General features: G+C 41.7%; 2 protein-coding genes across 2 annotated transcripts; one reads left to right on the forward strand and one right to left on the reverse strand.

The window, feature by feature from the left end:
- Positions 1-278: 278 nt before the first annotated feature.
- Positions 279-13,503, reverse strand: srd5a1 (steroid-5-alpha-reductase, alpha polypeptide 1 (3-oxo-5 alpha-steroid delta 4-dehydrogenase alpha 1)). The gene is made up of 5 exons (XM_080862588.1): positions 13,084-13,503; positions 12,688-12,854; positions 10,432-10,533; positions 2,756-2,906; positions 279-2,627 (listed from the first exon to the last, which is right to left on the reverse strand). The coding sequence occupies exons 1-5, from the start codon at positions 13,392-13,394 to the stop codon at positions 2,561-2,563; spliced, it is 798 nt and encodes a 265-aa protein (XP_080718714.1). The 5' UTR covers positions 13,395-13,503; the 3' UTR covers positions 279-2,560.
- A 2,625-nt stretch (positions 13,504-16,128) lies between these two features.
- On the forward strand, positions 16,129-33,839 carry nsun2 (NOP2/Sun RNA methyltransferase 2). Its single transcript, XM_080862795.1, has 19 exons — positions 16,129-16,348; positions 16,782-16,939; positions 17,149-17,253; positions 17,333-17,438; positions 17,567-17,638; positions 23,527-23,611; positions 23,725-23,917; positions 24,446-24,520; positions 24,683-24,813; positions 26,378-26,451; positions 26,554-26,684; positions 27,208-27,304; positions 27,449-27,666; positions 27,817-27,909; positions 27,995-28,130; positions 31,633-31,713; positions 32,184-32,322; positions 32,964-33,003; positions 33,112-33,839. Exons 1-19 carry the CDS (start codon positions 16,283-16,285, stop codon positions 33,431-33,433), a joined length of 2,322 nt encoding a protein of 773 aa, XP_080718921.1. The 5' UTR covers positions 16,129-16,282; the 3' UTR covers positions 33,434-33,839.
- The last annotated feature ends 23,981 nt before the right edge of the window (positions 33,840-57,820 follow it).

A 57,820-nucleotide genomic window follows, 5' to 3' on the forward strand; every position in this document is an offset into this window, starting at 1 on the left:
CATGCGTATATTAAATATTACTTGTATCCAGAGCCTGTGTGTCTAAGTTTGGGACCAACAAGCCATTACACAGTGCATGAAGATGAATGGTATTACAGGCAAATGGCACACTCAGTTGTAAATAGTGTCTGTGTAATATAGTGATGCAATTACAAGGAGCCCAGACAGAGGATGCACAACTAGAAAAAAAAAAAAACACCCTGGAAAAAAGAGAGAGAAGGTGGGGGCACGAAGGACGTCTCTCTGCAAAGCAGCCATCATTTATCATCACACTCAGACGCAGCAGTCAAAGTATTTATTGGTGACAAAGTGTAAAAATCCCTTTATCAAATTCCTAAAGACATGACCTCAGTTGTGACAGGAAAAGGACTTCATCAGAAAATGAGTGAGCAAACTTTAAAGATAACTGCACTTCTTTTGAATAAAAAGTCATTTTTAAAACCCACCCAAAAAAAGGGCACCTGAGTACCAACAAACCATGACATGATTTAAGAAAAGTCTTAACTTACACTGACAAGATTATGACTCACAGTAACAAAAATGAAACCGTAATGGAGCGAAAGAGACAAGTCCAATATTTCCTGTTCCTGTCTTTACTTCCAGTTTTTCTCCGTCCCTTCAAAAACACATCTCGCACAGCTTTATTCATTCAGCACGCGTTGTCCTCCTGCTTTCACCAGGCCAATATTTTTCTCTAATTTCTTCTCCACTTCTTCACCATCTCTCTGAGAAACTCCCAGCATGGGGCATGTTTTGGGGCAACTCTTATTTTCTAATTTCAGGCATGGGTGACTTATTGACGCCTGTGCTTGATCTTCATTCTCTGTCCCCGCAGTCCATGAGTGGGGGACAGGCCTGATGCAAGTCTCAGTCTTTTTTTTTTTTTTTTTTTTACTTTGTACATTTTTCCAACTTTGTAGTACATGCAGACAAAAAATACGAAAAAAAGAACACAAAAGAAACAAACTAAAAGGAATAAAGCGCACCTAATCTGTGGGGTGAAGAAAACAAAGAATAATTATACACATATGTATAGAGAAGTACTGTCTTATCAATCCCGTCCCAAAAACACCATCCACCCAGACTCTTACATCCATATGAAGGCTGCCAGACAGGGCCCGAAGTCTGGTCCTCTCCCCGACAGGTCCAGTTCCATTCACAATCATAACATATTTGAACCCGGAGCGGGTATTAGCAGGACCCCATTCTCTCAGGGTCTGGCCGTCCGCCTATGCCTCAAAGGACCAAGAACCAAAAGCTGTTTGAATTAAGAAGAGGAAAAAAAAAAAAAAAAAAAAAAAAAAACCCTCAGAGGAGAGGTCCCTGCCTTATGGGGTTGAGTGAGTCTTATAGGCTATCCATTTTGTCCACAGTTTATCAGATTTCAGTCTCAAAGTGTAGGTCATCTCTATCTCTAGAGATCTATCTATATCTATCCTCAATTACATCAGTCCATTCTTCCAATTTTAAAGGGTCACTTTTCAGCCAGTTTTTTGTTATTATCTTTTTGCTTGACAACAACATAATTTTAAACAAGTAATGGTCCTCCTTTCTTACATTTTCCCATATTCCAAAATACAATACTCGTGCCTCACATGACATGCTTTCCCAGTAAGGTTTGCTATTTTTACACTTCCAAAACACATGAGAATGATTGGCGTCCCAGTCTCCACATAATCTCCAGCATTGTTGGGGTGTTTTCAGCTGCTTGCTTTTGATATAAGGTGTAATAAAGAACCTAATCACATTTTTCCAGCCATATTCTCTCCATCGTCTAGAGCTGGTGGAATTATGCTATGAGAGACAAACGGATCGCCAGTCATCCTCTGACATAATTCAGATTCCCACTTTTGTTTAATATATAATGTTTCATTCCTATTCTAATTTTGCAGACCAGTCTTTTTTTGAGTCCAGATATGCAGTTACATTCACAAAGTTGCTTCTCTTTCAGGACTTTGAGATGACGAGGTCAGTAGATGACACCCAGAGCAAAATCCAGTAGAAAACACGTTCTACGTGATTCAGAACTCGTCTATTTGATGTGAATCGACATTAAAAAGATTTGCAACAGCTGAATCTTGAGGATAAAATGACCATTTTAAATGTCTGCTTTGCATTTCCAACTTTATGTTCCAACTGGGAGAATATGCAGAGCAGGAGGAGAGTCTTAAAGCTGTTTACTGCTGATGTAGACTGTCATAAATCCCGTATATTACCATGGAGCTACTCCATTCACAACCTTTATTTCCTCTGGAGGAGAGCTGAATGCCGCCTCTCCTGCAAACGCAACACCTCCAGCACATTCAGTCCATGCTTGTTGAGGTTCCTTGGTGCTTTGTGATGTTATTACCAACGTAACAAATGATAAAAACCTTTCTGAGATGGTGACTTTTAACAATTGCTTCTTCACACCAAGAGTGCGCTTGTTTTCAGTGGAAAAAAAATAAGCTGTGTTCAAGGTTTGTTGCTACATTAGAGAATTTCTAAATTAGGCAAATGATCACAGGAATGTTCTTCGCCATTGCAGGAGAACACATTACCTTTCGAGGTGTCCAGCTTTCTAGAACAGAAAGGGAATCAACACCTTCCTGCTTTTAGGGTAGTCCTCAAACTTGGCAAGGTACCATCTGCAGAGCAAGAACAAAGGAACAAGAAATTTTCCTGTGTTAATTCTGAATTTTGTTTAAAATGTACAGTGTGCACACTCCAGGAAAATTGCTCCGAGTGTGAGAACGCTGCCTGTTTTTGTTCTTACTTGTGGTGGGCCACAGCTCTGCTAGCGAGGACCACTGCGGTAAAGATGGCGAAGGCTGCACTGTGAACAGAGTGACCAGCCAGAGTGAAGCCAGCCCACTCTGTTATCTCGCCCAAGAAGTTGGCCCCAGACACGTACTCGAACATGCCGCCTGTGGGTGGAAGACAGCGACATTAGAGCAGGTGGGTTTCTCCTTTGATGTGCTCACTGATGCAAAAATAACCCAAACATTTTAATGTTGAGGGAAATAAAATCCAGTGACTTTTTGCAGAATACAATTTGATACTAAGCTGAAGAAGTGGTGACATTTCCACTGCCTGTGAATCTTATTTGGAGGCAACATGCAGTTACAAAATGCAAAGGGCATTCACAGAGCTGGCTTCATACCACACATACATGGCTGAGCACTCAGTATGCGACTGCAGGCTATGTGCTCAGCAGTGCTGCTACCCTTTATGTGAAAATAGCAGATTCTTGGCTGAGGGGATTCCAGACGTGCCTGTAGGCTGATCTGGAGCAACAAAGCTCACAGCTTCCTCACACCTCGCCTTCTCTGCTCTATTTTCTTTAAGGTTCAGGGAAGGATTGTTTCAACAGGTTCAGTGCAAGTTCAGGCTCAAGGTGCTTTTGTTGTGACTACGCTCCCAGTCAGGGGAGCCGCTCACTTTGTGAACCCGTTATGATTACAGATTTATTTAACAGAGGTAGAAGCCAACTTATGGTTTGGATTTTTCAGAGAAAACAGTTTGATTCCATGTACCCACCGTACAGCCTGTTTTGCAAAAGGAATTTGGACGTGAACCAATGCCTTGTTTACCCAACCCCCTCCTTACATGTCACATCTTATACAGTGCTCAGCCAGTTAAATGCAGTACAAGGTCACACACACACTTAAAAAAACCAAAACCAAACCATAAATCCACTCATGTTTCAGTTGTTAGGTCTGTTTTAGCCAAGCTGGGGCGGGCTGCACAGCAAACTCTTCCTAAAATGGGTTTACTCATCAGAGAACGTTGATGTGTTGCATTCCCCTCCCAAAAACACCGAAACAAACAAAACATTTATCGACCATTTGTACGGAGAACCACCAACCATCATTTTGACACTCAGTGTTAAATGCTGCAGTCCTGACTGCCTAACAACATGAAGGCTGTATAGCATGACCCAGATCTAGCTAGATAGCTCAATATATAAGGCACTGTCGTTAGATAAAAGATTAGTAATTATCACAGGGATTGAATGGATCTGGGATGGAATTCTGATCCAGGGTGTTGGATAACAGATGTGTGGAGAATTAGACGAGTTGCTGCCTGTGTAGAGCAGCAAGTGAACCATAGCTGAACTAAACAGAGTCGAGTCTGTAGAACAGGGGTCGGCAACCCTAGGCAGGGTTAACTGATGGCACCATAGCTGGACGGGCATACCAGACATTTGCTCGGTGGGCCGATGATTTTTTTTTTTTTGGAACGGTATAAACAATGAAAGGTGGTGGATTGGCTAGATACTGGTCGGTGTGTAAAAATAACTCAGTTGTTTGGTGGTGGCTATGGCGGAGCTTCCGCAGATTCAGTAAAATTAACAAGTGGTGGAGGCCAGCAGGTGGATGAGGGAGAGGGGAGACAGGAGGAGGAGAGACCCGAGGCGGCCGCCAGTCCGAGTGTCAGGTGAACTGAACTTCAGGTAAGAAGTTACGACCTGCAGTCTATCTGGGTCAGATATAAACCAAGTTTAGGTGGAGTTTATTTTCGTTATGCTGACTTTTTACAGTCAGTTACAATAACTCGTACTGCGTGCTAACTAGCATGACGGAGTTTCTATACAGCTGGGTGGTGCTATGATGTTACTGATAGTGAACTTTATTTTATCCATAAGGTCAGCTAGTAGAGTTGCCACCCGCCCCGTACAAACGGAATCATCCCGTATTCAGAGACATTATTACGTGTTTCGTGTTGAGCTGAGATGTCTAGGATGGAAAAAGACACAAAGCTGGATTTATTCTGTCTTTGCTGCACAGCTGCCTCTTCTTCTCTCATTCTCCCCCCTCTCTCTCCTGTTTCTACTTCAATCATGAAACTGATCAATGATCAGCTGATCGTCTCTCTTGTTTGTTTATCGCCCACTTTGCGCCAGAAAGAGGAAACCAGTGGATGTCGCGCTAAACAACAGCAGCACGTTTAAGCTTGATCAGCTGTTGTTAGAATTTATTTAATATTAACTTCTAGTATCAGCTGATGTTTGCTGGAGCCACAGCTGTAAAGCTGCTGGTCATGATATGGTTTGGTTATCTGGTGAGAGGGAAACATGAAGATGAAACCAGGAGATGTCCTTACTGAATCATCAGAGCTGAACAGGTGATGGAGAAACAGGTTTACCTTTTAGGTGACATGGATGAGTTGAAGGGAAGTTATGAACTGTTTCTGAGAGACAAATAACACCAGGATCCTTTTCTATGTAGCTGACAGCTGGTAACTGTACAGGGGCAGGTCTAGCAAAGTTTTGCCAGGAGGGCAGGTAGGGCATTAACAGGGAAAGGGGGGCACAAAGAAATACTTTCTTATTCTCATTTAAAATGTCTGGCTGTTATTAAATTATCTGAAGCTTACAATGAAAGTTTTTATCTGATGTAAAATGTATAGAAATCATACATATACCAACAAGACTGTACATCACTGTCACAACAGCGTTTGTTTTCATTCAAAGGCTTTATGGCTTTAATACCTGGGGGGCCGGTCTCTAGTCAAAATGCCCGGGTCAATTTTTTGTCCCAGTCCAGCCCTGGGCACGACACGCAGTGAGTTAATCTGAGAAGGTGCATCAAAAAAAATAAATGGTCGTGCCACCAGTGCACATCGCAAATTAGCTCGCATAGACACATTAGTTGTGCCTCTTCTTAATGACGGTATCTTAGCTAAAAACCCAACTACCAGATTCAACTTGTAATTGGCTAAAAATAACTTAGCCTACTGGTGAGAGGGACGCTGTTGGCTTTCCACATTCCGACACTTCAAAGGTTTCTGGAGCTTTCCGCTCAGCACAGCATCAGCACCACGGAAATACTCTGATACATACATAGACTCGAGACACAATGCATTTTGGGACTTTCAGGTGTTTGGACCAATGTTTTATTTTCTGATCAAACCAGAAATCTTTAATGAGCAGCTGGATTTGTCTCGCATTAACTGAGTTAATGCCAGTTAATGCAACATCGAAGCAGCTGGAATCCACAGCTGTGTGTGTTCATGGAGCTGGATTTTCACCTGCTGGACGTCACTATCTGACAAGTTTAACTGTCCTCAGAACATTGCAGAGGCCTTATTGACAGTATTTGGCTCTACATATCTGTGTGAGCAGATTTTCTCTCACATGAAGAGAGTCCTCAGGTCTGAATGCTGGACCCTCGGAGACCCGAGTCTCTGAGTGGGAGACCAGAGATCACATTAACATGTGTGACTCTGTATTAACAAACATGCCATATTGGCCCAGTTTATTTTTCTTATCATTGTTGTGAGGAGACCATAAATAGCATTTGTATTTTCTGTTGTTCAGTTCATTTGCTGTTATGGATAAAAAGTCTTTTTTTGTTTCAAAATAGCTGAGAACTATTCGCTGACAGCTGCCAACATCTACGAACAAATATAATCCTATAAAGTGGCTCTATATAGTGTGTAACTGTTCATATAGAGCGTTATTCAATTTATTGCTAATGCAATCATATGGATGGCACACTGACCTCTGAGGAAATTTTAAATGGCACTTGCCATCAGAAAGGTTGCCGACCCCTGCTGTAGAAAGTAAAGAGTGAAGTCCAGATCAGAGTAGGGCTGCTCAATTAATCAAATTTTAATCACGATTACGATCTGGGCTTTCAACGATCATTAAAAATGACTGAGCCAATTATTAGCCCCTCCCTCATTTATCCGCGACACCTTAAAGGCCGGTCCGTGAAAATATTGTCGGGCATAAACCGTCCGTGGCGCAAAAAAGGTTGGAGACCGCTGATTAAGAGGACCCGAGGGAAGCTCGGAAAGCTAAGCAGAAGTTATTTGGAGAGGAGAGTGACTGCCGTTGGTTGAAAAGAGAGGTAAAAAAAAAAAAACTTCAGTGGTGTTGCACACTATTTTATATTATTTTTTTAAAGTCATTATTCAATACATTGTCATTGTTAACCCTTTAAAGCCGGTCAGAGCAGCACGCTCCGTTTTGTGTAACTATTTTTAAATCCCTGTAGAACCTGGACCGTGTAAGCTAGCGCAATAATTTATTTTGCATATGAAACCGGAGGAGTTGTACTTACATCTTATGCCATCAGCTTGTCCTCGGTCACGGTTTCCTTCCACATAAAGCTTTACAAAAATTGCATAAAAAGCGCTTGCAGGAACAAAAACATAATATTCCAGAAACACGCTTTGCCGATCCGATCAGCTGTTCGTAACACTTCCCACATTGAAACAGATGTCAGCGCGAACTATCACATGTCCGCCATTTCCTGGCTGAAACCGGAACTGACATCATTTTCGCGGAAATGTAGTTTTTTACTTGTAGGCCTTAAAAGCCTATACTGGTCATGTTTGACTTTTCTGAATAGTTGCTGGGATGCTTAGAACTCGAGTTGCACTGCTGGAAATAGTTTATTTTGATGCACCTGCTGTTTTCTTTGCAAATTTGCATCATAGGATTGTTTTTTCGTTTTTCCTGCAATAAAAATTGGTGTATCTCCAAAATAAAACTATGAAGACACTCAAAATAAATTTCCTGTTGTTGTAAACTATTTTTTGCAACTTTTTTGTATTTAAAGTTTTGAGGGATAAACCTCTTAAATTTCTCCAAGTAGAAATATATGTAAAAAAAACAAAAACGATTTTCAATTTTTTTGTAGTTTATTGCACTTTTTTGCAATTAATGTAGTTACTATGGACTTAATGCATACATATTATTAAAATATGGTAAATGGTAAATGGCCTGTATTTATATAGCGCTTTTCTAGTCCCTAAGGACCCCAAAGCGCTTTACATATCCAGTCATCCACCCATTCACACACACATTCACACACTGGTGATGGCAAGCTACATTGTAGCCACAGCCACCCTGGGGCGCACTGACAGAGGCGAGGCTGCCGGACACTGGCGCCACCGGGCCCTCTGACCACCACCAGTAGGCAACGGGTGAAGTGTCTTGCCCAAGGACACAACGACCGAGACTGTCCAAGCCGGGGCTCGAACCGGCAACCTTCCGATTACAAGGCGAACTCCCAACTCTTAAGCCACGATCGCCCGTTTATGGGCTATAACAGTTGTATAGCAACTTGAAATGCTCCCACAAATGGCACTACAACATGTAAAAAAATAATATAAGCTCTGGCGGACTTGGTTCTATAGTAGGTCTTAAAGGGTTAAATAAATATCGTCAAATAATCGAGATCTCAATTTCAGTAAAAATAATCGTGATTATCATTTTTGCCATAATCGAGCAGCCCTAGATCAGAGTAGCTGAATCGGGCCTGAGGAGCTGAGGGAGGTGACGGGCTGCAGAGTGAATGGCAAAAAGCTGCAGAATGACAAGTGAACAGTTTTCTCCTTTGCAGCCTCTTTATCGTGGTTAGTGAAGAGCCGTGCAGAATAATTTGGCTGTTGGCAACTTGGTCTGTCACAGATCAAGAGGCAACTCTGACTGAGAAACCAAAGGTCATCATATGTTCTTACATTACGGACTTTTCAGTCACATGGTTGACCCAGCCTGAGGCATGCTCTGCATTTAAGCCTCCCTTCTAACCAACTGGGGCAGTGGTTTACAAAATGAACATGTTATATTCAATGAGACTTGAAAGTAATAAGTGAAAACACCAACAGCTTGTTTCAGAAATCCCATGTGAAATGTGATTTTTTGTTTTGCTTTTGTAGTGTTGTCAACTGACCCTTCTGTGCTTAAAACACTCCAATGTTAAAAATGTAAACAAATACTATAAATACATCAATCTGAAAGCACATTAGTCTCAAATAACATGAACACTTCATAAAGATGAATTATGTACACAGCCTGAATACTGAATAAGTGAGGGTTTCACATTTACACACATCTTCCACTGTACGCCTGGCTAACTGTCTAACAATTACTGTCAACTCTGTGTGGTTTAAAAGATTTCCATGTTTGTGTCAGTGAAAGCAAACACACTAAAAGTCCTACAAGTTGGACCGTATTAGAGGATGTGCAGCAAGAGCTGTTTATACAGTAATGTAAGGGCTCACAGAGGCCCAGGCAAAGACAGCTAGTGACAACCTGTGATTCTGCTTAGTGTGATCTGTATAATCATGAGACCACACTGGAAAATTAGCATCTAGCACACAGAGACCGCAGCGTCGAGGGCCATTATGTGATTGCAGGTTTTGTGACTTCCTTCTCACTCATCACGTGTGCTGCAACAAAAACATTCAGAGTCTAAACCTAAGAATAAGTAGCGCCACAATGTAAAAACGGCACCGTTTACAAGGAAGGACTGTATCCTAAAATTGAAGAAGGCCCTGTCTCAGAATTTCATGAAAGTATTTTATGCTTATTTCAAGCTGTATACTTTTATTTTTGGAATTTGCTAGAATAGCTTTATTGGAAACCATGCTTATTTATTTTATACTAATCTTAGCATGGCCCCTCAGTTACTCCTCTGCCTGAAACTATGTTTCACAAATACGTAATCGATTTGATCAGTTTCCCCCTCTACATTCTGTATGCATATGCCAGTTTTTACATGCATACACAACGTATAAAAGGTAAACTTGGTGTGACAGTGTTCTGAGTTAAGCTCTTAAATAAATAAATAAATAAATAAATAAATAAATAAATAAATAAATAAAGTTTACCAGCACAATCGATGTACAGTTCGCCCAGGACTGAGAGAAATTACATTGCCCCATTCTTTATAGCTTACTTTACAGAGTACAATGAAAACCTAATGAAATGATTTCATTATATATTGTTTTCTTTCGTCGTTTAATGATCAAATTACTAACAAAAATGTTGCATTGCTTACTTTAGGCTGAGTATGCAAAAACTTAAGACTACACTTACAGAAATGATTTATCCTTAATTACTGGACACCTGCTGTTGAATTTATTTCTGAACAGAAAATTAAATAGTCTAAATCAAAGGTGTCAAACATTAGGCCTGGGGCCCAGAATCAGCCCGGCACAGACTCCAATTAGGCCCAATGGACAGTTTTGGACAATATGAAGGAGTGCACACATTTTGAACTGTATTTTCATTTTTTTTCTCCCCCTCAACACAGACGCTACACTTTTTTGGTTGTTTTTTAACAACAAGTCCACAATTTTTAAAAGGCTATTTTATTGCGAATTAACAAAACTTTCTGCTGTACAATTACAGGACAGTCTGGGTGACAAACTTTATGTAATTTTAAACATTTATGTCTTACAGCTTAAACTGAGCTTGAGTAGTGCTGACAGATTATTTCTTCAACACAGCAGCATTTCTAGAACAGATAGAAGAACTGAGACAACCTTGAAACGACACCACTTTTTCCTATGAAGTTATCTCAGGGACAAAATGTGTACCTAAACTCCTTTACGCTGACAGAAAGAGTTTCACTGGTTTGACCCACTGGAGATTAAAATGAGTTTAAAATCCCAAGTCTAAATAAAATGTCAGAGTCTGACTGAAGCTCTTACCTTTGGGAACCTTGTAACCAGTCTCTCCGGGCTTTCTCAGGTTCCTAAGGATGTGGTCAGATTGTACATTTATAAACCAGCCGACGAACCACAGTACTGAGCCTGGAGACAAAAGCAAAAGCTGTTTCAGCAAGTGACTGTACTGACAAAAAGCCAGAGAGCAAACCTTTGCGTTTCTTTTTCTTTTAGCATTTCCACATTTTGATGAATACTCCTGGTTTCCTTCCGAAAGCAACCTTAAAATATCATATTTTAAGTTTTCCTGCTAATCCAACTTAGGGTCACATACAGACTCGATATTTTCCCAGTTGTAACAGGACAAAAGGGAAGGTTTTAAAAGAAAAACTGCGTTGAGAAACTGTTGTTATAAATAAAATACATACATACATGATGCTTTAGACAATGTGCACAAATTGGCGAACGTATTAAACTGTGTAATCACTGTCATCTGTGAGGTACAGCTCTCCAAATATCCACCCACATCTATCATTTCCTGACTTTTCAAAAATAGCTCACACTCCGGCTGTGGTTCTCAGACAGAAAGAGGGCAAAGTGCCCACAACAGGTCACTTTGTTGTGGGCAAAGTGCACCTTTGTAACCTTGTATCTCTGAGTCTCGTTGATGAGTTGATGACTGAACCTGGGGTTATTTGGCATGCAGCCACCCCACTGACAAATCTGATAATTCTACCTTTCAAAAACCTTTATGTGTGTACAAACACCAACAACTATACATAACATCTTTCTCACTCACTTAGAAAAACTCAAATACATGTGGACGAATCACCTGATACCCACAGATCACATAGAATGCCCACATGGGCATTCAACATGTAAAACAAGAACATCTGGGCTTCCAGTGTATACCGAAACAGAACAGCTCGTAACCATTCTACTAGATAACACAGATATTTTTTTTTGGCTCAGTAATGCCTCCAGTCTTCCCAGATGAGCTGGAGGAAGGGGTGAGTCAGGTCTTAGCTCGTCTGCTTAGGCTGCTGCCTCCATGACCCGGATAAGCAGCAGAAAATGGGTGGATAGATACATGGCTGGACTTATCCCAGATATACTGCCACATGTGTATATGTTGCTTTATATGGGTTTTTGAAAACTGTCCAGCAGATGCTCTGCTGGACAGTTTTCAGCACAGCACAGTGCATGTAGAGGACTATGCAATCAGCAGAGCCTCACCTTCCCCTACTTAAAACTGATACTATGTAATCCAACTGATGCAGTCTACAGCGTGGTTATTTTTTAATTGCACAAGAGGATGAGAGTGCAATTGTAAAGTGGAAACTACATCCAGGACGCTTGGCTAGCCAAGAACCACAGTGAAAGCTGAGTGAATGCCGACGCCAGCCCATCAACCAGACCTTGAACTTCAACCGGTAACAAATTGATGAGCAGTCAGGCTGCAGTCGCTGTTTCTACAGTAAAATCACAGTGGAGATCGCTTTGAAGTCGCTGTGTTGGTTTTTATCTTTGTTTTGTGCAATACCAAGGACAAAAACCCCTGTCATTAGGACAGGGGTTTTTGTCGGTATGTGAAACTATAGCTTACAGGTTTATATTGTTAAATGGTAATTATGAAACAATGTGTTACGGGTCATTTTACAGAGTAACATGAAAGTAATGTAACAAGTAGGATAACAAATCATCTTGAGTGCGCATGCGTCAACCATGCATGCAGCCTGTTATAGTTGCTCCTGTCTTTTCTCTTTAGTTTAACTTTTTTTCTTATTTATTTCTATGTCCTTTACTTTTAACTTAAATACAGAATTTTCCTTGGGGATTAATAAAGTATTCTGATTCTGCTTCAGACAAATTACTGAATCCTGGGAGTAATTAATCAACGTACTGCATTACTTTTAATAAATGTTTTATTTGTAATATGTGTGATAATTATTTTTTTAGAGTAACGACCCCAACACTGATCACAACAAAGAGGGGGAAATACCTCCAACATGGACAAACATTTGACCAGACAACATGCAATTAATTTGCATGACTTTAATGTCTTTGATATGCTGCTTAGCGATGGGGGTGATTCTCAAGGAAGATCCAGTGAGAATCGGTAAGAGAATGAATAAGGGATGGAATTGATAAGTGATATGGATATTAGCTCAATTCTTATCAATTCCCATCCCTATGTACACTTATAAAATACTAATTACACTCAGTACAACATTTTAACTTCTGCACACAACAAAATAATTCACATTCCTGTTGCAAACAGTCAGGGAACAGGACACCTACCAATGAGGAAGCATGGATGTGTAACCCAGTATGCTGGGTACTCAGCATAATGGCTCAGGTACCTGATCTGCATGAAGCCATTATAGCAGCAGAACACAAAGGCCAGAGCGAATGAAGCGAACGGTGTCGGTTTCCCTCCTCTGATTAAAAATGGATAAATGCAGGCTCTGCAGAAGAAGAAGAAAAAACACAACAAGAACACATTATTTTGAGTAATGGCATGTTTATACTGAAATGTATTCATCTGTGCACATTTTGACATCTCCTGTATCTGAGTTGCATAATCAATCAGGCGTTTCTTTGCCCAGTTGAAGGGGTACTTAAGCACTGCTCCTTGCGCAAGCCTGCTTATAACACTGTATAAATAAATAAACGTGACTGCCCACGGTTGCTTACCTCTGGACATAGTGAAGGAAATACATGGCAATGAGGAGCTGATTAGGTAGTAAAGACGTCTTGGAAGAAGATGTCCAGAGTAGCAGACACATAGGGAGCAGTAAGGCTGGCAGCTCCTGGACGAACCAGGCGAACCTGGCGTTAACTGGAAATCCATACTTGCTTGTAGCATACCGCCCGTAAGGAACATTTTCAAACAGCAAAGTAATAAAAGTGCAGGCTGCCATTAAAAACATGAAGTAAGCCATGCGGTCCAACATGTACAGCTCCTCTTCCTCTGAGGAGAAGAGCAGGGAGAGGAGAGCATCCATTTCGACCTGAGGGCTAATATTTAAAACTAAAACGTTCGCAATTAGCTAACTATACATACCGGTTATTCCCTAGCTTGCAGACAAGAGCCTGGACAGCGCATACGCTCGCGACCGATTCGGACCAATTAGGAGTTCTTGAACGATTACGCAACCGATCCTTTCAGCCAATGAAAGCGCTCGGTCTTTGCATCAGCATGTTAGATTGGATCCGATAGGTTTCTGAGTTCATAAAGTCGTCAGACTAAACTCTCGCGAGATCATAACCCAGCCGGAGAGCCGGCTGTTCGTGTATGAAAATGCTTATAAAAAGTCCAATCGGGGAAAAGTCATTTAACCTTCTCCTCATCCCCTACTTGCCAAATTTATACATTAACATTTATATCGACTGCTTTGTGCAAAACTCAGCTTGGTTAAACATCTCTCGGTTTAACATACGCAAATTGTTGCTGCAGTTTATTGTTGTAATCACAGCAATTCCCAGATGAGGTTGCCTATTTAACCCATCTCTTGGGTAATAACTTTCTGCTGGGTTAATGTGACGTTGTGTTATTTACTTCAAGCCAGGGTTATGCTACAGTTTTATATTTTCCTTCTTTCCAGGCTGCCACTACTGTTCAGTTTTAATGACAAATGGTTAGTCGATCTTTCTTAATGACTCTTTCTCAAAATTGAACTATAATGTGGAGTAATGTGGAAAATAGCAACTTGTACGGTCACTTTAATACTGTTATATAAAACATTGTTTTTACTTTTCATTGCTGTTAACATATAAACACACACAAAAAGAGACAAAGAATGTTTCATATAGAATACAAGCATTTTCAGTTCATCAATATTTTTCACAAAGAGTGGCTGTGTTTTCACTCATGTTTACACATTTACTACATTTTAAAATTAACATGAAGTGTTAAACTTGGGGACATGGCCATCATCTTCACCAACCAGCAGGCGAAGATTATGGAAAGTGTGAGAGAAGAAAGGCCAAAGGACCAAACGATATCATAACAATAATAGTAACAGATTTGTGTCTGTTATGTGTCTGCATATCTAAGATGATAAGATGTCAGCGATAAAAGTATATTATGCAGCCCCCTATAGGCCAAAAAGAATTCCTAACATATGTTTGGCAAACTGCTTGTATAGTGCTTCATGCTGTCGGCCATGAAGTTATAATGAAACAATGCTTTCATAAGATGTAGGTGGCTTATTGCAAAAAATGGGTCATTGCTAGGTGGTTGCTAGGCAATGATATTATGTTTAATACAGCGTTTGTCCATATAAATTACATGTTATTGTTATGGAAATAAAAGAATAGGATGCTTTCATAGGGGGTTGTTGGTGGATAAAAAAAGAAAGAAAAGAAAAACAGATCATTTTACCTCTTTGCTTGCTGGTTGCCATGCAACGTGAAGATAATATATTTAACTAGTGTTTTGTGTGTATAAAATTGCTGTGATGAAATAAAAAAGATGCAACATTTTAAGGTGCAAAAAGTGCATAATTGCTAAAATAGGTCAATTTAACGGGTTGTTGGGTGGTTACTAGGCAGTATGATGATTCATAATATAGGACCTTTAAGGGACCCGTTTGGTTGATCAACTCCTGATCGTGTAGGATCACTGGTTATTATTTATTTATTTATTTATTTATTTATTTATTTATTTATTTTTAAAACAGAAATTTGATGAAGTAGGATTAATATAACATTCAGGGCCAAATAACGAACACATGTATGTTAAGGGAGTCTTTGTTATTTTCATAGACAATGATTTGCATAAAATCCCACAATGGCACATATTACGATTATATTAAAAAAAAACGAGTTGGGACACTTTTTAAATAATGTGTAAAAAAGTGAAGTTTGTGATTTCGACAATAAATATTAGTTATTTAATTTGCACAACTTTAATGGCATTAATTTAGGAAAACATACATTTATACAAATTCGGTCATCGTCATTCAAGCTGGAATGTATATAGTAAACAAGAAATTAGAACAATGTATTTTATATAATTCAATTTTTATGGTTGCAAAGTTTCACGTAAACAATTTAAACTTTATTTTTGTAATAATATTTCAGAAAAGTGCAGACAGGTGTTGTGCCAAAAAGTGATTGTCTGCCAAAAACTGATTTCCGGTATTTGCCAAAAACTGATTGCTCGTATTTAAACTGCTATAAGTAACTTGTTGGGCTATAATATGTGAAACATATGTCAAATGCATCCCTCATGGATGACATAAAGTCATCTTGAGCCACAAACAACATTCGTGTAACAAGATAGAAGCCGCAATCAGTTTTTGGCAGTGACTTTTATATAACCTTTATTTATCCAGTTAAAAAAAAATCTCATTAACATTAAAAATGTCTTTTGTAAGAGTAAGTTGGCCAAGAGGACAGCAGAAATGGCAGCAAATATTACAATATTTCCGTAAAAATATTTTAAGTGGGGATAAAGGACCGGATTGGTTATAATGTAAGTACAATAGCAGAGAGTTGTAAAGATACTTGAAAAACAGATATTGTTTTAATTCTCTATATAACCCCTTTGTAAACCCTGTTCACCGAAGTCTATTTACGAACATACGTAAAGATATTACACATAAAAAATACACAGAAACATTGGAAATCAGTTTTTGGCAGACAATCACTTTTTGGCACAACACCGGCTCGTTGAAGCGTTTCTGCTTTCTTTCAGGCAGATTTTGCGGCCACCTCAAGGGGTCCTCATTCACGTGCGTCAGAGCAGCACGTTCCGTGGATACACAGCCTGTCCATCATCAGGCGCCTTGCACGTTTACACTTTAGCTGAGCAACAGCTCTGTTTTGCTCGCGTCCAGTCACCACGTTGTTCCGCAGACTTTTCTCCAGAGTTGTCTGCTATTCCAACATGGGGAAAAGAAGCAGACAGCGGCAGAAAAACCAGAATGCTGGCAGGGACAACAGAGACACCGCTGTAAGTAAAACTCCTGCTCCAGACAAACTAGCTAGTGTTTGTGTTTAGCCACGCCGCACATGAATGTTTAAATAAAGTAACTGCAGAAAGGAAGCGACTGCAGGGATAATTTATATCTGTTACCTTTACTGAAAGTAGCAGATATAAACTGCTGCTGGTTACCGTGCTGTTTTCAAAGCCATGTGTGACCACCATTCCCCCCCCCCCCCTTTTTTTTGAACAAAGATCTGTATATCTTTATATATGTGAACAGCTTGTTGTACTATAGGCCAAATTCAGCACGACACCAGAGTTAAATGTAACAGATCGTATGGTATGTTGTTCAGGCTGTTACTCATAAGCAAGTAAAGTTTAAATTTGATTTTATCAAACGACATTCAGTGTAGCAATTTTGTCTCCTGTTAGTTTGCATGAACATATTTGTTTGTCCCAGGGTTGGGGAGCTGGGTATGCTGACATTATCAAGGAGAACAAGCTGTTTGAGAACTACTATAAGGAGCTAGGTCTGGTACCTGAGGGGGAGTTTGAACAGTTCATGGAAGCAATGAGGGAACCTCTGCCAGCAACCATCCGCATCACTGGATACAAGAGGTGAGCTGGACAGATCTACAACTTGGGCTCATGCTTAACGCCATGTAGGAGGTTGTCATTGGAACGTATGTGCCCCTTTGTAGGTTGTTCTGAACTTTTTCATGGAAATTCCACTTTTAATTACAAGGTGAAAATGCTTAATCATTAATTACATTCATAAGGAGAAATATTAGATCCCTAATGTAAATGCTACTAATTTCCTTTTCCAGCCATGCCAAGGAGATCCTTCATTGTCTGAAGGAAAAATATTTCAAGGATATTCAGGAGCTGGAAATCGATGGTCAGAAGATCGAAGCTCCGCAGCCTCTCAGCTGGTAATATATCATGTTTTCCCCAAGACTAAAAAGATGCACTGATTCAAATTAAAACCAGATTGTGGACTGTCCTCTTCAGGTACCCTGATGAGCAGGCCTGGCACACCAACATGAGCAGGAAGATCATAAGGAAGTCTCCCCTGCTGGAGAAGTTCCACCAGTTTTTGGTCAGCGAGACAGAGTCGGTGAGTCAGTCACAATCCCAAAGATCACATTTGTGTTACCAGTGGAAGGGGGTTAAAAACCCCCAAAACATGTCAGGAAGTTGGTAAAGAAGCGGAGAGACTGACATTCCTTTTGTTTGTCCTCGCAGGGCAACATCAGCCGACAAGAAGCTGTCAGCATGATCCCTCCTCTACTTCTGAAGATTGAGCCCCATCACAAGGTAAAAGCACAGTTTTATTATACTTAATGCAATTGAACTTTTTCTCTGTTTTAAACTCGTGTGCAAATTTACCCTCTGTGCTGGTGAGGGGTGTGTGCATAAATCAGATGAACATGGTTTCATAAATAAAATCTTAGGTCCTTACGAGTTTAGAATAATCCTTTAATTAATTGTCCCACAAGGAGAAATTTGGTTGTAACAGCAGCCAAAAAGACACATATACAAACAAACAGTACACAGGACATGGAACAGAAACATACACAATTTTTCTTACATATTTACATCAAGGACAGTGGTTACTATATACAATTATATATAAATTAAATAAAAATAACTACAGATAAGAGGCAAAGCAGCTTGTAGTGCGAATCAGTTAATTAACTTATTGCAGTTATAGCGGAGATGTAAACATCTATGTTTGTTGGGAGCAGTTCTGATTGTGCAGTCTGACAGCTGCAGGGAGGAAGGACCTGCAGAAACGCTCCTTCATGCATCGAGGATGCAGCAGTCTGTCACTGAAGGAGCTCTGCAGTTCAGCAACATTTATATGCATGGGGTTGGAGACTCTGTCCATCAGATGTTATTTTGGCCAGAGTCCTTCTGTCTCCCACCACCTGCACTGGGTCTAGGGTGCATCCCAGAACAGAGCTGGCCTTCCTGATGAGTTTATCCAACCTCTTCCTCTCAGCTGCCGATAAACTGCTGCTCCAACGTACAACACTGTAAAAAAATGACAGATGCCATCACAGAGTCATAGAAGGTCTTTAAAAGCGCTCCCTGGACTCCAAATGACCTCAGCCGCCTCAGCAGGTAGAGTCTGCTCTGACCCTTCCTGTAAAGAGCATCAGTGTTGTGGCTCCAGTCCAGTTTATTATTCAGGTGAACACCCAGGTACCTATAAGAGTCCACTATCTCAATGTCCACTCCCTGGATGTTCACCGCTGTCAGTGTGGTGGGTCTGCGTCTCCGGAAGTCCACCACCAACTCCTTGGTTTTCCCGGCGTTGATCAGCAGGTGGTTCTGCTGACCCCAGTCAACAAAGTCCAGAGTCCACTGTCTGTGCTCTGAGTCGTCCTCACCTGTGATGAGGCGACTATGGCAGAGTCGTCAGAGAACTTCTGTAGGTGGCAGCGTGGGGAGTGGATGGAGAAGTCTGCAGTGTAGAGGGTGAAGAGGAACGGTGCCAGCACAGTTCCCTGTGGGGCCCCCGTACTGCAGACCAGCGTGTCAGAGATACAGCCCTGTGTCCTCACATACTGTGGACGTTCTGTGAGGTAGTCCAGTATCCACTGGGACATGGGGTGGTCCACTCCCGATATCTCCAGCTTGTCCCTCAGAAGTCGTGGCTGGATGGTGTTGAAAGCACTGGAGAAATCAAAGAACATGATCCTCACAGTGCTTCCAGGCTTCTCCAGGTGAGTCAGAGCTCGGTGCAGGAGGTAGATGATGGCGTCCTCCACCCCGATGCCAGGCTGGTAAGCAAACTGCAGCGGATCCAATGAAGACCTCACCAGGGGGCGCAGATGGTTCAGAACCAACCTCTCGTGGGTCTTCATCAGATGCGATGTCAGGGATACCGGCCTGTAGCTGCTGAGGTCCTTGGGATGGGAGGTCTTTGGTACCGGTACCACACGGGAGGTCTTCCACAGCTGTGGTACTTTCCCCAGTGACAGGCTCAGGTTGAACTGATATCCTAGGATGCCACACAGTTCATCTGCGCAGCATCTCAGGAGCCTGGAGCTGACGCCATCTGGACCTGCAGCCTTCTGCACCTTGATCTGCACCCTTTTTTTAAGATGGCGCCGGTGAGGTCGGCTGCCGTCACGACTGCTCCGACCACTTTTTCTTTGTCTTTGTTTTTTAAGTTAGTTTTCAGCGTTTCTAAATCGGCAAAATCATCACCATTGGGTACATTAGGTATGACAGTGACACTCTTGTTTCTATTGGTATACAATGTACTCACAATTCGAAGTTTTTAACTCCGGATCCGAGCTGGCCGAGTGAGATCTCGAGGGAGAACAAAGGGAAGCGGCGGCGGCCTAGAGGGAAGCGAGCCGGCGTCAGGAACAGGCTGAGAGCTCGTGCACACCGCACACCTCTGCCTAGCATCCTGCTCGCCAACGTCCAGTCACTGGAGAACAAGCTTGACGACCTCAGGGCCAGGATAAAGTTCCAGAGAGACATTCGGGACTGCAATCTCCTCTGCTTCACCGAGACATGGCTGAACCCAGCGGTGCCGGACCACGCCATCCAGCCGGCCGAGTTCTTCTCGGTTCACCGCATGGACAGGACACGGGACTCGGGGAAGTCAAGGGGAGGCGGCGTGTGTTTAATGGTGAACAACAACTGGTGCAACAGTGCGAACGTTGTTCCTCTCACACGCTCCTGCACACCAAATCTGGAACTACTGTCCATCATGTGTTGTCCTTTTTATCTACCTCGGGAATTTACATCGGTCATTGTAAGTGCCGTTTATATTCCACCACAAGCGGACACGGTCACCGCCTTATGCGAGCTGCATGAGGCACTCACACAGCACCAGACACAACACCGGGACGCTGCGCTTATTGTGACGGGGGACTTTAATAGCGCCAACCTCAAACGCGCAGCGCCGAACTTTTATCAACACATCACCTGCCCCACCAGGGGTGAAAGGACACTGGACCACTGCTACACTACGGTCAAGGACGGCTACAAGGCACAATCCCGCCCCCCATTTGGCAAATCTGATCACGCCGCCATCTTCCTCATGCCAAAATACAAACAAAGGCTGAAACAGGAAGTTCCGGTTCAGAGGAAGGTCGCGCGCTGGACGGATCAATCGGTGGCCGCGTTACAGGACGCACTCGATGACGCAGACTGGGGCATGTTCAGAAACAGCTCCGACGATGACGTCAACGTGTTTACGGAAGCGGTTGTGGGATTCATCGGGAAACTAGCGGATGATACCGTGGAGACAAAGACTATCACAACGTTTCCCAACCAGAAGCCGTGGGTGGATAAAACCATCCGCGACGCTCTGAGATCCCGCACCGCTGCCTACAACACGGGACTCATGACGGGGGACATGGACCCGTACAAAGCCGCGTCATATAACGTGCGGAGGGCGGTGAAAGAGGCGAAGCAGCGCTACGGGAGGAAACTAGAGTCACAACTCCAACAGAGTGACTCTAGGAGCCTGTGGCGGGGACTAAGGACAATAACGGACTATAAAACACCAACAACCGGTATGACGAACGCGGCCGTGACTTTGGCAGACGAGCTGAACACTTTCTATGCTCGCTTTGAGGCTGCAGCTAAGGTCTCCAACAATGCTAGTGTTAGCGGCGCTAACGGCTGCAGACAGGAAGATACTGCCAGCACCGGAAACGTGCTCGTCATCTCCGAGCATGAAGTAAGGAGAGCCTTCAAGAGAGTAAACACCAGGAAAGCAGCAGGACCAGACGGCATCCCAGGTCGTATCCTAAGAGACTGCGCATACCAGCTAGCTCCTGTGTTCACTGAGATATTCAACATCTCTTTATCTCAGTCGGTGATCCCCACATGCTTCAAAGAGTCCATCATTGTTCCTGTCCCGAAGAAACCCCACCCTGCTTCTCTCAATGACTATCGCCCTGTAGCCCTCACCTCAGTAGTGATGAAGTGCTTTGAACGCCTGGTCAGAGACTTCATCATTTCTTCACTACCAGACACACTGGACCCACTACAGTTCGCTTACCGTCCAAATCGTTCCACAGACGATGCCATCTCTCATCTCCTCCACACATCACTCACTCACTTGGACACTAGAAGGGGGAATTATGTTAAAATGCTCTTCATAGACTACAGCTCTGCATTTAATACCATAATTCCCTCCACACTCACCACCAAGCTGGAGCATCTGGGACTCAGCTCATCTATGTGTCAGTGGATCTCCAACTTCCTAACTGGCAGACCACAGGCAGTAAGGATGGGCGGACATGTCTCAGCCTCCACCACTCTCAGCACTGGAGCCCCCCAGGGGTGTGTTCTGAGCCCCCTGCTGTACTCTTTGTACACATATGACTGTGTGGCCACTACCAGCTCCACCACCATCATCAAGTTTGCTGACGACACCGTCGTGGTGGGCCTGATCTCTGATAACAACGAGACGGCCTACCTGAAGGAGATTAGGAATCTGGAGAACTGGTGCCAGAGGAACAACCTCCTTCTAAACGTCAGTAAGACAAAGGAGCTGATAGTGGACTTCAGCACTAAGCAGGAGAGGAACTACCAGACCCCCGTCATCAACGAGTGCCCAGTGGAGAGAGTGGACAGCTTCAAATACCTCGGAGTTCACATCACGCAGGACCTGTCATGGTCCTGTCACATCAACACCGTGGTGAAAAAGGCCCGACAGCGTCTCGACCACCTCAGACGCTTGAGAGACTTCCAACTGCCCTCCAAGGTGCTCAGGAACTTTTACTCGTGCACCATAGAGAGCATCCTGGCGGGAAACATCTTAACCTGGTTCGGGAACAGCACCATGCAGGACAGACGAGCTCTACAGAGGGTTGTGCGGTCAGCTGAGCGCACCATCCGCTCCGAGCTCCCTGACCTGCACTCAATCTACAGCAGGCGGTGCTGGACCAAGGCCAGGAAGATGGTGAAGGACCTCAGCCATCCCAACAACAGACTGTTCTCTCTGTTGAGGTCAGGAAAGCGATTCCGCTCCCTGAAGACCAACACAGAGAGACTGAGGAGGAGCTTCTTCCCGCAGGCGATACGGTCTCTCAATCACACCACCACACAGTACTGACCCACACATATAGTTCTTACACACACACTGGACTTTCTGGACTTTGGTTTTGCACAACACTGGTCACTATATTCTTCATTTCCAGTTAATACTTGTACAGCTGCTGTTATTGTGTATATATTTATTTATATTTAGATTTCTTCATACATTCTTATATAGTTCTATATTGTGTATTGTGTATTTTGTTGTACAGTTATTTTATTTTCAACTTTAATTTATATATTTTATCTTATTCTTCCCAGTTAAATTTACCCTTCATTTTAATTTGTGTTGTACAGTTATTTCATTTTTAACCTTAATTTATATTTTATTCCTTCCTAGTTAAATTTACCCTTTTTAATTTTTCATATTTATTTCCTATCTTATTCATAGCCTTTCCTTTTTTGTTTTCTTTAGGTCACGAGCAGTTGTCCAAGCATTTCACTACATATCGTACTGTGTATGACTGTGTACGTGACAAATAAAATTTGAATTTGATCTTGCGAAGCTCGTTCCTCACTTGAAGTGCTGAGATAGAAAGAGTGGATTTTGGGGGAGGGGTGTGTATGTTGGAGTCCACAGAAGCCGGGGGTGTGTGTGATGGCTGGGAGGTGAGAGGTGTGAAGTCCTGAGATGAAGGACAGAGTTTATTCCTGACAAATATTTTATATCCCAGTTAATTTGTGTTACGATAACTGCAACATAGTTAGCTATTTCTCATCCTCAGTCAGATCGAGCTGTTCTGTCCTTGTTCCACAGTCTCGATTAGCTCAGTGTGTCGGCACACGAACCAGTTCTCCACCCACTCCGGGTTCTGGTTACATTGGTCCTCTTGCTCACAGGGGATCTCCAGAGTAGAAGGCTGACTGTTACCAGCAGAAAAGCAAGACAACTGAGTTGGAGTCGGTTCCTCTGTGGGACGAGGCAGCTGAAGTCTGTGTTGAGTTCTGCCACAAAAGCAGTTTTGCTAGGGAGCCAGTCAGATGGGAAAACACAGGACAGGAACAACTGATTAGCAGAGACTACACTCTGCCAAATGTCCTTCAGCGACCGTGAACTTATTGTCCTCCCACAGGAGTCTGTGTTGGTAACAATAAAGTGGCATCAAAGTTTAAAAAGAGTTTCTATGCAGATCCTGGACATGTGTGCAGCTCCAGGGTCGAAGACAGCCCAGCTGATCGAGATGCTTCATGCTGACATGGATGTGCCGTTTCCAGGTAGGAAAACTGGAAGAAATCCATGTTTTGTCTTTAAATTGAAAAAAAAAAAAAACCAAGATTCTCTTGCATTAATAGTGTATATAAGTTCAAACCTGATCTCCACCTTTCAGAGGGCTTTGTCATTGCAAATGACGTGGACAATAAGCGGTGCTACTTGCTCGTGCACCAAGCCAAGCGGCTCAACAGCCCCTGTATCATGGTGGTGAACCACGACGCCTCCTGCATCCCCACCCTGGAGATCAACTCCAATGGCAAGAAGGACGTCCTCTTCTATGACCGCATCCTGTGTGATGTGCCCTGCAGGTCAGCAGACGTATCCGCTACATGTCTGCATCGCTCATGCAGAGAGTTGGGGTTATGAAGCTGCTAAAACAGTGAATGATCAGTAAGCTCTGATTTATGTGTGGGTGTTTGACAGGAAAGCAGATTTTATGAGGCAGATGTAGATGACGTACCACACTCTCCATCAAATGCACCGTCCTCATACGTTGCTGTTAGTGTCTTTGCGACCTTCAGGTTTCAGTAGGGTGGTAAAACATTTGTCCACATCTTTCATCTCTCGAAATTTAGCATCATTTTTTGGCCAAAGCAGAACTGCCCCGGTTTGCAAATGCTGCCTGAGTTTGGGCAGCTGTAGTGCTGAAGCCAGGAGTCTCCTGCCAAAGACAACATAGGGAGGGGAGAGGCGTGGAGGGGAGGAAAAGCAGTAATGAAGCTTCGCAGACATTTTATTTGCCCCATGACAAGTTGAAAAAAGGCTCCGTGGAGGTTTCACCGCCTCGGGCCAAGACGAGGTGGGTGTTCTGACTGTTGCTGCTCTGTGCTCTGCAGTGGGGATGGCACCATGAGGAAGAACATAGACGTGTGGAAGAAATGGACGACCAGCAACAGCCTGCATCTCCACGGGTGAGTGGAGGAGAGTGCGCGCTCACACCTAAGCTACAACACAGGAATGCAGTCGTGTGGTACACCAAATTGACTAAACAGCAAGGGAATGGAGTGTGTCGCTTTTGGTCTTAATTTAAAACGTTGGCAGGATTACAGAGCGCACACGTGTGTTTTCACCAGGCTCCAGCTGCGTATCGCTGTGCGTGGTGTGGAACAGCTGGCTGTGGGAGGGAGGATGGTCTACTCCACCTGTTCACTCAACCCCATAGAGGACGAGGCTGTCATAGCAGCACTGCTGGAGAAAAGTGAAGGTAACAAACACACATTCTGGGTCACACAGTAAGAGGTCAGCATTCGTATAAATGTTTTAGCTGTTTCATGCTTCTTACTTTGAACTCCTGTTGCTGTGGAGCAGGGTTTGATAATAAAACAATGGCCTCATTTACTAATATTTGTGTGGAATCGTTCTTACTGTGGACAAAAAATGAGTTCGTGCACAAAATTTGAGTCGATATGAAACAACAACCTTGTGGATCTTCATACAATTTGCGTACTAAGGAAACACGTTTACATCCAGGTGAAGAAGAGAAATTGGTGATGATATAAATTGGGTGGATACAGACATTTGTTTACACACTTTTATAGTAAATGAGGCTCAATGACTTGTACTTAGGTTTGTGACAGAAAAATTGACAAATATTCATCGTAAATTGTGTTTAGACACTGAAACCCAAGTCAGCCGCTCACACACACAGTCAGATTTAGACTACAGTCCCTCTTGCAAAGTTATCTCTAAGATTTCCTTGAATATTAGAAAGCATTGACAATTTTGACCAAGTTTAAGGTGGCACATTTTTCATTTTTGTAAATCCAGTGTGCCCCCCCCTTTTTTCTTTTAATTTCTTTTTCTAAACTGAATCTTGTAAATTAAAGTCAAATGGTACTTCCGGCGGTGCCATGAGCAGGCAGCGGCTGATAGCGCTCCAGCAAAATACAGTGTTTTTTCTTTTTTTTTTTTCTTTCTTTTTTCTACGGCGTAGATGTTTTATTTGGTTTCCCGACCGAGGAATTCTTTTATTTATTCATACTGTAAACTGTAAAGCTGCTATGTTGGTCATTTTAAACCACTTCAAGGTCACTTTAAATTTCAGTTGTAAATTTTAGACTGTTATTAAGCCTTTTTACCTCAAAGTGTATATTTACTCTCCTTATCTTAGTCCTAAAGTGTATATTTATTCTTACTCTTCCTATATTTCTTGTTCTTTTCCACTGAATGCAGCTGAAGCCTTGTCGTCTCGGCTCTCTATATACTGTACTGTATATAGCAGAGATGAAAAAGTTTACTTGACAAATTTAGATTAAGAGCAGGAGATCATTTAGACTATATTTACCTTGTTATTGACAAGTGGCTGTTCGAGATATCAGTTCTGGTGGCATCTGTGGTTGCTACTGTAAGAGCAATTCATAGTCAGATCATCTCCATCCAAACACCAAGATGGGATGGTTTAGTGGCAAACTCGCAGTTCCACAAACCAAATTTTTCACCGTGGCTTGTCCATCATTTAATAAAGTCTGTAATCAAACTACCGTTTTTCTCTTGCATTCAGTCTGACATGACAGGATACCTTGCATTCAGTTGTGTGTTGGACATGGTAATGTGTAATTATGCTGTCATAACCTGAGATGATACATGAGCGTGGACATTCCCTAAAGTTCATCCATGTCAGAGCCACAGGAAATGATCCGTCAGTGTCAGCAGCTACACCTCAGCTCTTCAATTTTCAACAGGCTAAATATTTCACTTTGTTTTATGAAAGTTATGTGTAAATGTCATGTCTTATAAAGACTGGCTGCTCTCTTGCTTCATGTTACCAGGAGCGTTGGAGCTGGCTGACTGCTCAGCTGACCTACCGGGGCTGAAGTGGATGCCTGGGGTCACTTCCTGGAAGGTACTGGATTTTATTTAATTTATTTATTTATTTATTTATTTAATGCCAGTCGTTACTTTTGAATTGTAGATCTGTATCCAGACTATTTCTGTTTCTTTGTAGCTGATGACTAAAGAAGGCCAGTGGTACACGGACTGGTCCGAGGTCCCGAGTAGTCGTCATACGCAGATCCGACCAACCATGTTCCCGCAAAAAGACTCAGAGAAACTGGCAAGCTTTCATCTGGAGAGATGGTAAGTGAGCAGTCCCAGACAAACAGATGCAGGTCCATGCTAATGCGTTTTAGAATTGAAGGTGTTCTCTTAAAAATAGTGTGAAATAGCTTATTAAAGTGTTCAATCTTGGCATGACAAGTGTCCTTAAAACGTTTCTGTTAGCCTGCTTTGTTTTGGCTGATTTCTTTCAAGAATCGTTAAAATACAGAATTTCATTTTACAGAATTGGAGTACAGTAGAGAGCATCCTACACCGTCACCTCTCACCACCGTAAACTGTGCTTTTTGAACTTACATCCAGTGTGCAGTAGATGCAGGCGCACCTGCCAACCTCACATTACGGAGGATGATGTCATGTTTAAGCGTCAGTGCTCACAATGACTTGATATTGGCAGCAGAGGGAGCTGTTGTCACATGTTGATTAAGGCGCTTTTTCTTTTCCCACATGCTGTCTTCACAGCAGGGGCTCTATCAAACCCCAAGCTGTGATTTATTTATTTATTTTAAATTAATTTTTTTTCTGTGTGTGTGTTTTATGGCAGTATGAGGATTCTGCCACATCACCAGAACACTGGAGGTTTCTTTGTGGCTGTGCTGGTGAAGAAAGCCCCGATGCCTTGGAACAAAAGATATCCTAAGGTACTTCATCTTAAACACTCACACACGATGCCCCCCACCCCACGTGCCTCACCTCACCTAACCTCGCCCACCTGGTCAGGTTATTAACCACACCTGGAGCTGTTTTTTCTTTGTCCGTTCACTCTCCTCCTCTTCCATCTCCAGCTGAGGAAAGACTCCAAGCTGTCGAGCTCAGCTGCCCAAACCAGCAGCTCCAAGGAGGCTCCGTCACCAGGAGACACTCCACATCTCCCCCCTGAAGGTTCCACTGAGAAGGTGGAGAGGAACAGCCAAGAGGAAAAAGTGGACAAGGAGGCAGATGAGACGCCCGAAGGAGCTTCTGTGGGTCAGGATGCCGGTGCTAAACCAGAGGGGATGTGTGGGTGAGTCGCACTGAGCTCATGAACTAATAAATGGAAACTTATGACTCTTAACTGGTTATAAATACAGATTAAAAAAAACAAAAGCAGTTTTGGACCCACAAACAAGCTCTTTAAAATGTAAGTAAACATTTTGTATCTGTCCTTTTTCAGGCCTCCACCCTCAAAGAAGATGAGGCTGTTTGGATATAAAGAAGACCCCTTTGTGTTCTTAAGTGATGATGACCCCGTCTTCACCACCATACAGTAAGTGCACCCTTGTCTTCAATGTAAAATAGGTGTTTTCAACATTTTTCTGCAGCATAAATGCGTGTTTCCTGTTTTCCTCTAGGTCTTTCTATGATCTGTCTCCCGACTTCCCCAAACTCAATGTCCTGACTCGGACCCATGAGGGCAAGAAGAGGAACTTGTACATGGTGTCCAAAGAGCTCCGTAATGTCCTGCTCAATAACAGCGAACGCATGAAGGTAGGCACACGTGTTTGATAATGAAGATGAAACATTTGTGTTTTTGAAAATTGATACAGCCAATCCATAATCAGTTATGTCCTGGAGACATTGTATCGATCCTCTGGAGGAAGAAGCATTATGTTTACCTAAGTGCTGATTTATGGGCTTTACATTGATTCGTTTGTTTGGTTGGTTGTGTTGTTGTTATTTTTCCGTTCTTTTTGTGCGTTTGTCTCTGTGTGAGGGAAGCAGCTTAAACAGATGGGAGCCTCTCCTTTCCCAAATCCCTCTGGTCCTCCACCCTGCAGGACCTGCACAGGTGGCATTGTGGGGACTCGGGCTCTTTGTTCTCCCCGGTGTTTGTTGTTTCTCAATTTTTAGTCACTTTGTCTTAAAGGAACCGGAAACTTCAAGATCTTAATTTTCATATTTTTCCTCTGGTTTGTTGTCCTGTTTATCCATTTAAATGTGTTACGAGTTGCTCAGTTCTGGAGCGATCGTGTGCAGAAACGTCTACATTAACATAGTGGGAGTAAATGACAGTCCGTGTGTGGTGTGGAGTGCCTTCACCTAACCTGTCATGTAGTGCAGTATATGACCAGTGAAAATGCGGAGGGTGTCTGTTGATTGCTGTGTCAATGTGTCTCGTGAAGGCCGGGTTAGATGTTGTCGGACAAGATGCTGAAACCCAGATTGTTGTCATTCAGATATCCAGGTGTGTTGGTGTGTATGTGATGGATAAACGCACTGTATAAATACTAGAGATGGACCGATCCGATATTACGTATCGGTATCGGTCCGATACTGACCTAAATTACTGGATCGGATATCGGAGAAAAATAAAAAATGTAATCCGATCCATTAAATATCACGAAAGCACCTCACAAAACTTGCAACACGCCGTAACTCACCTCAGAACGTTAGCACGTCGGAGCAGTATGCATCACGTGATAGAGCGGCTGTGGCATGCGGGACCTGTCGGTGGTCTGGATAGCATTTGGAGCTTCGCTAGCAACCCGACATTTCATCTCCGACAAAGTTATCCCCGAGAGAAGTAAAGCAAGTGTGTAAGTCCATCTCTGAATGTTTGTAAAGCATTCCTGCCTTAAGCTTAACGAGCGACTGCCTCTCGCTCTCCGGCTGCTACTTCAATCATGAAACTGCTTAATGATCAGCTGATCGGCTTTTCTGTCGCGAGTCCGTGTCTCTTGTTTGCTTTTGGCCCACTTTGCACCAGAAAGAGGAAACCAGCGGCTGAACAACAGCAGCACGTTTAAGCTTGATCAGCTGTTGTTAGAATGTATTTATTATTACTTTCTACTCGTGGATCTTTTTCTACGTAGCTGACGGCTGGTAACTGTCCAGGGGCGGATCTAGCAAAGTTTAGCCAGGGGGGCCGATAGGGCATTAACAGGGAAAAGGGGGCACAAAGACATACTTTTCTTTCTTATTCTCATTTAAAATGTCGAGCTTTTAATAAATAATTATCTGACACCCAAAGTTTTAATTTGATGTAAAATGAATAGAAGTCCATTACTGTATATAGTGACTATTAAGTCTAATATATATATACCCTAGTAAGCTATAGTACTTTTTACTTTGGGAAGGTACCATCTGTGCAGTCTGCAATTTTGTTGAAGAAAGATGTTGAATCTATTTAATATTTCTTGAAAGATAATTGATCTCTGTGCATTTTTTTTCACACTGCATCAAATTAAAAAAAAAAAAGTGATTTGAAATTAAGGTTGATTACGTCGATTAAGCATCATGAGGTGGAACATGAGGGGTGGTTCCCTATTTTTTTTATTTATTTATTTTTGTTGCTGGGAGTTGGAACCCTATTAGTTAGGTTGCTTAATATTTACGCTAAGTACTCTTTAAAATACCAGAATAGGGAGGATGGTGCAGGTTTAAGTTTATTAGATTGATCAGTACTGCTGAACTATGAAATATTTTTTTTTGCATACAGGTATAACAGAATAGCTTTAGTGTAGTTGTTGTTTTAAACTTGAGTATGAACTTATACAAAATGCAGCAAGATATTTAAAAAACAGTTTTGTTGATTAAAAAACACTATATCGGATTCATATCGGTATCGGCAGATATCCAAATTTATGATATCGGTATCGGACATAAAAAAAGTGGTATCGTGCCATCTCTAATAAATACCAGGCCATTTGTGTATGTGTGGTAGGAAAAAAACATGCATAATCTGTAGGCCTATTTCATTTTAAAAGCATGTATTAGTGTTTGTATACTTAAGGCTTTGAGTGGTCAGTAAAACTAGAAAAGCATGATTATAAAGTATCTGTTTAAAACCAGGAATTAAATCTGGCAACAAGAGAAAAAGTGTATGTAAAGATTTCAGAGCACCATCATTAAGACACAAAGTATCCGACTAAAATTACAGCTGTGTGTTTCACTGAGTTAATGAGATGCTCAGTGCATTGTAATGGTGTGTAAGACCAGCTGAAAGAAATTCAGCCTCATTCTTTCAGCGGGCACTAAATGGTCTGAGAAATTAAAAAATAAACATCAGAACATGTTTCTAATTGGTAAGTAGGACCTGTGTTGGCATCGGGTCTTTAGGCTTTTAGGCTCACTGTACTCAGAAGTCTGAGGAGTCTTCCAGGAATGAGGGGACTATTTTCTAGAGGACCGATTAGGGAGTAGATGGTTATTTTGTACTTGCAGCCCTCTTATCTGGAACATAAAGTTACGGTCGTGATATATCCTGCTGAGAGGTGAATCACCTTCACAGCCTCGCTTTACTATACAGGCCTCTGGCTCCATTATGTTCAAGAGAAGGCAAACATTTCTACAGCAGGCATCTCCAATAATGTTCAGCTCACACCAAAATAATCCTGACATGTAAACAGCACCACAGGAAAACCTGAGCGCTGATTGCACCTTGGTGAAACAAGCCTAGACACTGGCAACATTTTCTGTTTCCAGTTTTGTTCAAGTTTCACGTCACCTCTGAGAGTAAAACATGAGTGTTTGCATACAAGTTGGCGTCTTCCATGCAAACTACAGGTGACAGCAGCAGTCTGCTAGTGATCAAAGCAATGATGAGGTTTTTGGTGCGCCAGCATCTTTGCAACCTCCAGCAACCACTCGTCAATCAGTTGCCAAGGGGTTGCCGACCAGTCTCTAGGCCTGATGATTGAAGCCTTGCGGATCACCTTGACCTTAGTAGTCTCATTAAATTGACTTTAGTTCCCTTATAAAAAGAACAGCATGTGTGTGGTAGAGTTTTTACTATGCAAATCACTGACACAGTTGCTCCCACACCTGCTGGGACCCCAGAGACTGGCTGGGCTGTGTGCCGATGTCTTGTACAGTCGTTGCCTGGAGGAAGAGAGTTCAGTGTAATTACAATTGCATCACCAGGAAAGCTACAAGAAACATAATTAGTCACTGATTGGAATTTAAATAACCTGTCTCTTTTTTTCTGTTTATTTCAGTGTGGTGTTTTTATATGGACGTGGTTCATTACACTCTGTTTTTTGTCTCTCAGGTCATAAACACAGGGGTGAAGGTGTGGTCTCGCAATAGTGAAGGAGAGGAGTTTGGCTGTGCCTTTAGACTGGCTCAGGAGGTAACACACACACACACACACACACACACACACACACACACACACACACACACACACACACACACACACACACACACAGAGTTTTCAGGCAGTCACAGTTCAGTCCTGTATATAAATCTGTGTTTCCATTTGTTCTTTGGCTATCATCTTGACTAAAAGCTGCATGATTTGGAGACTGTTCAGTCATTCATCAGTGACGTGATGCACAAAAACTTTATAGTTCTATTATTTTATCAACTTAAATATACTTTGAGGTTATAATACATTTAATTTAATGTTCAAATATGCAAGAAATCCTTCCTGCTGTCTTTACTGTTGCCAACGCAGAGCTGTAGCCGAATAACAAGTGAGCCAGACGGCCGATTTCACACTCAAACGAGTTGATAATGAATTCATTTTATATGCTGCGTGTAACTGGAAAGAGTTTCTTTGTGCCGATTGTCAGCCACATGTACTTTCTGTCCTACCAGGGTATTTACACTCTGCAGCCATATATACGCTCCAGGATCATTAGGGTGAGTGTGGAGGACATCAAAGTGCTGCTGACCCAGGAGAACCCCTACCTCAGCAAGCTGGAGGATGAAGCACATGCACAGGCCCAGAAAATTGGTACAGTCAAATATAGATATGCTCTCCAACTGTGTGTGTTCGGGGAAAATATATCCAGGGTGCACACTGGTCTTTAAATTGTCTTAGATATACATTTATGGCGTCAGCGTATTAAATCACGGGACATTCAGTTTGGGTGGGTCGGATCACTCTGAGAACGCAGTTATTTTTGTTCCTCGACACATTTTAAGTCACTCGCCGTGGCTGAAGTTTTAGGGTCGTGCTCGAGAATCCCATCCATGCTCCGATTCAGGAGGCGACACCAGCAGGAAAACAGTGATTCACTGGTTCATTTTGACCCTGTTGAGTTCACAACTGAGTTTTACTGTCGACCTTTAAGTATGATTTTTATGATGTAATTTTTTTTCCCCTTCCCAATGGAAATGATGTAAGTTAGGAAGCAGCAGATAAGTGACAACGAATGAAAGTGAAAATGGAATCTGTAATTCTCATCAAAAAAATATTTTTACAGATCAACTTTGACCAAATTCCCACTCTAATATATCCCACCCACCCACAGTGTTACTCATGTCACCTGTCAGTGGTCATATTTTATGTACGTTTTCCTGCCGTATAACCTAACGTCACGGTAGGTTGTATCACTTTCTACTTCCTGTAAAACTTTAGTTTTCTCTCCACAGGAATGGGAAGCATTGTGCTGAAGTACATCCCAAACCCAAAGTAAGCGTGTAACATGTTTTTAGTGTTTCTGATGTTTGCATTTTGAAGTGACAGCCTGTTTTTTGTTTGGTTAAACTGTGCGACCCACCATCGTCCTTTATTTTTCAGTAACCCGGGGGAACCTCAGTGTCCCATCCAGCTGTGTGGCTGGAGGGGAAAGACGTCCATCCGAGCATTCGTCCCCCGCAACGAGAGGTTTCATTACCTCCGAATGTTAGGTGTGGAGGTCTTCAGAGACAAACAGGGCCTTGGGCAGAAACGGAGTGATGGAGAAAAGGACGGAAAGGAGGAAGCAGAGGATGCGGCAGAGAAGGACGAAGAGCAGGAAGAGGAAAGAGCAGCAGACAAAGAGGTGGATTTGGAGAACGGCAATGAAAATGGATCATCAGAATCAAAGACCGACTGTGGTGACAAAGAGACGAGTAGCTGAGAGTGTGAAGGTGATTGTAATGAGAAAGGACTGACTGACGTATCGGAGCTTTAAGAGCTGTTGACCAGGTCCACAACCACACGCCGTGGTACAGGAGGGTAACGCACCGCTACGGCTTCCTCTGCTCACCACACTGCCAGTGCACAAGGATTCCCTCCCAGAGATGCACTCCCGTGGGATTTTTCATTTATTGGAGCCTCTCTAGGAGTCAGCATTTTAGTTAAATGGCTTATATTATTTTATAAACTTTTTTTTTTGCATTTTAACAAATATAGTCCACCGATAAGTGGAACAGATCCATTTCATTCAATTGCTCACATTTCAGGAGGTTTCTATTAATTGCTGTTTTATTTTTTACACCTGTAATTAAGCAGAAGTACGAAGCTGATTAAATGCTTAAAAGGTTCACTGTGTCACTAGTCAAGTGATTTCACTTTAAGATTAATGCGGCCCTGCTGATCTGCAAAAGGGTGCTTGAGCAGGGATTGGCTAGAAGTAGATGGTGAAGGTTGGATATTAAATAAACTCTTGCAGGTAAGTTACTTTCAGTGACATGCTTGTGGTTTCCAGCTATCAAAGACAATAAAAATGAACAAGTAACAAGTTTCCAGCTGGTTGTAGAACACAGGGCACAGAGGCTGGGGCATAGACTGTAAATAAAAGATGGCCACATCCACCTTGTCGGTTTTAAGGAGCCACATTTGGATTACAGGCTGATGTGCCAAATTAAATCTGATACTGGCAAGCTTGGTGATAGCTACACATTCATTTATTTTATGGAGTGGAGAAAAGAATCCTTAAGGTTATATAAGATTAAAAGTTAGGTGGGGGTGGGATTTCACTCTGGTCCAAAATGGTTAAAAAAACAAAGTGTGTATGACATGACCAAAAAGCCTCCTGTAGATGTGTCTCAATATTATTTGAGAAAAGTATTTAAACACTGATGCATCACAATGCTGAGTTTCAACAACAAGTCCACTTCTTAAAGCGAAGGTCAAACCACATTTCAGGCAGCGGTTGCCACGGCGCCTTCACTTCACTGGCTGGCTGGACATTTCCTCCTTATGTTTATTACTCAGTCCAGCTGCCATGACAACAGCTGCCATGACAACCAGCCCCCTTACCTCTGTCTGGTGATAGAACAGAGGGACCACGGAGAGCATCCTGCACTCCTCCGCTCTTCTTGTTTTCTGCTCCAAACTGTCCTTAATCCGTTCTTCCCTTCTTTTTCATCTGTGACCTCTGAAGTGCAGAGCGCTGGGTATTACCTTTCAGGAAAGCAGCTTTCATGTCACTTCCTAAAGCTGTGGGTATGTAATAACAGTGTTTGCAGTGGTAAAAGGGGACAAGTATGGGATAGGAGTTGGTGTTAGATGTTAAGAACTAAACACTGATGCACTCACGTTCCTGGGTAGCCGACTGAGATTGGCAGCCAAAGCGAAACAGTCCCCACAGACTCCTGTTTTCAAGTACCGAACATCAGTGATGGACATGTTTAGCCTTGTACTGGTTATCTGGTACATTGTGGTCCTAAAGGATTGCACGTGTCTGACCATGTTGTTTACGCCAAATTCTTTCAGAAAATTGAGACTCATCAGACCAGGCTTAGTAAATTTGGGTCTGGTGGTATTTGGTATGCTCTTCTGCTGCTGTAGCTCATCTGCTTTAAGGTTCAATATATGCAGTCGCAGATGCTCTTCTTCATAAGTTTGAAATGTTTGTTATGTGAACTTCTAATATTTATTTAGTTTATTAACTAGAATTTGCGATTGCTGGAGAAATTGCAGTGGGATTGTTGCTACTTGCAGACTGTGATTTTCTTGGATGTGTTTCTGTTAATCATAAGGTAATTTCATAATGAGAAACAGAACAGGTGTACCCAATAAATGTAAATGGCTGACATTGCAAAAGCAGTATGATTTTTTTTTTTTTTTTTTTTTTTTTAAATGCTGAACATTGTGCGATGTCGAGTAAAAGAAAAACAGCTCATGCTATACTTGAATCTACAACCTTCAGTTCAATAGAAGGGAAGTAGCAGTTTACCCACCGAGCCACTCATATCAGTAGGACTATGGCCAGACACAGGCCGACCAATCCACAAATAATACTTATATATGAGAAAAGCGCTTTCCACTCCTATTACAAACAGAACGTGATTCTGGTGGGTTTTAAAAGGTGTGAGCATCCTGACAAGATGCTCTACACATCTGTGGATTTTGGTGTGTCTAGTGCTTCAGTTGAGGTCAGGAGCGCAACTTCAAAATTGAGTTTATTTTCTTTCTCTCCAAAACTGGTTGGAAAAATTAAACAGGGAGTGAATGGGAGCACAGGATGGTATTCCTCTGAAACAAATGGCTCTGTTCAAAAAGTATACATTTCTGAGGAAGTGTTTGTGTGAAAGAAGGCAACTGTAGCTACATTTTGAGGCTAAAATAATGGTTGTAGGGTTGTAGATTTGAGTAAAAATAACAGAAAAAGTAGAAAGTACAGTGAAAAATAAAAAAGATGTGTGACATCGGTGTCTGTAGGGTCAGCAGTGTGGGAGAACATCGGCCCAATTTACTCCCACAGCAGAAAATTGAGAGAGGCTGGTCTCTCTATTCAAAGTCAATGTCAACCTACCGACAGAAAAAGTAGAATATTTCAGGAACTGTACAAAATTTCACAAATCTGAAGAAAAGCACGCAGTGCACGAATGGCAACTGGTGTGAAACTAGTTAGCAGAGGAATAATAATAATAAACAAAATGGCCACCGACAATAACACATAATGGGATTGTTAGCCAGTAATGCTAGCTAGCTTGGTAGCTGAAAATCGAGCACATCACCACCTTATCTAAATATGGTCACTTCTGCTTCCAAAGAGCCAGAATTGCAGCAGCCAAATCGCTAACACTGTCTTCACAATGGAGAGTGTAGAAATCAGCGAGTGTCGCATTAGTTGCACTTCCATCCTTTATATACAGTGTGTTGGACATGAAATGTTTTATGGTAGTTTCACAGACACAGATCTACAGTATTAACAGTGTGTGTGGGTAAAGTGCTGACATTTAATTTAATGCGTTAAATGTTTGTATTCATTAAAATGCTATCAGTCAAGGATGAAAGAAGGGAAGGAAAAATGCTTCATTTTCTTCAGGCCGAGGCAGGATGGCACGTGAAATTGGAAAGAGTTTGGAAATGATAAGAGCCTTGAGAGGATGACGAGAGATGGGAGCATGGATGGAGGTTTAGAGAAAAGGTGGCGACGAATAAATTGAATCGGAGCGATAGCGAAAGGTTTGGAGATGAGGCAAAAGCCGTTACTGAGTCACAGTCCTGTGTGTGCGTTTTGGCAGCTTGAGGGATGCCTTTTAGCTGTGACGTTTACTGCCAGCTTAATAATGCTGGTAATAACATCAGCTGTGCTCAGGGACACACATTAACTTTACATCGTCTTTTCCTTCCTCTCCTACTGTAGCTCCCCACTGTTCCCTGTTTGCCTTTTACTTTGCAGTTAAATTTCCATTTAGTCCTTGTCTCAAACCTTATTCATACCACTAACCATGTCTTTCCATTTTGATTATCTTTCTCCCTCAGAGGAGCTTTGTAAAAACACTCGCGGCCTCCCAAAAGCTCACACTCTAAAATGTTCTCATACTGTCAACTCAGTTTAAGCTGCTGCTCTTGGTTTTCCCTGAGAACGCCAATTTTACTGGAGCGCTGTTGTGCTTTGTTTTTTTTTTCTTTTTGTGTGATTCACTGAGATTTTCTAGCGATGACTTTAATGTAACCCAACACTCGAGTTCTGTGGTTGTTTTCTGCCAGTCTCTCCCTTTTGTCTCATGTTTCTGTGTCAGAGAGGTCGATGGTTCCAGGTTTGAAACAACTGTCTGACTGATGTTTCTCGTCCTCCACAGTTTTTGTATTTTCAGGGAGCATTTTAGTTTAGAATAGTTCTGTGAACCCTTCCCTTCTGCACTGTGGTGCAGATTAAAAGGTTTAGTAAAATGTCCTCATAGGAGTAAAGAAACCCTTCATCCTTTATTAATGATGTCATTTCTTAACCATACAAAAAGCAGGATAAGTGGTGGAAGAACTGCACCAGCAGTGCATCGGATGTGAAAAGTTGTAGCAGCTACAGAGACATTGTTCTGTTTCAGTTTTTATCAGAGGTAACAAGAAGCTTGAATATTAGGCTTTGGCTTTCTGTGAGTGGCCAGCAGAGGTGGGTAGTAACTAATTACATGTAATCAGTTACAATCACCTGACTAACCTTTTAGAAAAAAGTATCGCTACTCTTACTTGAGAAAAAATTCTGGATACTCTACTTAGTGTGAGTAACTTCAGTGAATGAATAAAAAAAACGTGTTTTAACCAAAACTGCATGCGACAGACACAAACCTACAGTTTATCTTAAAGTGAGACTTCTTGTTTGAACATGAGGTTTGTTGTTTTTATGTTATTCTAGCCACTGAACCTGTTGTGCCATTTGGAGATGTAGAGTAGAACTGGTAGGTAATGTATATGTACTCGAAATATTAGTTTAATAATGATGTGGAAAAGTGTTTCTTCTGCTTAGATTTATTATTTTGTAATCATGGTTTTGTTTTTCAGTCTTTAAAATACCAAAATTGGCGCTAAACTTTGTTTTTGTCTGTCTGATTATCTCATTTTTAAACATTAAATCAGACGTTATGATCAGTTACTCAGTACTCAAGTAGCATTTTTTACTAAATACTTTGCTACTCGAGTAATTTCTTGGCTACTTTTTACTTTTGCTTGAGTAAAACTGAGTTGAGGTAGTGCTATTGTTACTTGAGTCTAATTTTTGGCTACTCTACCAGTAACGTAAGTCCTCAAATTATAATGTGTGTTGCTATAGATCCTGTCTCCAGGACACATGGGCATACTGGGCCATCTTACTCACCCCTCTCTAATAATCTGATGGTATCTGAATGTGTCAGCTTCAGATGCAAATATCTGAAGGCATGCTACCCCATTAACTGCTCACACAGGATTTCAACTTTGCCACATTCGCTCCTGCATCTCAGTTGCTCAGCAGATCAAAAGATGGCCACTCTGTAAAATGTCCAAATAAGCCCCCCCCAAAAAAGAAAAAAAAACCAAACCCAAACTTTTGAGCTGCACAGATAACTGAAGAAACTTCGTATCACAAGTAACGACATAACTGTAATGTAATTAACACATTACTGTGCAACTGAAAAATGCAATGTGATTACAGTAATGCATTACACCCAACACTGAAAAATGAATCACTTGAAACTAGAGCCCAGCTGATGTTATGAGTCAATAAATGGTATCATTTATAACAGCTGATATATGAAAATGTAAAAAAAAGAAAATTAGTTATGATTTAATCAAACTACATCTGAGGAATATAATAAAATATCTACTGATCTATCAAAATATCATATTTTTAAATCAACAAATTTCGGTATTGGACAAATAAATCCTATATCTGTTCCACGGGCACGGTCAGTGATTGAAGGGTTGTTTTATTTTGAAGGATGCTGTAACAGGTTATTGCATCATTTGGCTGTTACACAATCCTTTGCATGTCACCTTGTACTAATTAAAGAAATGAATGATTTAAAACATGGCGGCTCCTCTGCCAACATGTAGTGAGAGCTTACATCAACATGAAGGGATTTACAGGAGTAAATGTGGGATGGTGTCAGAATCTAATCCAGATGGGAAGTACGCTCACAGTGTCCCTCCTTCACCTCTTTCTTTTCTGTCTTTCCTCCTCCACCTCCTCCTGCATGTCACCCTCACTTCATTTCGATGCTCTTGCATGCTTCGTGCCCTCTAGCGCTCAACCTTGTGGCCATGCATATATGTTTGGGATTATATAATCAAGCTGTTATGCAACACTAAAAGGGACTGAGGGAGGCAAATACACACACACACACACACACACACACACACACACACACACACACACACACACACACACACACACACTTACTTAGAAGGAGAGAGAATGACAGAGAGGAGGTGGAGGAGGAGGAGGGCTGGTGTGTTGAGGGAATATAGTTTCATGTTTGGCTTAACCAAATCCCACTCAGCTCACAAACTCACACACACATGCACACACAACTGCTCGCCCTTTTAAAATCCGCTGGTAAATCTCTGGTTATGGCTGTTGGCTCTGCCTGATAGTGCTATTGTGCAAAGCCGGAGTGTGACTGTGTCCATGTGTGCACGTGCACACTCAAAATACAACAATTTCACAGCAGGCTCTCGTCCCACTCCACACATGCACACGAGGCAGAGCCCGTCCCGTGCTATTTTCTTTCTATCTCTGATACACACTCTGTTCTTCAGTGCATGATGCTGCAGCTTTCACAGGTTTTAATCCTTTCATTTTTTTCTTCCCTCATCCTCTGTTTCTGTCCCATACGGGCATGTGGGCATGTCCTTGTATGCACATTTCTGATATGGCACGATTAATGCTGCCATATCAGTTTAAACCCTGCATCGCCTTAAATTCATCTCACCTAAATCCACATTGCACAGGGTAGCAGGAAAACTTAAGTCCTCCCCACAATTACTGGAACCAGCAGCTAAATAGAGCCCACACGCAATGTTTCTAACACTATACAAGGCTCCTAAAAGTAGCAACAAAAACGTCAAATGTTAGACAATACCATGTTATAATAATCAGAAATATACTGCTCAAAATAATAAAGGGAACACTTGGAGTTACATTGTGTTGTTTAAGTGTTTTTTAGCAGTATATATTGATAATAACATGCACTAATAATCGATAATTATTATGCATGTTATGTCATTAGTTTGTGGCTTTAAATATTCTTATGAATTATATATTGGTTTATGTAGTTTATAATGTTTCATCGATGAGAGAAAATAAAAATAAAAATCTGTTGACTTTGCATTTAACATTTTCTATATCATGTTTTGTGTTTGTTGTGTTGATGATTACCAAATGTTATGTAAATCAAATGTCTGTTCCCTAAGTTCCCCAAAACGTGTTGATCAGTATGTATGAAACATATATAAACTAGGGTACCAGGATTATTAACGTCGATTATTTTTTATTTTATAACATTCAAATCCTTAAAACATATAAATGTAATTACGTTTAGAAGCTGATCTCGAACAGCAAAATCACGTCTACGTCGCTGATGTTACGTGTACGTTACCTTACATATATGTTAGATATATTAAGTAGGTTGTGTTACATGTATGCGTTTGACGTTATGCATATGCTACATTATATTATGCATGTTACAATACATGTAAGTTGTTGATATCATACGTATGTTATCTGCACATTGTATTACACTTTTTACATACGTTTTTATTTATTTATTTATTCGTGTTTTTCCATGGTTGTCAAAGTTTCAGAATGCTTATCCAAATTCAATAAGTGACGCCACGTTGGATACTTTACACAGAGCACAGTCTTCTCCTAAAACTAACCAAGAGTCAATCGAACAGGGGTCATTTCTTACAAAATCTTTTCTAAGCCTGTCAGGTTGACTGATCTTATACATGGTGCCAAGATTTATCCTTCTCAGCAGTACAGCGAGAAAGATGGGGTAGTACGTCAAGATGACAGTTTGGGGTTAATTTTTACCTGTCGGTACCCCCTGAAGTGAGCCTGCTTCATCTCCAGAGCCCCAGAGCCGTCATCCCGTCTCTGCTGATAAATCGCCAAAAGAGAACTGCTCATAATCTCAAGTTAGAACACGGGTGGGCAGTTCATTTTACCAAGGGGACCACATGAGAAACTGGGACTAGTGTGAAGGGCTGCACATCTCTTTATAAGCTTATTGATACGGCCCTCCACAACAGTCCCAGTTTTTCATGTGGTCTCTTGGTAAAATTAACTCCCCACCCCTGAGTTAAAGTGAATTAAAATGCAGGTGAGGGTCAGGGAACCTGTGAACTGCATGCTTTTTAATCCGTGCATGCTCATGGGATCCTCCAGAATTAAATTAGCAGAAACGCCTCCATTCAGATTAATCTTTCCTAACAGGTACAGCTTAACTTTTCTACTCTTAACTTTGCAAAAAGAGGCACATACAGCCTTTTGCCATCACTTAATCCTTTAAGAATGCATGAAATGCTAGCTAAAAGAGAGAAAGCTCGAGAGCATTTCTGTTGATGTCAGTGGAGGGAATGTATTGCAGAGTCTGATGCACTTTGTATGCAAATAATATGCATTCAAGAAAAGAAAAAAGAAAAAGCCTCCACTGTGTTACAAATGATCAACTTGTAGGCTTTAATTCAAAATCAGCCCACCTCAGCACTCTTTTCCTCATAGTTGGCTTCTCTGCGACTGCAGCCACTATCGTTTTTCTTTGGTGCGGGCCATTCAATAAAGCATTTCATGGCTTTTCTTTAAAAGTGCCTTGAAGCACTTCCTGCAGCGTCTCAGAGGCAATCTAAATGTGCGTATGTGAGTCACAGACTGTGGGATTTTCATTAAGTCTTCATGGAGGTTCCATGTCTATTATTATCAGAACTGATTAGAACCAATCGACCTGGCGCCAGTTGCATTTTTCCATGTTCAAACATGACCTACTTATAACCAGGAGGATTTATACAATATCCAGAGAATGCCAAAAAGACCGTTTAAAATGAAGACTCAAAGAAATTAAATATGAATGTTAGATAAAGTGATTGAAAAGTGATGTGAAAAGATTCAATATTTCATAATGTTACAGCACACCTCAGGTTATTAAACTGTGATATTTTGCTAAATGACCTAGTGACAAACCTTTCACAATATATATATATATATATATTTTTTATTATAAAAGATTAACTTATTAAATTAAGCTGTTTTTTCTTAGCAAATGTAGCCAATATGTTTAATTGGTGCACATGGTGCTACTGCTAGCTACAACATAGCAAGGATTTATCTCACAGGTGTCAGACTCCAGGCATCGAGGGCCGCTGTCCTGCTTGTTTTCCAACTAACCTGCCCTTGTAGCTTGTTATTGGCAAAGCACACCTGATCCAAGTAATCAGTAGCAGGTAGGGCAGGGATATCTCAAAAACAAGCAGGATGCAGGCCCACGAGGACTAGAGTTTGACACCTTTGAAGTCTTAACACTAGTGTTTTGTAGCCAGTGGTGGAGTTGAGGCCTAGCAGGCAACTGCTGCCTGTAGCCTTCTGTGCTAGCACACATGCCAATCAAAGGGGCCACACCCCCTGCTTTAAAACTAAACAAAATCCAACAAGGTGACTATTGACTAAATCATCCATTCGTATATAGTGGTGTGACACTAGCTATAGAGACCAAAATTAATTTTTGCATAAGGCTGTAAACATGTTTATTTTATCAGTGAAATTGGCCTTTTTAAGAAGTCACTTTTCAAGCCAGCCTCCAGTGGGCATTGAAGGAACTGCAGGGTTTTTTTTTTTTTCAATTTTTGTGAGATTGCTCTTGAAAAACAACAATGATCTTGATTGTTTAATTGATCAATTCAATTTTATTTATATAGCAACAGCAGTCGCCTCTAGGCGCTTTGTATTGTAAGGTAGATCCTACAATAATACATACAAAGAAAAACCCAACAATCATATGACCCCCTATAAGCAAGCACTCTAGCAACAGTGGGAAGGAAAAACTCCCTTTCAACAGGAAGAAACTTCTAGCAGAACCAGGCTCAGGGAGGGGCGGGGCCATCTGCTGCAACTGGTGAGAGAAGGAAGACAGGACAGGTCCTTAATGATCCTTAATAAGGAAATGCAAACTTTATCTTAGAAGCATTTTTTTACAAGGTGAGTTATTTTGTTCCTCTTGATTAACCACCTGCAGCTGAAGAATGAGTAACTTAATTTCAACACTGAAAGAGGATTTCTTAAAATCTAGCACCAGCACCAGTCATATAATTCCCTTGCAATCTGTGTCCTTAACCTTTTTTTATTTATTCATTTTCTTTGAAACATGGAGTTCTGTTGTTCCTGCTCAATGTCAAAATAAAAAGGACAGAGAGAGACAGTGAGAGGGTGAAAAAAGCCCAAACTCCAGTACAGTCAGGAGGTGATGTAGGAGGAAGAGGATGACATAAGAAAGAATGGCATGTGCAAGAAGGGCTGAAATATATCGGCGCTGGGATGATGGGATGGAAGTTAGGGGTTCTGGTGAGTTAAGGGATAAATGAGAGAAGGCAAGATGGATGAGGTTGATGAAGAGAGAGACAGAGTGAGAGTTGGAGGCAGGGGGAGTGGGTGGTGGGTGGATGGGGGGGGGGGGGAGTGGTGGGGGGTGGGTGAATAGTGGGTACAAGGCTTTATTTAGTGCATGCCTGCAGGTGTTGCCTAGTAACAGAGAGGAAACAGATCGAGGGAAGAGCTGGAGAGCACACCTCCCTTTATCTTCTTCATTCTTTCTGTTTCTGCTCCTGGCCTTAGTCTGTTCCAAAACCCCAACACAGGCACGCACACAAACAAAGACACACAGTCGCTCTCTGTGTGTATGTGTTTTTCTCCCTTAGACACTGTCACAGCAAAAGCCCTATCCCTCATTAGCAGTCAGGATGGCTGCTGTCCTCCTGTCACGAAAGAAGACGAGGAAAGGAGGGCAAGGAGAGGCAGGAGGAGAGAATTAAGGAGAAACAGACAGAGAGGAAAGAAAATGCAGTGTAAAACACACACACAGACACACACACACACACACATTCATCAAGGTTGTTGCCATAGCATTTGTTGCTCTGTTCCTCATTTTGCTGTTTGAAAGAGCGTTTCAGATGGGTGTTCTTCAGTTCAAACACTCGTCATATCTATCCAGCACGATGCGTCTTAATGAGTCTGTTTTATATTCTGCATGGTACTGGAGACCTAATAAAACGAGCGAGGAAAGCAGCTCAGTAGACTGATCGATGTGCAGTTGGATCTTCCATCCAATCATGGCTCTTTCAAATTATTTATCAGGGTTTGACCAGTCTAGCTACCTGTAGCCTTGTAATCGAAGCTGATCAGGTATAATGTGTTTAATGTACACACACACACACACACACACACACACACACACACACACACACACACAAAGACACACACACAGAAATGTGGCCACATATTTGAAAGAAGTTTCCTGATTATGTCTAAATTGAAAAATCACGCTCAGAAACACACAAATTGCAGCCGTGATGTGCTTAATGATCCAGGGATAAGTCTAATGTCTGGACTACTAATGAGAATATCCTTTTTTTTCTTTTTAAATATTACTTCAGTCTTTCAGATGTAGTGAAAGGCTACATCCTCTATGACTGTCTGACTGCCGTCTGCTGCTCATGTTCATGCATGCATGTCTTGGTGGCAGGGGAAGAGTGTGCTTTGCATTTTAACATCCCACCGCTCACTGCAGACATGTGCAAAATGCACAGTGTGCTATCATTTCTCTGTCTTTCTGATTGTCCTCTTGAAGACAGAGGCATCATCCTGTGTTAAATCCCTGAAGTGTTGAAACACAGCTCCTTAAAACGCAAACTTTATCTGCTTTAAAGCTCACACAGGCACATCCCGCCCTAAAAGACATAATTGAAAATCAATGTAACCACCGCCAGTGGAAAGCAGTCAGGATTGATTGAATTAATCAAGGCTCGACCTTGATGCAAATACACGTACGCGTGCAGAGTCAAACGAATCCACACCAAAAAGCTGTCTGGCTCCACAAAAAGGTGGCTTCTTGTGAATACGCCGAAAGAGGCTAAAAATACATTTTTCCCACATGCACTGTGCCATATAAAATATTTATAGTGAGTCCTAGTCTGCTAAGTATGGCAGAGATGCTACACAGAAAGAGAGGGAGGAGCTGCCAAAGCTCGCTGTAGCTTCCATCTCGGCGCCAGAGCTTACATAAGAGCTAACTGCAGTTTGAAAGAGAGGAGTAGAGGCTTTACCCTCTCTATCTGTATTTAACACACACACACACACACACACACACACACACACACACACACACACACACACACACACACACACACACACACACACACACACACACACACACTTGTTTAAACAGAGAGTGACTGAAAAAGACAGACAGGAAGGCAGAGGACTGATTCTACTATCTGTTTCTACAGGAATCTATTCTTGTCAGATCCCTTTTTATACACTACTATGCACGTCCTGATTTTGCCAAGCTTACAGTATGTGGGCGTAATTCGTCACCCAAGGCCAAATATAACAAGGGAAGAGAAACGTGTATGAGAAGCATCCAAAATCATAACTTGGACTTTGTCATTAGACAAGAACTAACAGACTTAAAAACTCCTTTGTCCCACACGCCATCAGACTGTTTAACTCCTCTCTGGAGGGGAGAGGGAGGGGAAACAGGAAACAGGAGGACAAAGGAGGGGGGAACAACTAAGCTGTAGTGCCTCTTCACCTCACTGTACAATACCTTGTGCAATACTTTTTGTAAATAGTCAACAGTGCAATAGACTCAATACTTGAAATGTGCAATTCACTTGTATTTTTATTTTTTATTCCTATTTATTCTATTTATCCCCTTTGTATATTTTATTTATATTTGTCTCTGTATTTATATATGTGTGTGTGTGTGTGTGTGTGTGTGTGTGTGTGTGTGTGTGTGTGTGTGTGTGTGTGTGTGTGTGTGTGTGTGTATATATATATATATATATATATATATATATATATATATATATATATAACAATTCTGTAACTGTAACTTCGGTCGTTGCTGTGCTTTTTTTTGGAAGTCGAATTTCCCAGAGGAACCCACCCGAGGGATTAATAAAGTTCTATCTTATCTTATCTTATCTTATTACTACATTATTTACATTGTTACATATGGATAACATCAAATCCAGGTCCTAGCTTGTAGCCCTGCACAGCAGAATATGCTGCTCTTACACTGGAATGCAAATGCAGTATTCAGAGTAAAATATTGTAAATAATACATAAAACATACTTTAAAAGATATTCACTTACTAAGTCTGTATCTGTCAAAATGATGATGCACAAACTATGTTTCAATAACTTGCAGAATCACCTTTAACAGCAAGAACTCAACAATAGAAATGATTTTCTATTTACAGACATTCAATGATGCACAGCTCATCTTAAGTTTTCATTTGTATCAGTCTCTCACATCATTGTGGAGGAATTCTAGCCCACTCTTCTTTACGACATTGCTTCAGTTCGTCGAGGTTTGTGGGCGTTAGTTTGTGCACAGTTCTCTTAAGGTCCTCCAATCTGACGTTGACTGCTATATCGTAGCACCTCGATTCTTTTTTCTTTTTCAGTATTTCTTTTGTAGATTTGCCGCTGTGCTTGAGATTGATGTCCAGTTGTAAGATCCAAACTGGATCCAAGCTACAAAGCAAGCTGAAATCATCACTCCACCACCGCCGCGCTTGACAGCTGATGTGTTTGGTTTTCTCCAAACTTGCCCAAGAACACTTTGGCATGATGTGGATCGAAACACTGACCTTCTGATTAGTACACAACATGCTTTGCCTCTCACAGTGAACCAGCCTCAGCTATTAAATTAGTTATTTGAACATGAAACATTTACACTCTTTAGAATGCTCACCAGGACAAAACTGTATAATTTGTGCTCCTCAGGTTCTATTTCATTCAATAAAATTGTACAAATTGTTACTGTTAATATTTTTGTTCTTCCAGATGCATGTGCAATTATAATATTTAACTGTAATTAAAGGTAGGAAAGGTAGAACACTACAAAATTACCTGACGATTTACACCAATCTACTTAAGTGTGTCTATTGTCTGGACAATAATGGGCTCCCATGCCTCATGAAAGATTACTCGTCAGAAACCTGACATGCTGGAATTCATCTAAAATAAAAGACCAGTATGCAGCTAGAAAGCTTTACAGTAGAAAACCCTTTTCTCCATTAAAAAGTATTGAATTATTTCAGAACAAACAAACAAGCACAACATGAAGAAGTCGAGACTTTCTGCCTCAAAGAGCCAAAAATAGCTGAATCAATGACTAAAAGTGTTTTTCAGATGTCAGTTCAGAACAATCCAATCTCTGCTAATGTCCTTCTCATACTCTGCCATAATTATGTAAAACAATTGACACTGATATTGGCTGTCTCCTGCGCTTGTCAATGTCAGTCTGTGCAGATGGTCTCAGTTTGGACAACATTTATGCCATGACTAAACGTGTGTTCACACCGAACACGATGGACGCGAATAAAACGCCCCAAACGCCCCTAATTTGACGCGTGCACATTCGCGTCTCAACGCGTGTCCAAGAAAAATCCATCGCGCGTCAAAATATGATATTTTGACACGCGTGAACCGGAAATGTGGGAGGAATAAGACAGGAATAAAAAGGACCCAGCTGCTCTCCAGAGCAGGAACAAGGCTGAGGAGGAAATGCTCCATTGGAGACTGGTGTGGCCTCTTCAGGGACACCAGGATGGCCAGCTCCACCGCCGATGGACCGTCCTGGGACCCGTCCCTCATCTGCCTCGGAGCCGTCCTCCCCTGTGGGCCTGTAAAACAGCACAAAACACAAAGAAATGAGAAGGCTGCTACTAGATTTTAATTTCAACATTGAAAAAAAAACAAAAAAAACCAATAACAGGATATAATCAGATTGGTTGTAGATATTTAGTAAAGGTGATCACAAGGCAATCCCACCGACTAAAAAGGTATCAGTGCTTGCTGTACATACAGTGGGGCAAAAAAGTATTTATTCAGCCACCGATTGTGCAAGTTCCCCCACTTAAAATGATGACAGAGGTCAGTAGTTTGCACCAGAGGTACACTTCAACTGTGAGAGACAGAATGTGAAAAAAAAATCCATGAATCCACATGGTAGGATTTGTAAAGAATTTATTCGTAAATTAGGGTGGAAAATAAGTATTTGGTCACCTCAAACAAGGAAAATCTCTGGCTCTCACAGACCTGTAACGTCTTCTGTAAGAAGCTTTTCTGTCCCCCACTCGTTACCTGTATGAATGGCACCTGTTTGAACTCATCATCTGTATAAAAGACACCTGTCCACAGCCGCAAACAGTCAGACTCCAAACTCCGCCATGGCCAAGACCAAAGAGCTTTCGAAGGACACCAGGAAAAGTATTGTAGACCTGCACCAGACTGGGAAGAGTGAATCTACAATAGGCAAGCAGCTTGGTGTGAAAAAATCAACTGTGGGAGCAATCATCAGAAAATGGAAGACATACAAGACCACTGATAATCTCCCTCGATCTGGGACTCCACGCAAGATCTCATCCCGTGGGGTCAAAATGATCATGAGAACGGTGAGCAAAGATCCCAGAACCACACGGGGGGACCTGGTGAATGACCTGCAGAGAGCTGGGACCAAAGTAACAAAGGTCACCATCAGTAACACACTACAACGGCAGGGAATCAAATCCCGCAGTGCCAGACGTGTTCCGCTGCTGAAGCCAGTGCATGTCCAGGCCCGTCTGAAGTTTGCCAGAGAGCACATGGATGATACAGCAGAGGATTGGGAGAATGTCATGTGGTCAGATGAAACCAAAGTAGAACTTTTTGGTATAAACTCAACTCGTCGTGTTTGGAGGAAGAAGAATACTGAGTTGCATCCCAAGAACACCATACCTACTGTGAAGCATGGGGGTGGAAACATCATGCTATGGGGCTGTTTTTCTGCCAAGGGGACAGGACGACTGATCCGTGTTAAGGACAGAATGAATGGGGCCATGTATCGTGAGATTTTGAGCCAAAACCTCCTTCCATCAGTGAGAACTTTGAAGATGAAACGAGGCTGGGTCTTCCAACATGACAATGATCCAAAACACACCGCCCGGGCAACAAAGGAGTGGCTCCGTAAGAAGCATTTGAAAGTCCCGGAGTGGCCTAGCCAGTCTCCAGACCTCAACCCCATAGAAAATCTGTGGCGGGAGTTGAAAGTCCGTGTTGCTCGGCGACAGCCCCAAAACATCACTGCTCTCGAGAAGATCTGCATGGAGGAATGGGCCAAAATACCAGCTACTGTGTGTGCAAACCTGGTAAAGACCTATAGTAAACGTTTGACCTCTGTTATTGCCAACAAAGGTTATGTTACAAAGTATTGAGTTGTATTTTTGTTATTGACCAAATACTTATTTTCCACCCTGATTCACGAATAAATTCTTTACAAATCCTACCATGTGGATTCATGGATTTTTTTTTCACATTCTGTCTCTCACAGTTGAAGTGTACCTCTGGTGCAAATTACTGACCTCTGTCATCATTTTAACTGTGGGAACTTGCACAATCGGTGGCTGACTAAATACTTTTTTGCCCCACTGTACCTGTGGGTGCAGCAGCAGGAGCTCAGGGACTGGGGAGCCAGGAGAAGCAACAGGGGATGCTCTGCTGCAGAATCAGTTGGCTCTATCAATACAGTATTAAATGTTAACAGGTTGAATATAATAATCGTAGAGTAGACAGTTGTCCCTCATTTATTGCAGCAGGGGTTCTCAGAATAACTAGCCCCTGGCCACACACTTTATACACTTTTTTCCCTACACACATGAACATTGGTCACAGTTCTCACAATTGATTCTCAAAGTGCAAACCTTTGTAGATTGCAAAACGTAAAAGTATTATTATGCCGCAGTTTGTCTTCATCTGCCCGCCACTTTCGTGCGCCTTTTTCCCTCGCGGTGCAGGTGTGTATTTCCGAATGAGGCTCATAGTTATGGGTGTTTTTGTGCTGTTTTTTCTATTGGACGTGATGGTTATCAAAACCAAACGTGATAAATTTGGCAAGCACAGGAGACACGACACGGAGCAGATTTGTCAATCAGGCTGCAGAATGCAGAATCCTATCCATACATCTGATACACTGACAGGGGAAACAAATCCATTATTTAACACCACATTACCAAGTGAAACACCAGTGTGTTGGACATGGAAGGATAATGTGTGCAGCTTGCATCAAATAAAATCCGATCTCCAGTGTCTCGGCACTGTAAAGCTTCATGGATGGAGCTGAGCATCACTGAATCTCGCTGTACCTCCTGCTATTTTTCCTCCTGCTGTGGAGGAGACGCCTTCTTCATCTTTTTTCCCCAAGAGATCATTACACCCTGTGGGAAACATGATCAACAGATAATATATAGTGTTTGATCTGTAAATCATTGATGCACTTCCAATAGTTCATACTTTTTGAAATCATGGATTGACTCACGTATGTTGAGGCAGAGGTGATCTATAATTCAAAACAGGCTTTTTGATGGCATCTCCCCGCAGATTTCTGCTCCTCTTCTTCTCTTTTCATTCTTCTAATTTCAGGCCCTTCCCTGCCTCTCTGGATCCTCTTGACAATAATGCCATCACTACTTCAGCAGCAAGTGTTTTTGTGCATGCTGATAGAGTTTGATGTACTGCCCATGTGCCTAATAGGGTGTATTTGTGTTCTCTCTCACATTCTGGGAAATTTACTCAGTACTGTGCGTCTGAGGATGGAGCAGAGGAAGTGGAAGAGGCACAAATCATATTTCATCTAATGATGCTAATATAATTGAGATAGAGATGAGAAGCCAAACCCCTACACTCCTGGCTGGGTGCCCTTGGATCACTGCTTAGCTAGATCGGATCAGCCTTAGGGACTGCGGCGACTGATTGTAAGAATTAGGGTAGGTTTGGTTGGACAGCATAGCCATCCCATCTTCTCTTATATCTCTTACTTCCTTTCTTGTTTGCAAGCCCCCCCCCCCCCCCCCCCCCCCTTTTTAAATCATGCCATGCCATTATGTCATTTGCCCTGGATAATCCTCTTTTCTGTTACTTTGAATAATCAAAATATACAGAATAAAGTTAGTGTTTTTTTAGTGTAACCCAAAATGAGTGACTGAGTCCATAAACTCATCAGAAAAGTGTTCACAGAGGTCAAGAATGAGGGCCGTCCCCATAGACTTCTAAATAACTGGAAGTCTTTTTGCAACCACAGCTATCGCCCCCCTAGTGGGCATGAAAACAAATGTGTGGGCTTCATTACTCAGACCCAGAAGCCAGGCCTATCTTTTATACCATCTATAGTATGGATCAGTCTAAAATCAGTGTGTCTAGTTAAAGAAAAAATGTTTTCATGTCTGTTTATTTTATTGGACCATGAATTAAAGTTGACCTTTAACCCAGTTCTTAGCTTGACTCCACCACTGAATAATTTGGAAAAATACTATAAAAGTTTGCCCGAGGCAGAGAGTTGGTGCAGGTAGAGGCTGAAGTGTGAGCTTAGTGCCATTATATAAACCCTGTGTGGTACTTTGCAAACTCTGCAGGTCATGCACCTCTTGACTTTTGTAACCCGTCACTTTGTGAGGTTGCTGCCACACTTGGGATAAAGAGACAACTGTGCTATCAGTCGGCTTTTATCCCTGTTTTAATTATAGATCAGAGAGATTCACAGATTATACAAAGGGAGATGTTTTAATGGTTTACGTGAAAAGGGAAAGACCATCCCTGAATCGAGGAGGGGGCCTAAGGGTACATCTGTCACCATCGTACAATGCTGTGATTGCAGCCATTCCCCAACTCTCTGTGAATGGTACTCATGGCCATTGATTAGTGGTCTTTGATCAGTGGTTGTTGATCAATGGTCATGAGAATTTGCATAATTATGATGAAGGTGACCTCCCAGCCCATTGTTCCTCAGTGGGCTGGTTTCAGTCATTATGCAAATGTACTGTTTATAAGATTGGAGAAACCTGCAGTCAGCTGAGACTGAAGAAGTCACTTGGATGAGTGACGAAACGTTTCTCCCACTGAAAACGCTTCGTCCAGATGAACAGAATCAATCTTTTAGAGTTTTAATGGTTTGTTAACAGGAGTATTTGTCAAAAAAAAATTGAAAAAATATGTTGGCTTCCCTCAAGTCAGAACAACTTGGAAAATCATCAAAACCAAAAAACAAAACCATACACGAGTCATCAAGTTGTTAAAGTTAGAGGCAAACACACTTTGATCAAAGTAAACTGGTGATAAAAAAATGTTTAATAGATGATCCAGATACTTCATATGAGTGTAATTTAAATAATTTAATATGTGGTATCAGGTTAGTTGCAGACCACACAGAGTGACTTAAAACACTCTGCAAAAGTCCTGAGTCTACCCTCATTTTTTTATATTCAACTTCCAAGCAGTCTTTAACAATGGTTTTCCGGGCTTTTTGAAGACTTGAAGGTCTGAAGAATTTCTTTGGACATGGGCTGCTTCTTCCCCCATTTTCAGTCCAGTCCTTGTACCTGATCATTTCCAGGTGAATATTTTTGTTTGTTTGTTGAATCATTTCCTTTTCTTTAGATGAATCTTTGAAAAATGCAAAACATAACAGGTATTCTTGTGCCAGCAGGATGATTCCCAAAAATCTATTAGCTGAAAACTTGAAATATGGTGTGTATGATGTGTCCGTTAAAAATTTGGGGAAATTGAACTGTAAATGGTAAATGGACTGGTTCTTATGTAACGCTCTTCTACTCAAGCACTCAAAGCACTTTATACACTTGACATGCCTCATTCACCCATAGTCATACAAGACATTTTTTCTACACCTATGTGCTTTCTATCTAGCATTCACAGTCCCACAAACACATCTGAGAGCAACACAGGGTTCAAACATAGGTTTGTCTTGCTTAAGGATACTTTGGCAGGCAGACTGGAGAGGCAGGGATCACACAACCAACCATGCATTTAGTAGATGACTGGTTATATCTCCTGAACTACAGCCAGATGGACTAAAGAAGAAGAATGAGTAGCAGGCCTAAAAAAACTATCTACAGCAGTGAACAGTATCTTAAAAAGATAGAGCAGGTCATCTACTAATGGGAAGGTTGGTGGTTTGATATAGTCTGCATGCCAAATATTCTTGGGCAAGATGCTAACCCCAAGCATAAGATAGAGTTCCAGATGGGATGGCTAAATCAGGACTGTGTGAGATCGAGGAAAGTGCAGTTTACTGAGTATACACAGCCTCTTCAGTTACACCATCAGGAGTGTCTACTGGTACTTGTTAGGTTTTGTATTGTTGATTGTCATTTATGCTTAGAAATATCTACTTATATAGGCTTAGAGTTTTATAATTAGTTGTAGATTGGTAGAGGTTTGATCCTTAATAGTCTGTAAACTTTGTGCATTCCAGAGCACTCTGGGAGCATGGGAGAGGTCGTACCTTCTCTTATTGTTTTATGGTAGGATAAACGTATCTATATCTGTTTTAGTCTAAGTGCCTTTTGTTTAGATGAACTGCTGGACTTCCAGACCAGCAGGTTTAGGGAAGTCATTTATGGGGTCACACTCTGACCCCACACATACACACTTACCCAACGCACAGGCAAGGTACTCTTTGTGTGTATGTATACGTCGTATGTTAATGAACCTATGCATATTCATGTAACCTCAATAAAAGAGCAGTGTTACGGGGGAGCGGACGAGAGCAACTGGGGTCAAGTGAAGGAACAGCGTTTGTCCGGTTCTCTCCCGTGCACGAGAAACATGAAGAACTTTGCCTACTTCGTGTCTTGCTTTGCTGTGTAATTAGATTGTCTTCAACGTTCCAGCGAATAGGTTCAAGCTACAAACCTATCATTAATAATGGGAGTGAAGTTATCAGATTAATGTCTGTGAAGGTTCTCAGTCATCCAGGTCATCGTAGTCAAAGGAGCTTGCAAAGAAAAGCATCTGGACTTCTTTAAGTTGCTTGAAGACGTTTCACCTCTCATCTGAGAAGCTTCTTCAGTTCTAAGGTCAAATGGTGGAGAGTCCCAGATATAAACCTAGTGGGAGTTTCCCCCCACAGAGGGACAAAAGGACCCCCTGATGATCCTCTAATCGCCTGAGCCAAGGTGTGAAACTGGGTGTGGGTCCCAATCAGCCAGAGTTTCGGGTGTGTTCATTGTGAAACCTGGCCCCACCTTATCATGCGAATTCCTGAGGTCAGATGGCCCAGGATGTGAGTGGGCGTTAAGGCGTCTGGGAAGGGATCTCAAAACTGGATTATAGATGGCAGAGAGTTGGTGTCATAAACCACCGCCTCTGTTCAAAGATGGTCGCTCACAGTGGACATAGATGGCTTCTTTCACTCCTCTTTCAAACCATCTGTCCTCTCTGTCCAAAATGTGAACATTGGCATCCTCAAAAGAGTGACCTTTGACCTTTAGATGCAGATGGACTGCTGAGTCTTGTCCTGTGGAGGTGGCTCTTCTGTGTTGTGCCATGCGCTTGTGAAGTGGCTGTTTGGTCTCTCCAATGTAGAGGTCTGGGCATTCCTCGCTGCACTGTGTGGGCTTCCGGTAAACTTCGATGTTGAGGTTGCCATTCTCTTCAATGTGCACAGCGCAGTCCAGGAAAGGCAGCTTCTCGGATGGGAGGTGAAACGTCTTCAAGCAACTTAAAGAAGTCCAGACGCTTTTCTTTGCAAGCTCCTTTGACTATCAGATTAATCTTAATCTTCTTTCTTTTTTCTTTCTCTCAAATTAGTCACATAATTCATAACCCTCAACTGATACAGCAGATCATAATTGTAGTTCTATTTAAGATTATTTCCAGGAAGCATTTTTGCAACACAGAAAATATCAACCAAACACAAATTTCCTTACTTTTTGTGCTTAGTTTGCATAGCTGCTACTTCTATTCCTATACTGGCCTGGAAATTGATTTCGTGTATATATTTAGGTTACACTTATACATGAAGTATACATAAAAGAGCTTTAAATAAAACAGATAAAAGCCTTCTTCATACTGAGAAGCAAACTTTTTTTTTTCTAACATAACTATATTCCACTATCCTTACTGCAGCGATATATCCTCTTCTCCCACTTTATCATAAAGATTTATGTTCACACAGAAAAGCAAGGTAAACTAGTATGTGGCTGGACTGTTTCAGCAGTGTTACCATCACGAGAGAAACGAGAGAAGAATGGCGAAAGCTTGCCGTAAGGTCATAATGATGGTGAAGACGGCAGCACTAAACTGGCTGATACAGTCAAAGATGAAGAGCTGACCGCATTGCACTGCACCCATAAGCCTAAACAAAGCTGTGACACCACCCATATAAAACAGCTTATCACTGTGTCCTTCCTCCTATTAAAATCTCATTCAGACGAGTTAAACCATGAAAACAGCTGCAGCGTCCAGATTTTCATGGTGTTACTTTAGCTTGTTGCACGCTGCCTTTACAAATAACACAAACACCCCTCTCTCTCTTTCTCCTTTTTGTTTTGTCTCCGAGCTTGGCTGAGGTTGTTTTGAATGTTTTCTGTGTCAAGGTAACCTTCAGGGGATTCAGTCTTCTTGTCTCGCGGCTGAATAATGAATGTTTTTGTCTTTTTGTTTTTGTCACTCAAGCAGGAGTGCGCTCAAACACATACACGTACATTTTGGACGTTCGCGGTGTTAACTAATCAGAAAATTAAGCTCCTTTGCTCGCCTCTGTGTCCTCAGAGTATTCAGCATTGTGTCATCAATATTGTGCGAGCTCTCTCTGATCTGTGCGCTCCAATGTGTTTCCCTCAGACTAATGAGCAGTGGGGAAATATCAACCAGACAAAAACAAGAGAGCTGAGGGATCAATTAACCACTATATGTCAGTAACGATGATAGCAGTGTGTGAGTATAAGGCATATATGTGCTCATTTAGTTCTTGTCAATTTGCATAAATCAGCAGGTGTGATTTCATTTTTTGTGCTCTTGCACATCATGTGACAATTTGACACTTTGGGTTTTGTGTAATGCAAACCCCATGTTGGCAGGTCAAGCAGTGGATTGTTGGTTTCCTGTATGTCTGGATTTATGTTGGTGTTTTGTAGCCAGAAGTGGCCATATTTGGATGAAAAGATCACACAGACAAACATCCATGCTAATTAGTGTTTGGCATCAAAGTACTACCAGAATTCTGTGAAAATGTGTGGAACGGTCTGAAGGCAATATTACCTTGCATTAAAATGCTCCAGAAGGTACCAAGAGGTCCACTTTAGTGACTTCAATGAGCTGAGGTGAGACCCGGCAGACAGCTGTTTGGCAAGGGTGCCAATCAAAGTGGCCCTAAATATAAGCCTTATCAAGATCCAGACACACGATACTGAGTTTTAATGAAATGCACCCATATGCAGTTGTTACAAAGGGTGAAATTAGACATTATAAAAAATGAAATCTTGCTTGTGTCAGGCCTCTAAACATGTTTTGCAATATTGTAAAGTTGGGCATTTTAAAAAGGGAGCTATGGGGTCTAATTTGGTTTTGGAGCTAACCTCTAAGCTTCAACTAAAAACAGGAAAGAAATAAGGAAAAAAAAAAAGTTTCAGTTTTTTTCATACACGTTTGGTCCGATTACAATCAGGACTCGAAATCTAATGTTGCGTTTTTATAAATTCATACTTTACGTCATTATTCTGTTGATGGAGAATTGGCCTGCAGCTGAGACAGATCTAGGGTATTTCACTACAGATCACCTTGATAATGTACAAATTTTAGTGTGCTCTGCAGTTATTCAGGGCACCGTGTTCAACGCACAGGAATGCATTGTGGTTTCTGGAAGCATCATTGTTTGTCAATGTGCATTTTTCCTCTATGCTGTCCACTTTTATTGAGAAAGCATTTGTAACATGATCTTGGAAGTTATTTTGTATCTTTTGTTTTTTTCTTTTTCCACCAATCAAATTCTCACCCTGCTCAGTCTGGGGTCAGTTTTAATTTTATGGATATATCCAGGTTCACTAAGATCCGTGAAATGGCCTTTTATACTTCAGCTTGAACTTACTCCTCATTTCCTCAGATACCTCTCTGTTCTTTTTCTTGTACACAAAAACATATAGATACGCATGAAAAAAGATAGTTTCAGGAAAATTAAATATCAGTCTTTTCATTTCATAAATCACAATTGTTTTGATTTTCATATGTTTCATTAATTTCATCATCCCTCTGCAAATGCTATGTTTAGTTCACAGCATTTGTTTCACATGTCATTTGACGTAAATAGCTCACACGTAACTTAATGACATGACAAAGTTTTGTTTGACTCTGTCATGGTCCTGGGTCGGTGACCCAGCGCTTTTAGTTTGTTATCATTTTCTAGATGATTGTTTAAGTTCTGTGTTATTTTCGATCTGCCTCTGAGTCCGCGTCTGTATCTGTCTGTCTATGGTGTCTCCCCATCTGTTTGTGAATCTGTCTGTTTAGTTCAATGTCTTGTCTGGTTCCATGTATCTGAGTTTCCTGTTTTATTGTGAAGGTCCGTGTCGTATGTGAGTGTGATCAGTTTACGTTTCCCCTGTCCCGTCAGCCCAGATTCCTCCCAGCTGTGTTGCCCTCCTGTCTCTCATCCCCTGATTACTGGTGTGTGTATTTAAGCCCTGTGTGTTCTCCTGCCTGTTGCCGGTTCGTTTGTGTAACTCCGTGTCAGTCTGTTACCCTGTGTTCCACGGTGTCCTGTTCCTCGTC

Source organism: Rhamphochromis sp. 'chilingali' (assembly GCF_963969265.1).
Source record: "Rhamphochromis sp. 'chilingali' genome assembly, chromosome: 17".
NCBI classification, from domain to species: Eukaryota; Metazoa; Chordata; class Actinopteri; order Cichliformes; family Cichlidae; genus Rhamphochromis; species Rhamphochromis sp. 'chilingali'.

What these genes read in the sequence shown, in the direction of transcription:
- nsun2 (XM_080862795.1), top strand. Translation starts at nt 16,283, where the DNA reads ATGGGGAAAAGAAGCAGACAGCGGCAGAAAAACCAGAATGCTGGCAGG. An exon ending in GCTCCGCAGCCTCTCAGCTG is followed by an intron (nt 17,254 to 17,332) that starts GTAATATATCAT and finishes TGTCCTCTTCAG; the next exon opens with GTACCCTGATGAGCAGGCCT. An exon ending in AAACCAGAGGGGATGTGTGG is followed by an intron (nt 27,667 to 27,816) that starts GTGAGTCGCACT and finishes GTCCTTTTTCAG; the next exon opens with GCCTCCACCCTCAAAGAAGA.
- srd5a1 (XM_080862588.1), bottom strand. Translation starts at nt 13,394, where the DNA reads ATGGATGCTCTCCTCTCCCTGCTCTTCTCCTCAGAGGAAGAGGAGCTG. An exon ending in TGGTTACAAGGTTCCCAAAG is followed by an intron (nt 2,907 to 10,431) that starts GTAAGAGCTTCA and finishes TTCCACCCACAG; the next exon opens with GCGGCATGTTCGAGTACGTG. An exon ending in AGAGCTGTGGCCCACCACAA is followed by an intron (nt 2,628 to 2,755) that starts GTAAGAACAAAA and finishes CTTGCTCTGCAG; the next exon opens with ATGGTACCTTGCCAAGTTTG.